This window comes from Barbus barbus, assembly GCF_936440315.1.
Source record: "Barbus barbus genome assembly, chromosome: 7".
Classification (NCBI taxonomy): domain Eukaryota; kingdom Metazoa; phylum Chordata; class Actinopteri; order Cypriniformes; family Cyprinidae; genus Barbus; species Barbus barbus.
This window is the reverse complement of record NC_136735.1, coordinates 2,545,442-2,598,549: the sequence shown is the minus strand read 5'-3', so window position 1 is coordinate 2,598,549 and position 53,108 is coordinate 2,545,442. Positions and strand designations below refer to the sequence as shown.

Sequence of the window (53,108 nt, the reverse complement as noted above, 5' to 3'; positions counted from 1 at the left end):
TGGAATTATAGCATCGTTATAATGCGATTTGACTACTTTGTCTACAATTTATTAAAAGCTTATTTCAGACATTAAATTCTGCAAAAATAATTTGTTTATGATTAAAAAAAATACACATTTCAGCATTAGAATAATAAGAAAAATCCTACAGGGAACGTTCCGGGAATGTTCTTTTTATATTATAAAGTTAAACCTAAAAATAACCTGCAGGGAACATTCTAGGAACGTTCTCTTTAGGTTATTAGAAAAAGAACCTACAGGGGAACGTTCTGTCTTGCTGGGAGGCTACTAAACAGATAGAAGCAAGACATTCAAAACTGTCAAGCTTTTGCAAAGTAAAGAAAACTACTTTCTACTGTCGTTTTCCTTTCCGTGAACTTTGGGTTCGTGTCACAATAAACCGAAACTCACCTTTTTTCTTTTCTTTCGTTTTGTTAATCTGTCAATTATTTAAGTGAAATATATTCCGTACATATAGCCTATACATATTCCTTTTTATGTAAACCTATAGTTTTATTCTGTTGTCTCCGTTCACAGAAGTGCTCCAGAAGTGCGTGTGATGATCTGTTGAATCCATCTTACACTAAACATTGTGGCGCAAGAGCATCATTGTCTGTTCATCACATCAAAGGAATGCCAATAAAGCTACGATTGAGGTATGCACTTGAAGTTATTTAAAGCTGAAAGAAGCGTGTTGATGAAAAGACTGTTTTAATAGACTGTTATCGTGTTAAACTTCCCGATGTTGGCTAAGCTTTTCCTTTATAGAAATGTCTTTGGCAGTAGTGGGTGTAATTGGCTTTCTTTGTTTTTTTGTTTTTTTTGAAGTCTCTTTAAAGCTACTCTTTACACGATTTTCCCTCTTATGTCTGGATGTCTTATATCCCGTGTTGAGTTTACAATAATTACCTGATCATGTTCTGCGCCACTAGAGGGAGCACTATATATTGAAGAGGTGGGTAGAGCTAAAACTGAAAGTGAAAGGAAAAAAAATAAGCTGCCTGCGTCATTCGGAAACTCCATATTTTGAACACCTTCTTTGCTGCATTTTTTAATTTTTTGTGGTAAGTTCAGAAATTATTCTTTATATAATCATTTAGTCATATAATCATCTAGTCAAATAAAGTGAGCTGCTACTTAGTTTTGGTTTCTCTGTTGACACTGCGCAACAGTTTTGAGCAAAATGGCGGAAACGTAGATCGGAAACGTATAGATTATACAGCTAAAGTTTGAAAACCGTCGTAGATAAACTCTATTTTATTCTATTCAATGTGTAGATCGGGGTGGCCATCCTCGGTCCTGGAGAGTTTTGCTCCAGCCATGATAAAAACTGATCTGCCTGCAGCTTTCTAGTAATCCTTGGACCTTATGTAGCTTGTTCGGGTGTGTTTGATTAGGGTTGTAGCTGAAGTCTGCAGGACTCTGGCTCTTCAGGACCGACATGCTGAAACCCAGGTGTAGATACTACACTTGAGTATATTTCTACCAAGATACTTTAACTCAGGGGTGTCAAGCTCAGTTCCTGGAGGACCGCAGAGCCCTGCTCCAACCCACAAACCATGTAGTTTCAAAATTAACTACCTCTGTAACGATTTAATTGGAAAAATGTCAGTGTTAATGTCAACAGTTTATTTGCTCAGTAATTGCATCGAGTTCATTTTTCAGTGCCGTTGAAATGTATTGCATGCAATTGCTATATTGAATCAGATAGTTGTATTGCACTGAACTTTAGATGTAATTGTACAACAATGATCTTTTGTTGTACTGTAGTTATATGGAAGCTAGTTAGACCGCAAGGTCCTACAGTTTGGGTGTATTTTAATGTGTCTACTGCAGTGTATAGTGGGTTAAAGCATTTTATCTGCAGTGCCATTTTCATTGAACAGCATAATTGATCTACTCAAAAGCATTGTTTTATCTCTGTTTCCACACAAAAGGTCTGAATCAATCTCTCAACACACTTTGATTAATAAGAGTTGGAGGACATTTGCTTGAAAATGAGTTCTTCATCTACTGGATCAAATGGCAATCAATCCAAGAGGAATCATCCCTCTGTGTTCAATGATGAAAATGTGACCTCTGACCTCAGGTAACACATTAGCCATTTTTACATTTAGCAGATGTTTTAATCCACAGCTACTTGCAGTGCACTCCAGACGACTTGATGAGTGACCGGTGCTTTCAAACATCCACAAAGAGGCACAGAATCACTTCCCTGAACCTTAACTTTCACTGTTTATCTTTGATAACTGAATCCTGTTAATGAATCTATATATTACAGTAAAGGCCTGTTCACAAGTACTGTAACTATAATAATGAATAATTGTTCTAATTCAATGAAAATAATTAAGTCCACACCACAAATATAGCAACAACAACACAAAGGAGATATGACACTGGAATATTATTCAGAAAGATTTTTGTCCAGATGATGAGCAATAAAATCACTGGCAGCCAATCAAATCATCCGATTTTAAAAAGCTTCATTTTTGTCCTTCTGATGAAAGTTAATGGAACCAAAATTTTGAAGATCCAAATCGGTCATAAATGCATCATAATACTAATCCGTATGAAGTGGCAGCACATGACAGTGAATGTCATCACAACAGCAAACATCATGTACAGTATGCATTTACACTGAGGTTAAATGTGTTAGTGGCATAGCAGGAATTTGAACCGCCTCCCGAGTCATACCTGGGTACTGTGGACAGATGTTGAGTGGTGCTGCCAGTGTGCATACACTCATAATAAACAATGTGTTCGACTTTTAAACGTGGCATGAAACAGCACTGTGCCTCTCGTCCAGAGTATGACGCCCTTTAAAAAGACCATTTTGGATCTTCAAAGTTTTCGTGGCATGGAATGAAGGTACAGAAATTACTCAGGTTTCATTAAAATATCTTAATTTATATTTCAAAGAAGAAGGAAAGTCTTTCATGTTCGGAGTGACATAATTAGTGTTATCACGGTACCAATTTCATTGCCAAAGCAAAACAAAAACATGCTAGTTAAAAAACACATTATTTTTATTAATAAAGTTAAACTGTACAAAAATCAATGCCATTCTTTATTCTTATTTAAAATAATTTCAAGTTTTCCCACAACTAATAAAAAAGTAAACGAGTTTCACCCAAAAGTTTGTCACATTTCTGCTGCCGCTGAAAAACAACTGTAAACTGTTGTCTGTTTTAGGGTTTGCTGGTGTTTCATAATCTTCCTCAGCCTGCAGCTGTAAAAGGAAAATATAATATGCTTAAGTAAAGAAATGGGCTGAGTCTGACCAAATGCAACATTAGATCATTGACTCCAGCTAAGCATTTCAGTAAATAACAAACCTCAGCTTTTATAATAAATTTAGATAAGATTACAGATATATTAAGACAAGTGTATATCAACTAGTTGGAAACTGTAGTATTAAAATCACTTTAAGATTCCATTTGTTAGATAACAGGACCTATCAATAAACAATAGTTATATAGCAATTACTCTTCTTAGGGTTCATTTCAAAATGTACTGATACATAAAATCAGAAGTTCAATCTGTTCAAATGATTTAATGCAAACATGAATGATCAAGTGTTTGTATTAAATAACATTCACAATCATTAATATTGTAAAAATCTCACTGTAAGTTGATGTTAGATAATAGCATGAAGTCATGTTAATGAATGTTATTATTGTCTCTATAGGTCTATACAGGAGATACAATTTGACTGTACTTTAATTTAATCCAAACTAATAAAAGTTATAGGAGCATTAAATGGTTTATAAAGAAACTTAATTTTGATGGTCATTATATTAGCGTTAGCCGCACTTATGCTAATGGCGATGTTTATTTCAGTCCGACATTCAAATTAAAAATATGGAATAATATTCATAACAGAATATCTAAATATTAAATTGAAACTTCAGCTGACTGCACACTAGACGATTTTCAAATCTTAACCGATTTTAAACTGATTTTAAAACCATGGGAGACCACAGACATGAATACAGTTCAACCGATTTTTAGCCTTATAGTCCTGTGAACGGGCACACTAGACGATTCTACCAGACCACGAGACCGCACACTTGAAGATTTTAGGAGCGATTTCACAGTGACACGAGATCTCACTGACACTCGCGAGATCACGTAATTAGAGATGACAAACAAATAGAGAACAGTCAACATTGTCAGCTGGCTCTCTCGGTGTGCGTTCTGTTTCACAGTGAAAAACAAAGTATGCAAAAGAATATAGATGATGTTCTCTGCTTTCACGGCATGTTTGTGGCTGCCAAGTTTCAGCTGTAGAAGCACGTAACATCCGGTGAGTGACGCTTGCTCGCTCTCATTGGCTATCGCGGGTTTTAGGTCAGAGGCAGCCTAAATATCAAACATGTTTGATATTTACGATTCGAGCTCGGCGACGTTCCGTCTCGATCGGGAGCAGATGAATAATCATAATGACACCACACAATAGAGGATTTTTGGACAAGCCGCGAATCGGGCCGCATCCCCCGATCGTTCGGGGGTGCAAATCAGCCTTAAGATCCTCTACTGTCTCTTGCTTGCGTAAACATGAAAAATATAAATATATATATATATATATATATATATATATATATATATATATATATATATATTTTGGAATCCAGACCAATTCATTGCGGTATGTGGGCCAAGCAAAAGCTGATCGTGTGGGCAGGAGCTAGGCCAGAGAAAAATTGCTATGAGATCCTGTATGACCATACCTGTAAGACAATAGCTGGCCCTTTTCTGGTCCTATACGCTGGACCAGATGGGTTCCACATGTCATCTTCAACAAAACCATTACCAAGCCACTTGATGCACATCCCTCCCAGATGAATAGGCACAACAACGACAATATTCAGAAAAAAATATTTAATCATGTTTAATCACCAAACATAGCATAATGGTCAGTGCACACTTCCACAAAAAAGAAAAAAAACATGCTTATTTATTTAGCTTGGTCAGTGTGTTCACCCTGTTGGGGTGTGGCAGTGTGAATTGTCTTTTAGGTGCTTTGGAAAACAAAACAAAAAACAGTAAAAAAAAAAAAAAAAAAATATATATATATATATATATATATATATATATATATATATATATATATATATATATATATTATTATTATTTTTTTTTTTTTATATATATTTTTCAAATATATATATATATATATATATATATATATATATATATATATTTTTATGTTTATGAAATTAACATAAAATTCTTAAATAAGGTACTTTCTTTATCTATTTTTTCAAGATCGGCAATGTCTTGTGTGCCGTCTTAAACCCGGTCCCACCTCTGCCAAACCCGGGCCATGTTTGGCCCACATGCTGTATGCCAGTGCCGGATGAATGCCAGCTGTGCCAGATGCATGCCAAATATGGGTCAAATTTGTTTGTTGACTGGGAGTGTTTTTATGAAGAGAGCGCATCTGCGCAGCTTTCGGATAGTGTAGCAAGAAACGGGTAGACCGGGTACTCTGTACCACCAGTACTTAAAAAAACCTGGTACCATGACATTTTCCATTTTTTAGTACCGACTTGGTAACGAAGTACCGGGTCTTTTGACAACACTAGATAGATCTGACAGAATATTTATTTTTGGGTGAACTAACCTTTTAAGTATTGTCTAAAATGCTGTTTGTCTTTTGTCAGTATCAGCAAGAACAAGACACCAAGATCAGAGTCTCCAGCACCCAGTGGTGTGTCTGTGAAGAGCAGCAGATCCATGGAAGCACCTTTTAGATTCAGTGACGTAAAAGAAATCTCCGATCCTTTGTTAGTATAAACATTTATTAACTAATTTCCTATAGTGCATCTCTGATGAGCAATAATTGAATAATCTAAATTAAATGGCACTAAATGTACTCCCTATTATGTAACATATGCACTGCACAGGGGTGCGAACTGAAGAGGGATGGTAAACAGATTTAATTTAGGTTTTAGGAAGACGCTTAAAGTTAAAAAAAAAAAAGTTTTGGTGGCATGTATTTTAAATGGAGGTACAGAAATGATTCATTTACACCATATTTATTTTGGGTGATTTAACCATTTAAGTATTGTTTACAATGCTGTTTTGTGTGTCTTTTGTCAGTATCAGCAAGAGCAAGACACCAAGATCAGAGTCTCCAGAACCCAGCGGTGTGTCTGTGAAGAGTAGCAGATCCATGGAAACACCTTTTAGATTCAGTGACGGAAAAGAAATCTCCGATCTTCTGTTAGTATAAACATTTATTTCCTGATTTACTGTTGTGCATCTCAGATGAACAGTGATTTAATAATCTAAATTATATAGTGTTAAATGCGTAACTTGGAGAGGAGTGGCAAACTTATTTCTAATTGCCAATATATTTCTGAAGGTCATCAGCTGTCCTTGTGATCAGTGTCATGTTTTTAATTTTTGCAACTGTTCTTTTCAATTTTAGCATGGGGAAGATACATGAGCCGATCAGATCTGTGTCTTCCTCTACATCCCACTATCAGACCCATATCAGGCAGGACAAAACTGAAGCAGTCCTGCCGAAACACACACTGGAGACTGAAGACCTGCAGAGAGTCAAAGACCAGCACAAAACCAGCATGAAGAACAAGTATGAGAGATTATTTGAGGGAACCAAACTCAAAGAGAATCAAACCTTTCTGAACAGAATCTACACACAGCTCTACATCATAGAGGGAGAGAGTGAAGGAGTTAATGAAGCACATGAGGTTTTACAGATGGAGAAAACAGCCAGAACACAACACTTACAAGACACTCTAATCGACTGCAATGACATCTTTAAAGCCTCACCTGAACCAGGATCTGAGGAGAAAGACCAGATCAAGACTGTTCTTACTAAAGGCATCGCTGGAATCGGAAAAACCGTCTCTTTGCAGAAGTTCATTCTGGACTGGGCCGAGGGAAAAGCCAACCAGGATGTAGATTTCATGTTTGTTCTTCCATTTCAAGAGCTGAACTTAATCCGAGATCATCAGTACAGTCTTCACAGACTTCTGCTGGACTTTCATCCTGAACTTCAAGATCTGGACTCAAAGATTTATGAGGAGTATACAGTTGTGTTCATCTTTGATGGTCTGGATGAAAGCAGAATCACACTGATGTTTTCAGATGATCAGAAAGTTTGTGATGTGACTGAGACTTCATCAGTGGGTGTGTTGATATCAGAACTCATGAAAGGAGAGCTGCTTCCCTCTGCTCTCATCTGGATCACCTCCAGACCAGCAGCAGCCAATCAGATCCCCTCCAAATACATCAACCGTCTGACAGAAATTCAGGGATTCACTGAGCCTCAGAAGGAGGAATATTTCAGGAAGAGAATCAGTGACCAGCATCAAGCTAACAGAATCATCTCACACATCAGAAGAGCAAGAAGCCTCCACATCATGTGCCACATCCCCGTCTTCTGCTGGATCTCATCCACTGTGCTTCAGAAGCTCCTGGAAGAAGATCTGAGTGCAGAAATCCCTCAAACTCTGACTGAAATGTACATCCACTTCCTGCTGATTCAGATCAACATGAGGAACCAGAAGTATGAAGAGAGAGATCCAGAGAAACTCCTGCAGTCCATCAGAGAAGTGATTGTGAAACTTGCTGACGTAGCTTTCAAACAGCTGATGAAGGGCAATGTGATGTTCTATGAGGAGGACCTGATTGAGAGCGGTATAGACGTCACTGATGCCTCAGTGTATTCTGGGATTTTCACTGAGATCTTTAAAGAGGAATCTGTGATTCATCAGAGGAAAGTCTACAGCTTCATTCATCTGAGTGTTCAGGAGTTTCTCGCTGCTTTCTATGTGTTTTACCATTATGTAATGATAGATACACTGCAGTTTTGTGATGTGATACATAATCTGCATAGAGATGCAGTAGATAAAGCCATTGAGAGTGAGAATGGACACCTGGATCTGTTCCTGCGGTTCCTGCTGGGCATCTCACTGGAGTCAAATCAGAGACTCTTACAGGATCTACTGACACACACAGAGAACAGCTCAGAGAGCATCAGGAGAACCACACAGTACATTAAAGAGAATATCAAAGATGGACATGAACTCTCCACTGAAAGATCCATCAATCTGTTCCTCTGTCTGCTGGAAGTGAAAGATCAGACTCTGTCCAGAGAGATTCAGGAGTTTGTGAAATCAGACAAACACTCAGAAAAGAAACTCACTTCTGCTCACTGCTCAACAATCGCCTACATGCTTCAGATGTCAGAGGAGCCGCTGGATGAGCTGGACCTCCAGAAATACAACACATCAGATGAGGGCAGAAGAAGACTGATACCAGCTGTGATCAACTGCAGAAAAGTCATGTAAGTGTTTAATTATGTATTACAGTGAAGAGTCTTTTCTCAATGGAATTATTAGTTTCTGTTGTTATACTAACTGATACTGTGCGTTGGGGACATTCATTTTTGTGTCTTTCAGCCTTGCTGGCTGTAATCTCGATGCTCAGTCCTATGAAATTGTGTCATCAGCTCTACAATTCTCAAACTCTGTCCTGAGAGAGCTGGATCTGAGTAACAATGACCTGCAGGATTCAGGATTGAAACTGCTTTCAGATGCACTGAAGAGTCCACACTGTCAGCTGCAGATATTGAGGTTTGAGTCTTACATGAAGTCATTCATATGCCGAGTCATGATATTTACAGATTAAGGTTCCATACTAACATTAAAGCCGCCCCTGTTTCCTATTGCTGTGTGTTTGTAGGTTGTCTGGCTGTATGGTGACAGAGGAAGGCTGTGGTTATTTGTCTTCAGCTCTGAGTTCAAACCCCTCACACCTGAGAGAGCTGGATCTGAGCTACAATCACCCAGGACAATCAGGAGTCCAGCTGCTCAGTGACAGACTGAATGATCCACACTGCTCACTGCAGATACTCAAGTATGTGTGGCAATGAGGGGGTTTTACTCAAAATCACTAATAATGATCATTTCAGTTTGGTTCAGGGTTTGAAATTAACGCCCACTAACGTGCCAAAATGCAGGTGGAATGAACCATGGCAGGTAACACTGTCAACTCTCTACCCAATTTGGCCAGTTATTAATAAATCATGTGCCGTCTCTTTGCATGCCAGCGTTATCTGATCATTTACTTTAGGTAAAGCCTCTAGAATTAGCAAAACAAAGCATAAAGAGGGTGTGAGAAACTGGTGGAGAAGTGCTGCATTGTTAAAATTTGTTTTTTACACAGTTTTCAGTGAGTGTACGCACACTGGTAGCACCACACAGCATCAGCAGTGCCAAACTATGACTTCAGAGGCTGTTCAAAATAATGGTACAGAGTGGCATTCTAATAATCACCCTTTCTCCTATTGTTTCGAACACTAACTTCAAACTCATTGACGTACACTACTAGCTTTCATTGCTGTTGATCTATGGAAATTTCAGCATAATTCAAGCTGGATTTTGTTATCATTGAGCATGTTTACATGCACATTCTTAAGCCGATTATGCTTAAAGCTGCAGGCCGTAAATTTTGAGTTTTTGAGTAAATAGTTTGAAAACCTGGAATTGCAAGTGCTTGTGGAATTTTCTTCCTTGTGTGGGTTGTGCCTCGGTACGGCTCCAACACGGATGAATCTAATGTTATGAGGAATATGTGTGACTGTCAGTCACTGCACCGGTGTGGATGTTTACTGTACTTCGCAATCACAGATTCTAGCCTACGTCTTCAAATATATGACCCAAATAAGAATTTTCACCGGAAATTGTCATCGGAACAAGTAACAAGTCTGCCATGTTTGTTCTGACCAACTGAAGAAAAAAGCATTACAATAAATTGCTCTACCAATGGTGATTTAATCTAACGATCGGTTAGCTCGTATCACATCAAACTGTGCAAAGTATTATTGTTGTTATACTTTATTCTCAAATTATTAATGTTTACACCATCAGCATTGCATGACTATGAGTATAGTGTGTATTCGCGTGCAGATTTAAATTTCTGTGTAGTCTAATCTCTAATTATCATGCCATCTAATTTCAAATCAAGAAATTATTTTAACCCAAAAAGCAATCTATGCTCCCTTTGAACTGGTTTTCTTTAAAATATAAATCTTGTGTAATCCCAGGCTATCTGTAAGCAGAAGCACATTTAAGTATATTTATGGAATATAATTAAATTTCATTCACATGTGTTTCATAAACACAATCCTTTCTGGATTACAATCCGCCATCTAAATGATACATTTAATTATTCTAGCTGCTGTGAGAAAAGGCTATAAACGATCCTCACATGAGAGAATTTTGCAACAAGCTTTGTTTGCAGATTACATGAAAAAAAAAGTCCTACCTAACTATCACAAAGCAAAATTTCCATTGCTTTTCAAAGCAATTCAATGATTCAGAATCAGTTTTTATGCTAAATATATTTGTCTAAACTGACTTTGATAATTGGTTTATTTCTAGCAGTTTTGTTTAGTATAAGTTCTAAATGGCTGGGAAATTAAATATTTAGTAACCAAATTGAGTGAAGTTTATTTTCATCCTTGGTTGGGTGAATACGTTACACAAGTTAATATGTACAGTAGCAAGTATAAGTTTGTGAACCCTTTGAAAAGATCTGCATTGCTTACTAAACTCAATTGAATGCTGTGTTCCTTAAATGATTGAAAAAATGCTGCACCAAACAATGGTGCTCATTGCACTATTCTGCGCAGCTGAGATGGGGTTTTGGTGTTGGTGTGCAATCTCTATTCATTTAAAATGTTCACTGATATTTTTGTGCATTCACATTTTAAGTCATCAAACATTATTCATCAGTGGCTTATATTTGTCTCTCTCTAGTTTGGACTATGGAAACCCTTTGAGAATCAAACCAGGATTGAGAAAATGTAGGTCTTTTCTATCTCGTACACACACACACATGTATATGTGGCTTATAGGGACTCTCCATAGGCGTAATGGTTTTTATACTGTACAAACTGTATTTTCCCCTTCCCCTCACACAAAACTTTCTACATTTTTAGATTTTTAAATAAATGGTGTTTTTTTATTTTATTTATTTATTTATTTTTTTACCCATTTGGTTTAGAGGGAGTGTCTTCATAAACCATGTTTACATTGTAATGCCTGTGTTATTAAATTTGTCATCATATTCCTCATGAACCATATATGCCAGAACACACACGCACTCTATGTCACTATGTCTCTTCTTGTGTTCAGATGCCTGTGATCTCACACTGGATCCAAACACAGCACATGTTAAACTCATATTGTCTGAGGACAAAAGAAAGGCAGCACACGTCAAAGAGCCACAGGAGTATCCTGATCATTCAGACAGATTTGAGCAGCATGAGCAGGTTCTGTGTAAAGAGAGTCTGACTGGACGCTGTTACTGGGAGGTTGAATGGAGTGGATGGGCTTTTATAGCAGTGACATATAAAGCAATCAGCAGGAATGGAGGAAGTCAATCTTGGTTTGGATACAATGACAAATCCTGGAGTCTGTACTGCACTGAAAACAGATATTCTGCCTGGCATGATAATAAGAAAACTGACATGCCAGCCCCTTCATCCTCTACTAGAGTAGGAGTGTATCTGGACTGGTCGGCTGGCACACTGTCCTTCTACAGCGTCTCTGACACACACACAGTCACACACTTACACACATTCAACACCACGTTCACTGAACCCCTCTACGCTGGATTCAGGGTGTTTAAGTCCTCATTGTCTCTATGTCAGATTAAATAATCTGCTGTGAGAAACAACTGAGACATAAACAAATACTCTATTTTTTCAAGCATTATAAAATGTTTTGATGCTTTTAGTATTTTACCTTTACCTCATTTACATGTTAGTGTACGGCTAAACATTGAGCAAATCTATTTTTGCCAAGCTACAGTATGCATTTAAAAATACTATTCAAGACCATATTAGAAATAAGAGAGTAGGGGTGTGTGTGTGTGTGTGTGTGTGTGTCTGTGTGTGTGTGTCTGTGTGTCTGTGTGTGTGTGTGTCTGTGTCTGTGTCTGTGTGTCTGTCTGTGTGTGTGTGTGTGTGTGTGTCTGTGTGTGTGTGTGTCTGTGTGTGTGTGTCTGTGTCTGTGTGTCTGTCTGTGTGTGTGTGTGTCTGTGTGTGTGTGTCTGTGTCTGTGTGTCTGTCTGTGTGTGTGTCTGTGTGTGTGTGTGTCTGTGTGTGTGTGTCTGTGTCTGTGTGTCTGTCTGTGTGTGTGTGTGTGTGTGTGTGTTTGCACTTTAAGTTAGGATATTTTACTTAAATTTTACAGTTTTTGTTAGACAGTTTTTTTTGGTTTTTGGTTTGTTTTTTAAAATAGTGTGAGAAATACTGCCATTTGCACCATCTGGTGATGATTTCATAAATTATAATACTTAAAATAACAGCTAAATTGTTCATTTTACAGATGTTAATAATTTTACAGTGTTTTGCATAACATTTAAAATGACTGGGGAAATTACTGTTTATTTTGAAAATATATATTTAAAATATATATATTTTTAAAACTATATTTATACTTTCAAAATATATTGTAAAAATAACATGTATACCAAAAATTTGCTAAGCAATACATTTGCTAAAATATGTTTCAAAATATATTTACATAAATATATTTTCTGGGTATGTGTTTTTGTATATTTTTGAAAATATATTTCTACACTTAAAATATATTTTCAAAAAAATACAAAAAATTGGCCAAAAAATATATTTGCTAAAAAAAAAATATTTTTGGCCACATATAAATATATTTTTAAAAATGTATTTTGACCTCTGTATATTTCAGTCCAAAAAAATGCATTTTCTTGCCACAGTAAAATACATTTAGAAATATATTTTGGTATATGATGTTTGAAACTAAATATATTTACTATTTCAAAAATATATTCCATTGAGCTTCACTGTTTGCAACATATATTTAGCATATATTTCAAATATATTTTGGCCACAAAAAATATATTTCTTTGCCATATAGGTTTGTGCAAAGATGCATCCATATTTTTCTCTATATTGATGGTGACTCCTACAGATTGCTGGCTACTTCAGTGTTGAGATTACAGATGATCGTAAATCCATAGGGAGTGATAGATGAATTGCTGTAGGAAGGTGATTTTTGTGTTTTTGCAGGATTTATTACATTGCAGCTGGGGAAGGTTCCTCTTTCCCTTTGTGTTAGGATTGTCCGAAACTTACCGTTTGGTCAATGTGTTTTATGTTCAATATATCATAGATAAAAATGAATGAAAAATTTAAATGAGATCATCTTCTGCAACACTAAAATTATTATTAATTTATAATTTTAGTTAGTTTATTTTAATTTTTCTATAAATATTTATTTAAAAAGATGTTTATAGTAACTATTATTTATTCTCGGCAGAAGATGGCACCCGCGGCTGAATCATCCACTCATTGATTGCATTTTTTTAAACATCAATTTTCCACAGCATTTCTATGAACAACAACTAAATCAAAGAAAACAAATCTTATGACTGGAAGATGTCACTTTTATTTAGAGAGGGAAAACATAAAACAAGACATAAGACATTAAGTTAATATTTTCCTTTGTATTACATAGCTTAAGTAATTCAAAGTATTTTAAAGTATTTAGATTAAAAAGTAATCAGTAATGTATTTCGTTAGATTACTCAGGTTTAGCAATTTAAAGCATGTATCTTGTAATCTGTACTGAAATACATTTTAAAAGTTACCTTCCCAGACCTGCTTTTATGCCATGAAATAAACCAGCTATGAAATGTGTGTGTGTAGTATATATATATATATATATAAAAATTAAAAACATGCAAAATACAATTTGTTGCAAAAAATCTAAATGGTAAATTGATGTGACACTCGTATCATAACTCTCATATGTTGGTTTCTGGAGCCACTCAGGTTCATATGTAGTCGTGCTGTACACAAATGCTTCCTCTAAACTTCCAGGCTTCAGTACGTTTGCTCCTTCACTGTCCCCATCCTGTACCTCCACCTGGATTGTGGTGCGCTGGTACAACTCAGGACATTCTTCAAACTCATCCAGGAAGTCCAGCATCTTCTGGTCCACGCAGTAGATCTCACCGTGGACGCGCTGACCCATCCCAGGCTTATTGAGCAGGAAGGGATAGTTGTATTCGGTGGCGATCACGAGTGGGTATCGCTCTACGGTTCGAGCGTGAGCGAGGAACTCAGCCTGACCGCTGGTAGTGTTTATTATTATGTAGTGGTTGGATTGGCCTTTCTTCAGTGTGCCGTAGACGAAGACATGATGCGTGTAAATCGCGGGACTCACTACATTGATAATGAGCTGTGGAGAAAGAGACGCTTCATTAGCATTCAAAATTAACTCACTGACAATTACAGGTCTTTTATTTATTTATTTTTATTACAGAACATTAATTTTTGCAGAAATGTGTTACATGAAAACTGATAATCCACCATTGCTTGTTCATTTTTACACACTATTGTTTTCCCCTAACACCACCACCACACATTCTTACATTACTCCCTCTTGAACTTCTACAGCAAAGAAACTGTGAATGTTCAGTTTACATGTAACAAAGATAAATGTACTGTATACATATACATGTATTTATACAGCACTGTTGTGATGTTCCTCCTTGTTCTAAAATAGTAGTGATTGTGCTGGAAAAACTCCAATTATATGATAACAAACATGACTGATCAGCAAGATTATAATTCATATTTCATTACAATGCTAACTAGAAATATTCTGCCCCTTTGCAACCCTATTAGCAAGCCATTTGCCAACTTAGAAGACATTCTGTGTCAAATATTGCTGTAGGAAACTCAGCACTTCAAAGAAAAGAAAAAAGGCATTCTAGGCTTTCAAACATGTGTCGATATGCAAGCAAATAAAACAGCTAAATAATTTCATTGTCATAAGAACAGAAATGAGTGTATAAACATTTTACATGACCAACTAAATATGTATGATCTAACATATTTAAACAGACATTTTTTATTTTGCTCTCATACCAAACAAAATATTTCATGTGTGAAACATGTCTGATGAAAGTGTAATGTCTGAGAAAGGTCACATGTTGAGGTCAAGTGCGGTATAAACACACTCTCAACAAGCTTTATCTAAAAGTAAAATTATAGCATCACAAATGTTCATGACTTTTACACATTATTGACATTTTTAGTGTTTACATGTATATGTTTTGTATAAATATTTAAGTTTAATAAAATAAAAGTTAATTACATGTTAGATATGTTAATTTATCCTCCTGAGACCCCCCCCCCCCCCAAAAAAAAAAAAAGCTTTGTGAATTTAGCATTTTTTTCATGTCATTACATTGTTTAGAGCATTAGAAAAATTATATTTTATTCATATTTTTTTCTATGTCCTCTGTAGAGGACACTAGGACTAATTTTTCCTAAAAATAAAATGGCGTGAATAGACATCAAAAAGGCAAAAACAATGGGATTTTTTTTTTTTTTAAATCACCGATACATTTTTAGGTTTCAGGATTTTTTTCTTCTAAACTTTGTTTAAGGATGATTCTCAACTATGTTATAAAATATATAACAAAATGATTTGATATACCATTTTGTTTTATGCAATATGTGTGTAAAAATTTCCATAAACTGGTTTTCCCATTAAACACAGTGTATCTATACTGTAGCTAATTTGCATATTAATGTGTTGCTGTTGTGACAGCATGTTGAAAACATAATGGGAGTAATAATTGGCCAGATTTTCATAATAATATCTAATATTTCATAACAAAATAGATATATAATTTATTTTCCTATTCAATTGTTATGTCTCCCAAAATGCATCATAAACATAATTTTAGTCCTGGTGTCCTCCACAATGGACATGTATGAAACGATGTCCTGTTTCATAACAGGAAGTCATATTTGAATTTGAAAACCCATAACATTTTCCTGAGATGTTGCTTTATGACAAACAATTAGAAAATTATTCAGATTTAAAATGACAATTACAAAATATAATCATATTTCTGTAAGGATGTAAAATGTTTCACTAAATTAAATTTAGCCATCTTTAAACACCGAGGAGAGGGAGTGGTCCTGGTGAAACTACCAATCATTTAGTATCTCTGTAAAGCCCTGAATGTGCTCTGTACAGGACATCCAGGCTTACAACTGTGACATGTGAGGTCTCAGAGAAATTCACTCAAATATAATGTCCACTGCAGAGGCAAAAACTCCATAGCTGGGTCTCAGGAGGATATAGATATAACAATTAGTCGTCGATCACAAATATGTGAACAGCAAAACTCGTTTTGATCATTATCTTTTCCGAAAGTTTCATGAGACTTTTATTCTATTCTAGCCAAGCTGTCGTATGCTCATTTAAAACTGCAAATGATCAAACATTGTATCAGTTCACATGAAAACACTGATGATATGATGCATTAGATGCTCGATGATATTAAATGAATGTTGATGATGTATCTCACGTAAACACAAAGCACATGCTAATAATAAACATCTAAACCAGAAGAAAACTCTTTCTCTTACCGATAATATAATGGATACTTTCATCATCCAAAGATCAAGCTGTGAATTTGAGAGCAAACAGGAACAAACTGCTGAAACAAGCTCAACGGACTTCAACCAAACCTTCTGCGTTTCACTTTAAAATAAGGAAATGCAGGTCATGACATCACATGGCATGAGGGATGGGCGGAGTTTGCTATGAAGATACTTTCTGTTTCTATTTCAGTAGAAATACAGTAAAATCAGATCTCACAGTAGATTAAAGAAACTGAGCATCATCAGAGAATTATACATAATAACATACATACAGCAAAAACAGAAGACACTCTCAAAGTACATCTTTTAAATACATTGTTTATAAACAGATTACTAATTTAAAAATGTCACACTGAAAATTCTCAAAATATAAAAAAAAAGAGACTATTTTTTCAGGAAATAGTAGATATTGAATTGATGTTTGAACTTATTTGTATGTTGTTGTTTTTTATTTTTGTCTTTTTATCCTCATTCCAAATGATCAGAAAAGAGGAAACTGACAATAAAACAGGAGAAAGTACTAAATTATTACTATATTACTATAGTCAGGGTTTGAAATTAACACCCGCCAAATGTGGGTAAAAATCAGCTGTGGCGGGTAACGCTGTCAAATCACTAGCCAATTTGACGGGTTACTTTTCATAAGTTATGTTCACTCATTAATTTCGTGGGGAAGTTCATGCAAGCCAAATCTGCAGGTTTAGCGCGAATACTGAACTCATGAGACATCATGACATTATCCAGTATATTGCAAAAACAAAACAAAACAACTTAGTGCGTGTGCGCATTTAGAGTGTGTTCTTTTACTGCATTCAGTCTATTAATATGCATTAGGACTGAACACAATTCAAGATAAGGGGGCAGAACATGTATATAGTTATATCAGTTCATTAAGTTAATCAATATCACACGAAGAGTGCCGCTTAAAAAATCAGCATGGTTACAAATGTGATATTGATTTTGTTCAACAGTTCAATAAACTATAAGTTACTATCAAGACACTTACGTTTTAGACACCATATTGCCTTTTTTTGTGCTATTTCGACAAGAGAAAATATTCCTAACACAGCCACAGCGCTGTTTTGTGTCTCTGCACAACATGATGTTTGAATCCTGAATGAATCAACCGTTTAAATGATTCGGTTCAGGCGCAATGACTCACTTTAACAGTGACTCGATACCACCTACTGACGGTTTCAATTTCACATTTACAGTATCTTTTCATTATTTAAATAATTTCAAATATTTAATGTTTCATGTTTAAAATATCAAAACATTATTTATGCATTTCTAATTGCAAGTTAAAGCATTCCATGTCACTCTAAGCTGCATTAACATGTGAAAAAAACATCTAAATGCCACTTCAGATGCAACTTCTGCAAAGATGAATCTTATTGATACTGATTTCATTTGTTTAGTAACAGCCTAAATGTATTATTATTATTATTATATTTGACTGATTAAATGTAAAAATTTGGCTCAAAAAATTATGCACACTTTTAGAAAAAATGGCTTTATAAAAGGTAAAAATGCCCATAAAAAGTACAAATCAATTTAAAGTTTTTGGAAAAGATTAATTTCTATCACTGCTGTGAACTGACCACACAGAATATGAAGAATATCAAAATAGGAGTGAGCTGTCCACAACAGTCCTTAAGATACCAGCGCAATAACACACTCAGCAAAATATCATCTAATTATCTTTATCGATAAAATACCCAAAAATGTTGAGATTGTTTTATCAAAACTGCACACCCTTAGTACTGACACAAAATTATTTGCAACAGTCGCTTTGTCACTTCCAGTGGTTTCTTTCTTTTTTTTGTCTTTTTCTGGTTGGTAGAAGTTATGAATGGCCGGTAACTTAAAAATGTAGTAGCCAAATTGGCTGGTGAGTGAAAAAGTTAATTTCAATCCCTGAATACAGTAGTAAAACGCATGTGAACAGTTGCCTAGATTTGATCAGTTCATCACTAATATTCAGGAAATAATAGATACTGAATTGAATGTTTGAGCTCTCCTATAGACACTACGACCACGTTCACCCCTGCCACCCTCATCCCCGTTGGGCAAAGGGTCGAAATGATCACTTGTTTGTGCTTCATGAACACTCTCGCCTTGCACAGCGGTAGTGACGGTGAGATGAAGCTTCCTGAAGCTTTAAGGTTTTTTTTTTTATTGATAAAAACAACAACATACAAAACTCTCGTAGGGGAAAGAGAATACACATACCAATATACAAATGTTGTTACTATACAAACAGTACTAACCAAGCAGAAAACAACAAAAAACAAAAGAACAAGGGGGAGCTACTTCAAAATAGACAAGTCACAGGCAAAAAGGCTAAAGAAAAGAAAATTACCATTTGGAGCTGCACACACACACACACACACACACACACGCCCACACACAAGGGGAGATTAATCAAAACAGTAGTTTCCTAGATATGTCACTACACATTTTCCTTGCAATTTTAGTAGATTTGATCTTTTTCAGTGAGGTAAAAAACAATTTAAAATCATTTATAAACCAAACAAAGGAAGGCTTAGAACATCTCCACTTACTGCAATGAATATGATATTTACCCATAAGAATAATCATATTGACTAAATCTGATACTGATGAATCTACATTATCCATATAAAAGAGGATGTGTGACAAGGTGAGGTTAGGGATATTATCAATCTTAAGTGACAGCCAATTATGTAACTCGGACCAAAAACTATTGACCACAGGGCAAAAGAAGAACATGCGTTCCAAAGTCTGGCCTGACGATTCGACGCTCTCAACCAATGATGCACTGAAGCTACACAAGCACCACCTTCCTCATTTACATGTTACACACGGAAAATTTAAAATAAATGAATAAATAAATCTAAAAATGAATACATGTGGGAATAAATCATTCAAAAAAAAAATAATTAATGCATAAATACATAAATAAATCTAAAAATAAATGTATAAATAATAAAAAATGCATTAAAAAAAAGAATTAGTGAAAAAATAAAAGTTAAAAAAAAGTTTATAAATGTATAAAAACAGAAAATAAATTAAGGGGGGGGGGAATTAATTTTATTACAAATTAATCATTTATTTTATCAAGTCGTTTATTCATTTATTTATTTTCCTATTATCACATTTATTTATCTATTTATTCATTAATATATTTATTCATTTATTCATATTTAATTTATGCAGGTTTGGTCCTCCATACACTTTGCACACGCGCATTACAATCAAATACAGTGCATGCGTAAAACATCCAGTACGTATTGGATCTGATCCAGTAGGCCATCGTGCTACAGGCTGCAGCGAGGACAGACTCCTACTGGGCAGAGTTCAATCTAGATCGAGTGAAACTTTCATATATTTTAGATGCATTGCATGTAAAGTAAAACATTTCAAAAGATTTGAGTTTTAATTTTGATGATTAGAGCTTACTGCTCATGAAAGTCAAAAATCAGCATCTCAAAATATTAAAATATTTACATTTGAGTTTCAATTAATGACATCCCTACAGTATAAATTCCAGGTATCTCTTGTTCTTTGAAACCACAATAATAGGGAAGACTGCTGACTTGGCAATGATCCAGAAGACGAACATTGACGCCCTCCACAAAGAGTGTAAGTCACAGAGGGTCATTACTGAAAGCTGTGGCTGTTTACAGAGTGCTGTATCAAAGCATAGTAAATGCAAAGTTGACTGGAAGGAAGCATTTCGGTAGGAAAAGGTGCACAAGCAACAGGGATGACCATAAGCTTGAGAAAACTTTCTAGCAAAGCGGACTCAAACACTTGTGAGAGCTTCACAAGGAGTGAACTGAAGCTAGAGTCAGTGCATCAAGAGTCTCCACGCTCAGACGTCTTCAGGAAAAGGGCTACCAAGCCACTTCTGAACCAGAGACAACATCAGAAGCGTCTTACCTGGGCTGTGGAGAAAAAGAACTGGACTGTTGCTCAGTGCTCCAAAGCCCTCTTTTCAGATGAAAGTAAATTTTGCATTTCATTTGGAAATCAAGGTTCCAGAGTCTGGAGGAAGAGTGGAGAGGCACAGAATCCATGTTGCTTTAAGTCCAGTGTGAAGCAGAGGTGGGACTTTCAAGTCAAATCAAGTCTTCAAGTCATATCCCAAGTCCTCAAAGAGTTAAAGTTAATGAGATAATTAAGTGACTAATTAAATGATGATTGAGCATTAGTGATGAACACCTGCTGTTATCTCATTAACTTTAACTCTTTGAGGACTTGGGATATGACCTGAAGACTTGATACCCACCTCTGGTGTGAAGTTTCCACAGTCAGTGATGATTTGGGCTGCCATGTCATCTGCTGGTGTTGGTCCACTGTGTTTTCTGAAGTCCACAGTCAACACAGCCATCTACCAGGAAATTTTAGAGCACTTCATGCTTCCTGCTGCTGACAGGCTTTATTGTCAAGAGGAAGATGAGAGACACCAGACCCAAAAATGCAGATGACCTGAAGGCCCCTATCAAAGCAAGCTGGGCTTCCATCCCATATGGCAAAGAAATATATTTTTTTTGCTGTGTGGGATTACACCTGAGCAGTGCCACAGGCTGATCTGCTCCATGCCACGCCGCATCGATGCAGTAATTTATGCAAAAGGAGGCCCAACAAAGTATTGTGAATAGACATGAACATACTTTTCAGAAGCCTGCCATTTCTGTTTAAAATATCCTTTTTTTAATGATCTTATGTAATATTCTAATTTCTGAGACACTGAATTTTGGGTTTTCTGTAAGCCATAATCATCAAAATTTCAAGACAAAAAGGCTTGGAATGTTTCACTCTGTGTAATGAATCTATATAATATATGGGCTTCACTTTCTTTAATGAGTGACAAAAAAATATTGACTTTTTCACGATATTCAAATTTTTTGAGATGTACCTGTATATGCATGCACAAAAGTACTCTCTTCCCCGATCTCGGGGTTCTTTTATTTTGGCAGAATGCAGAGCATTCGGTGGAGTGTTTTGAAGGCAAACATTAATGCCTTGAATTTTATGCGAGCAGCTATTGGTCTCATGTGACTCGCTGTGGGTTTCCTGAATAAGTCGGTTTAATCTTTACATTCAAACCAAACTGAGACCCTGAACCTTCTGTGGTTTTGTGTTGGATGGAAAAATGACGTTTATCACGCAAACACTAAAAACACCTCCAGCATTCATGAGAAACTTTGTGATAAAAAAACTACTGTGTTTTATACATGGACGACATAACTCTTTTAGCCACGGACGTTTTATCCATACGAAGATTATTAGACTTGACTGACTGGTACAGTCCAGTTTCCCCGTCCTCCACCCTCTTTGTCGAATTTAACTCCTAAAACCTTAAAATCATTGTCTTTAAAAGCCAAATCAATTCCGCATGTGTCCACATCTCCCCATGGCCCGAAGAGCTGGGCCTCGGACTTGTTCCGGTTAAGATTGGCGCCCAAGGCCCAGCTCTTCGGGCCATGGGGAGATGTGGACACATGCGGAATTGATTTGGCTTTTAAAGACAATGATTTTAAGGTTTTAGGAGTTAAATTCGACAAAGAGGGTGGAGGACGGGGAAACTGGACTGTCATGTTAGGGAAAGTTAGGCAAAGACTGGGGTTTTGGGGACTAAGACAGATGACGTTAGAGGGTAAGGTTTTAATTTTTAAATCTGTGATTTTACCTCTGATTTTACTTGTTTGTTCTGTTTTTAGTCCGCCTCGGCGATTCCTGGCAGAGCTGGAGAGGGCGGTGTTTTACTTCCTGTGGGGGTCTAAGTGGGAAAGACTGAAGAGGGAGGAGGTCAAAAAGAGACCAGAAAACGGTGGAAAAGGCCTCCCAGACCCCCACCTGTTTTTAGGCAGCCGCTTCACCACCCTGCACATCAAATACGCCACGACCCATCCAAAGAAAACAAGACAGCGGCCATGACCCGATTCTGGATGGGGTCCTATCTGAGAGCACTAAAGATTTTACCGGTTGATTTGAAAACCCCAGTGTCTTTTAACTTGCCTAAAGAATATTGTTTTATAAAGAAGTTTGTTTTAGAAAATTTAGATGTCACCATTTTAACTAGCCACAAGCGTCTTGTCTCTCTTGTGCAGGACCGGTAACCGGTGAGTCCAGTTCCAGGCCTCACTTTATGTGAGGCCAAACAAGTGTGGAGGAACGCTTCTCACCCTGCTCTCCAGAACAGGCACAAAGACCTATCGTGGATGGTGGCTCATGAGATCCTCCCCATGCATTCATAACATGAATGCATGTTATGTCAGGGAATCGGTCGCAATAAGGTTGTGCTTCAGTGTAAAACAGACACAATTGAGTATTTATGGTGGTTGTGGTAAAACTGCTGCCCTAATACATGTTATTTCCTGGATGTCATATTTTCGAATTTGATGCGATTTTGTTGTATTATACTCTGCTATCTGTATTTGCTAAGTAGGCTACCTTTTAGTAGGGTCATTCTCTCAGAAGGCATTTTTCATTCCACTTCGGTACTTTTCCATTGTGTTTCAAAGTAAATGCGCAATGCAGTGGCGGTGTAGCGTGGGGCTTGACGGGCTATAGCCCCATCAGAAACTCGATACAGCCCCCCAAGAATTTCCAAATGATTTTCCTGTTTTTTAACTCTCGGTGTCACTCTCATTAACATTGAAAAATAAACATTAAAAACCTAAAAAAGTGCCTAATATGTGGCCTTGAGAAATAAAAAAAATGTGTGTGAGAAAGTATAAATGAAAATGAAAATGGTGACAATAAAAACTGTTCAAAAGAAAAAATATTTGTTGCAACTCAAAAGCCCAGAGAAATGATCAGTAGTTGGTTGTTATATATTTATAAAGACAGTCATCTGTTAGTGAACTGATCTCATTTAGAGATCTACAGCCACATCAAATGTAGCTGCTAACTGACCTAAAGAGTGTATGAATCTACTCTGAAGAGAATATAATCAGCAGATGGCATACTACTAATTTGAACAGTGTCAGCTAGCCTTCGCAAGTCTCTGGCAACTGTTAGCATGGTCCGTGTACGTTTTGATAGTTTGTTTTCCAATTTGAAACGAAATAAGCAGAAACGAGAAAACGGCACCTTTATTCGTTTTTTCGTTTTTTTGAAAAAAACGAAAAAACGAGATTTCGGCTTGATTTTTCGTTTTTTAGTTCAGAGGAATAAAACGAATAAATGACTTCAAAATTCGTTTTCCACATGTGGGCGGTCCTGAGACGCCCCTTCCGCCGATTGGTCAAGCAAATCTGAGCATGTGACGTCATCAGTAGTCGCTCAGGTCTGTTCAACAAAATAATAGTCCTCTAACGGCTACCGATTTTTAAACTGTACAGGGCAGGTCCTGTTGGGCTTTCTTCTGTGCAACTTTACGCGTTTCACAGAAATCTTTACATCAGAAATATTAAATATTAGTCTCTGCCACCAGCTCGTTTTATTTAGCTGTGCAGAGTTAAATCTGTGTGGTGAAGCTGCGCTAGACAGCGCCGAGCGAGAGAGGATCACTGACCAGTGTTCAGTCAGCAGTCAGAACTTGGGTACCGATGATGGTGAAATACATTTTTACTGAAAATGACCCGCGAGTATGATTGACAGGACGATAGCGGAGGCAATTAAAAGCGCAATATAACTTCTGTTAACAAAAACATATATATATTTTTTTTTAATATAAGTGGCGTTGTCTTTGTTTTAATCAAATAATTGTGAACCACAAACCGAGCCTTCGTTTTAAAGGGCGATTTCCAAATATATTTTATTTATTTGTTATAATATGGGTATTTTATGTCACCCGTCTTATTAGTTTGATTATAGAAGGCTATACGCGAGTTTTTTTATTGTACTATTTTACTGTTGTTTTTTAATTAACAATATATCATAACAACTTATAAAGATCAGAATCTACAGAAGAGATTAACAAATAACATTGGTGTTGTCATAAGTTAACTAATCAATGGGAAAATTTCCTCACCGGCACAACCCTATTCCTATGGAAGCCCGTTTCCGCCAATGAATAAAAAATAATAATAATAACAGTTTTTGGTTTAACAAAAATATGAATAAAATAAATAAATAAAACATCATTCTGTATAAACTTGTTTCCCCATGGGGACCTAATTTAGGTTCCTACGGAGACCCATGAGTCAGTGCTCATTAAAGTTGCAGTCCCCATCGGGATAGAAAAACCCGAACACACACACACAAAATATAGCCTATATATATATTCTCTCTCCATATAGGCGGAGGTTGACCAAACTGTTAGTGTAATCGTTTAACAACGCACATTAGATACCAGTCTTTTTAGGCAAGTATACCAGGTAATGAGTGTCACGTCATGAAATGTTTTTAAAACGACTGAAACTGTCTAACGTGATCACAATTTAATAAAAATATTGTAAGTTAGGCCTATTAATTGTAATGATTATTTCAAACAACGAATAAATTGATAAAGCGAGCAAACAGCAAAGTATCAAGGGAGCTTTTTGAAACTCCCAATCAGACCACTGTTTCGAAGCGCTTCAATCGGATCGCGAATCAGTTGTTTAAACGGGACTTTAAAGCCCGTATTGCGAATTATTTGATTCAAAACGGGACATTAAAGCAGGTCGAATCATTTGATTTAAACCGGACATTAAAGCACGTATCCTGAATCGTTTGATTCAAACGGGACATTAAAGCATTAAAGGTCCCCCCGGCAAATCGCACCCTGCCTATACATAAAGCGGCAGCGCTCTTGGTCCGCTGCAGGCTTAAAGTAATCCCCCATTCCGTCCCCCGGCAGTAATGGTACGGACCAACCGCGAGCGCAAAACACAAAAAAATGGAAAATCAGAATAACGAGTCATGTTTTATGTTTGTTCAAAAATCTTATTCGGATGCCACAACCTAAAATTGTAGACTGGAAAATCAAACAGAGAGACAATTATTCGTTTGTGAGGTATTTGAAAAAAACGAAAAATTAAAGTTTGAAGCCAAATTTTATCTGGTTAATTTTGATGCTGCAAATTGAACAAAGAACTGCAAACCGTTACACGGACCGTTTCATATACAGTATTCGAGAAAGCTGGAGGATTAGATTTTTTGCTGAAATGTGATTTTGAGGTTTCTAAATTGCCAATTAAGCTTTTAAAATTCCACAAACAGATTTTTTTTTATTGGAAAACGATATTCACCCAAAATGTTTCACCGCATTGTTCTACATTGTGGAATAACAGAACCATTACAATAAACAGAAAGACAGTATTAAAAAAAGAGTGGTATGAAAAAAAAATGTTTTACATGTTTAGATCATTAAGAATAAACAGGTCAAATTATTCAGCATAATGCAGAAATTCCTTTAGAGAATTTAATATATTGTGCAAAGCCATCCCTCTTGCTTTAACACAATTAATACAAAACACTCTTATATATTCAAAGGTGTCTGTTAAACTGCCCGAGTTAAAGATTGGAGAAGTATATATTGGAGACAATGTATTAAATGTAAGTTATTTTCAGATTTCAATACACCTTCAAAATTAAAACAATTTGAAATGAAATATTAAAAAATTTATTCTCTAATTATCTTAGATGGTCAATTCTACCTAAAATGAAGGATATTCAGTTTCGGATTATTAATAATGTGTATCCCGCTGCTGAAGATGTTACGCAAAAGATTCCGTTTTGAGTTAGATCCTTGTGTTTTTAAAAATGAATGTAAAAAACATGTTTAACAAATGTTTGTTTTGTTTGTTGTTATTGTAGAAACACATGGACATTTATGTATGATGGAGATGTGATTGGAAAAGTGTATATTTTGTAATAGGCATTTAATTTAATAAATTATATCACGTTTATTGTAAAATTTTAATATAATACGTTTTTTTATATTTTGTGAATTTTCAGTGTAACATTTTTAAATTAGTAATCTGTTTATAAACAATGTATTTAAAAGATGTACTTTGAGAGTGTCTTCTGTTTTTGCTGTATGTATGTTATTATGTATAATTCTCTGTTGATGCTCAGTTTCTTTAATCTACTGTGAGATCTGATTTTACTGTATTTCTACTGAAATAGAAACAGAAAGTATCTTCATAGCAAACTCCGCCCATCCCTCATGCCATGTGATGTCATGACCTGCATTTCCTTATTTTCCTAAAGTGAAACACAGAAGGTTTGGTTGAAGTCCGTTGAGCTCGTTTCAGCAGTTTGTTCCTGTTTTCTCTCAAACTCACAGTTTGATCTTTGGATGATGAAAGTATCCATTATAGTATCGGTAAGAGAAAGAGTTTTCTTCTGGTTTAGATGTTTATTAGCATGTGCTGTGTGTTTACATGAGATACATCATCAGCATTAATTTAATATCATCGAGCATCTAATGCATCATATCATCAGTATTTTCATGTGAACTGATACAATGTTTGATCATCTGCAGTTTTAAATGAACATATGACAGTTTGGCTTGAATAGAATAAAAGTCCCATGAAACTTTCGGAAAACAAACTCGTTTTGATCATTAAATATGCACATATTTGTATTTTTTCATGCTTTTATCTTGCGATCAACGACTAATTGTCATATATATTTAACATATCTAATATGTAATTAACTTTTTATTTTATTAAATTTAAATATTTATACAAAACATATACATGTAAACACTAAAAATGTCAATAATGTGTAAAAGTCATGAACATTTGTGATGCTATAATTTTACTTTTAGATAAAGCTTATTGAGAGTGTGTTTATACAGCACTTGACCTCAACATGTGACCTTTCTCAGACGTTACACTTTCATCAGACATGTTTCACACATGAAATATTTTGTTTGGTATGAGAGCAAAATGAAAAATGTCTGTTTAAATATGTTAGATCATACATATTTAGTTGGTCATGTAAAATGTTTATACACTCATTTCTGTTCTTGTGACAATGAAATTATTTAGCTATTTTATTTGCTTGAATTATCAGTTTTCATGTAACACATTTCTGCAAAAATTAATGTTCTGTAATAAAAAAAATTATAAAAAGACCTGTAATTGTCAGTGAGTTAATTTTGAATGCTAATGAAGAGTCTCTTTCTCCACAGCTCATTATCAATGTGATGTGTCCTGCGGTTTACATGCACCATGTCTTCATTTACGACATGCTGAAGAAAGGCCAACCCAACCACTACATAATAAAAAACACTACCAACGGTCAGGCCGAGTTCCTCGCTCACGCTCGAACCGTAGAGCGATACCCACTCGTGATTGCCACCGAATACAACTATCCCTTCCTGCTCAATAAGCCTGGGATGGGTCAGCGCGTCCACGGTGAGATCTACTGCGTGGACCAGAAGATGCTGGACTTCCTGGATGAGTTTGAAGAATGTCCTGAGTTGTACCAGCGCACCACAATCCAGGTGGAGGTACAGGATGGGGACAGTGAAGGAGCAAACGTACTGAAGCCTGGAAGTTTAGAGGAAGCATTTGTGTACAGCACGACTACATATGAACCTGAGTGGCTCCAGAAACCAACATATGAGAGTTATGATACGAACGGTGATCACGGACTGAAATATCATGAGGACACAAGCCCTGAGTAATGACAGTACAGGTACTGCTTACCAGGGTCCAAAATTTGCATTTTACCAACCTGTCAGTGTCACGTCAATTTACCATTTAGATTTTTTGCAACAAATTGTATCTTGCTTGTTTTTAATTTTTATATATATAAATTGTACACACACACACACACACACAAGAGTATGTGATTGTTTAGCCGTTTCATTTCATAGCATATAAGCAGGGCTGGGAAGGCAACTTTTAAAATGTATTTCACTACAGATTACAAGATACATGCTTTCAAAAGTAATCAGTAATGTATTTCGTTAGATTACTCAGGTTTAGTAACTTAATCTAAATACTTTAGAATATTTTGAATTACTTAAGCTATGTAACACAAAGGAAAATATTAACATAATGTCTTGTTTTTATGTTTTCCCTCTCTAAATAAAAGTGACATCTTCCAGTCATAAGATTTGTTTTCTTTGCATTTTTTTTAACATCAGTTTTCCAAGGCATTTCTATGAACAACAACAAAAAAATGTAATGTCATTTAAATCTACCAATCAATATAAATTAAATTTGAATACAGTTTCATGCTGCATTCCAAGCTTCAAACCGAATCCAAACACACCAAACATATCATAAAAGTAGCCAACTGGCACAGTTATGCAACCAATTTGTTTTAATGAATAGACCAAACTTTAAGTGATTACTTCATAATCCTCTCTATGGAGAAGCGATTGTCAGAAAAGAATCGCTGAGTCAAAATTGACAGGGCTCGTTTCCCAAAGCAACTACAGTCGCAAGTATAGTTTAATGCAATTTAACAACCACAGTTTGCTAACAATGCACACACACACATATATACATACACATATATTTTTTTTCCTTTTTCTCTTTGCTTATCTGTCTGTCTGCTATAATTCTGTTATAACAGCAAAGCAAAATCTAACTTTAAAAATATAAGGGTCAAGAGCACAACTAAAGCAAACACTGATCACTATAATGGTGACACAGAAATTGTGATTTTCTTCTTTGGTGATTCTGCTCGTTAACATCAGGTGTCTTAAATTATGGTCAATCATCGCTCAATGAATCTCTTAATTACCTCATTAACTTTAACTCTGCTTCAGTGTTAATTTAACACTCTTATTTTAACACTTTCACACTCTTGAGTGTGGTCTCACATGTACTCCCAGGAGAGTTAATTTCACTCTGGATTTTTTGCTGTGAAGGAGGACGAAGCCAGTTGATGAAGATATCAATTCTATGAACCCATCAGATATCTGGTGTGAAGACTGCATTCATGAACAGCTCTGCTGAGACAGCTCAGATGTTGAGGCCCATAAAAGTACATTTCACATCTGAACAACTGCAAGATAGTGGTGGAGGGATTATTTTGGCCCATTCCTCCAACAAGAATCAATGGTAAGTCCAGTGTAACAATTCTAAATAAAAATATGATATATATATTTTTTTTAATTAATTTACCACACCCTAAATACATGTTTCGTCCCTCAGGACATCTACACCAGGTGTTGTGTGTGAGGAAAGCACAGAGGACTGTCAGAGACTCCAGCCACACGAGCCATGGACTGCTCTCACCATTACCATCAGACAGAACCTTCACTAGCAGACTGGGAGACGAGTTCTTTCCACAGACAATCAGACTGAACTGAACTCGCACCAGTAACACCACACACAGCACACCAACCTCATATGCACTGCACTCCATCACTTACACTGACTGGACTCTGACTCACTGTTATTCTGCTCCCTGACAATCTGTTTACACTAATTCATACCGTACTGCACTGCAAAGGTATATGTGTACTGTTTATTATTGTTTTCATTTCATGCTCTGTATTGCATAATATTTACCATATGTTGTTCTCTATCTGTATTGCGTCCCTTACACATATGCGTTGCATATATATTCAATACTTGTAATCCATAATGTCATAAACGTTCATGGTATTGACAATAAAGTGATTTGATTTGAGTTGGTCACATGTCTATTGTTCGTCAGTTGTACTGTAGGGTGCTGGTTTACAATTGCACATTGTTTAAGTCATGGAAGAAGTTTATGATAGGGACATGGATAAGCAAGCAAAAGGAAGAAATCCAGGAGAGCTCTGATGATGAGAAGGAAACTGAAGGTGATTCTATGATTCTCAAGACATTTTACCATACATGCATTTGGGTGGCTTCATCTGATTAAAATAATATGGTTTTAACATAACCCATTTTTATTGAGTATGACTTGTCTTTATATGCTACTTTAGCTGTCTTTATGATGTATCATCCAGTAAAGTATTGCACATGGTGTTAGATAATAAAGTATGGTGAGTATTCTGTATTAGGTGTTTGGTAAATACACCATCTAATTGTGTAAACAATACACATAATTACCATGCGTTTTGATTAAGACATGAACATTTAGTCATATTAAAGACATTCAGTTACATAAAGGCTGAAAGATGCATTAGAAGAGACTGCATGGACTATATTGTTACAGGCACTACTACACAACTGAGGGTGATGCACCAAAGAAAGATCAGCATGAATCATATTCTGTACTAGCAAGATGTGCAAGGACCTAACTAATGTTTAGCACCTGAGGATGACAAAGATGAGGAATATTTGACACAGAGATACAAATTATGTATTCTTTGCTTTGCATGAATTGTATGGCTTTTGCACAATTAACCACAAACTGTATACCTTGTCTTACTGAATGTGTGGCACAATATATATTAGTTGTTTAAATTGGTGTCTTTGTTTACTGTCAACACTGTATTCTTGCTCCTGATCTAATTAAATAAATGGAGCCCATTCCAAATAGGCAATGATGTATATATTTTTGGGATCTATTCCTATTCTGAGATAACTATGACTTGCAACTTACATATTGGCAAGTTGTTGAAAAGTCAATCTCAAAAATGTGACTCAGCACAGTTTGTTGTGATATTGACATATATTTTAACATTTTTGCATTTAGCAGACGCTTTTATCCAAAGCGACTTACATTGCATTCAAGTTACAGTTTTTACATTTTATCAGCTCTTGCTTTCCCTGTGAATCGAACCCATGACCTTGGCATTGCTAGCGCCATGCTCTACTACTAGGAAAGCACATAATTTAAGAAAAAGCACAAATATTGAGAATAGATCTGTGTATGTTGTATTGCCCTTCCATCCTCAGGGGCCCAGGGAAGTCCCCAGGAAAACCAAAAACAATTAACATTTCAAATGGCTGTAAATCAAAGTCTGATCATAGTTTTAAAGATAAATTTGTCAGGACAACTACTTATGCTATGTTAATTAAATAATGTTGGGCAGAGTTATTAAACATGTATGGAAAGGTGGTATAAAGGTGTTTTTAAAAAGTGCTCTTAGTAAAATACCAAATTTCAGCCTGCCCCTTAATATGTTATATATGTTTGCACAATGAACATGTTTAGATAATCCCCTCATTTTATTGTTAAACTTTTGAAACTACATTACCCATGAGCCTCTGCCATTCTATCGACCAAAAGCAGTGCTGGTATTTGTAGTTTACTGAAGTTACGCTCAGGGTTAGGGTTACGATCTCGGAAAAGTGGTAATTTCTCACGACATAACAACAGTGCATTGTTAACTAAAGGTTTTACTGACGTAATAATAACAGCAAAACTTTGCAACATTAATCTATTTTTAATTTGGGTTAAAAGATAGTCCAATCACAGCGACGGCTGCGAGTGCCAATGGAACTTCAAAGCCAATGGCAACCTAGCTGAACAGACCCGTCACACTTACTTGTCCATATATGGTCATCTATGACAGGCTCTTCCGGGTTATTGTGGTGAATGGACAGAATGTGTTCCCATTGAATGCACTGTTTACACTAATGTAAATTAATGTACAATATCTAAACGCAAAAGTTTGCATATACCATGGGAAAAATAAATAATGTAAAAATATTTCAGTTGGTTTAAAAAACAAAAAACAAAAAAACCCTGATGATTATTCAACGAGCAGTATTTTAAATTTTTATTTTGTAATATTTACAGTGTTATAATGTCAGGTTAACAATTAATCTCTTCTATGTTTCCTGGAGATGGACCCTACAGACTTACCATTCTTAGATCTGCCAGTTGAACTTTAGGAATAAAAAACAAATAATAAAAAAATAAGCACATTTTGTTTTAATTTTCCAATGTTTATTGATATGTCAAACTTTTCCCATATAAACATTATGAACAGAACAGCATTCTTTCTCCAGTTTGTGGCACTATGGGGAAAAAATGAAAACAAAAAAAAATGCAGTTGATTATAAAAATGTATTTGCATAGAGGCAACTAAGAAATATGCAATAAGAAAACCCCTTTAAAAAACAAACAAACAAAAAAAAACTGTCTAATATTCAAAAATAAGAGATTTATATTATTATAGATAATAAATGAATGAATGAATGTTTCTGTTAGAATGTGGGTTAATTATTTATGAATTATAATTATCTGTAGGCCTTGCTATAAAACCAGGATATAGTACGCAGTGTGTCTCTTCGCTTAGAGTAAACCTACTCCTCAGAAATCGTATGAATTATCCAACTTGTGAAATATGTAGCAACCAATTGGTCGTGAGATAGTTGTAGTCTCTGTCATGGCTTGGTGAATTTCAACAAAAAGTTATTTATATCCTTAGACGAGTTTTTTTTCCTGAAAGTTCTGTGTTGAGTTTAATTTGCATTAATATCGTATGTGTTCAATCACCTAAAGCAACTGAAAGCACAACTGCTCGAGACTCTCTTAAGAATTTGATGATGTTCTGTGCCACTAGAGTGAGTGTGATTGTTTTTTCAGATGAGTGAAGACCCACCTTAACAGGTAACTAACCAGAAACGAAAGTAAAAACAGAGGAAAACAAAAGACGCCATTTCAGGGAACATTTACACGACTGCACATCTTGTGGTAAGTTCAGAACTTAAACTTAATGTAGGCCTAACCATATAATCATACAAAAATTACTCTTTCCTGCTTTTTGAGTTTGTGCTTGCAGTTCCAATACTGGAGCACAATATTTAGACAGTTTAACAGCTCTGGACAAGATGGCAGTAACGTTGATGATTAAAGTGCTTTGGTAAATTATTGTATGATGCATTCTGAATTAGTCAGTCAGACCACTGCCTATGTAACATAAAAAAGCCTCAGTTCACACTTAAAATATTTACACTTAAAATGTGTAAATTAAGCATATTAAGTATTTCACACACAAACACTGCCCGGAAACATAGCATAGCTGCTAGTTTAGCTCATGATGTTGAACTACAGTTGTACTGAGTTTAACTTGTATCACACTGAACTTTAGCTGTAAAACTTTAAAGTGTTACAATGAACTATAAGTAAACTTATACTACAGCAGATTACAAGCATACTTGTGACCAGTATATTTAATACTTTACTGAAGTGTAATTTAAACAGATTATCCAAAAATTTAAATTCTGTCATTTACTCCTTATGGAATATCATCTGCTTTTATGTAGGTCTATGTAGTTTCTTATGATTCTTAAAATAACTATGTAGTTATTTTATTTTATTTTAGGAAGAAGTTGATCAATCTCTCAACACGCCTTTTACAAACGAGAGTGAGAGGATACTGCCTCCAAAATGAGTCGCCATAACAAGAGTGAAGATGACAGCACTGCTTCTGAAATGAGTTTTTCATCTGATCATTCCATGACGAATCATCCTCCTGCATTCAGTGATGTAGTGACCTCTGACCCCAGGTAAAAAAGCACTTGAAGGACTGAATCCTGTTATATATATATATATATATATATATATATATCTCGCTCTCGCTCTCTCTCAATCATCTGTTAGTGAACTGATCTCATGGAGAGTGAACATAGACTCAACGTGTGTCTAATCTCTGATTAAATGGATGATGTATTGGTTTTAGTAAAAGTGATTCTAAAAGCCAGTGGTTCTGTGACAGGCAATTAATATAAAAGACTTTCCAAACAGTTTGTCCACAAAGTTTTAATCTAACAATTAGACTCACACAGACCGGTCTCGAGACATTTTTCTATCGTCTCGGACTCGTTGGTGTTTGCACTTGGACTTGGTTATTGGACTCGCCAAATGTTCTCGTTGGTCTCGACCGAGTCCAGCATTATGCTTTTTTTCTCCTTAAAAACAAAACCACATTCGCATGTCACGCCTAAAACGCGTGGAAAAAGCTAGGTGCGCGGCTTTCTCCTTCTGTCCAAAGCACTTTGTAGGTCTATGCTCGCCTCGCGCTCCTGTGGCGTCTGCCGTTGCTAAGCAACCATGACCTGTGCTCTCCACGAAGACGCGGCGGTTTCAGCAAAGGATAAATGGATTTCCATCACTAAAAATCCCTTGCAGTAGCTCTGCAACTAAATTTATTTAAAAAATGGCTATCCTTGTACAGCTATGATCAGCTGTCTCTCCGTCTTGGCTTAGCTTTCAATTTTGTTACGGGAAAGGATGAAGCTGATTGGCTGGTTCTTGTCACATGACCCACGGTGCACTTGCTGGTTCTGAAAGGTTTAGATGTTTCTAATTAAATTTTCTATCTGTTAGATTGTGTTTTATTAACGTCTACACCTACCCCAGCCCTACACTTACTCTTTACAATAATGAAATAATAATTATTGTTTTTTTGTTGGCCCTAATATGCACAGTTAATTATTCATTTATTTATCACAAGTAATCATCATTGCAAAAATAAAAAAATAACTCCACTGTTATCACACATCGCAGAATTTCCTCATTTCGTGCAGGACTATACAAATGCAAAATCAATGCAAATCAGTGGATATGTCTATGTTATACACAATTATTATTATAAAGCAGTATAGTATATATAATATATTATATATAATATTGTATAACAACACTGTTACACTATAAAAAGACTGAAAAAGTGAAGTTGCTATCTAAAGTAAATAAAAATAATTTGATCCTACAGCTCCAAACTTGTTCCTAGAGGGCCGGTTTCCTGCAGAGTTTAGCTCCAACCCTAATTAAACACGCTTGAACCAGCTAATCAAGCTCTTACTAGACACACTAGAAACTACCAGATAGGTGTGTTAAGCCATTTGGAGCTAAAGTCTGCAGGGCATTGGCCCTCCAGGATCTAGTTTGAAGACCCCTGTCCTACAGAGTTGTTACTTTGCACATGCTTTTTGATCATTACAAATAATAATGCAAAATTATCTGAATAGAAAAAATGCTGTATCTCGAATCACATACATTATCAATAATTGAGTATGTTCATGGGCGTAAATTTCACTTAACAGTAGGGGGGGACAATAAATATAAAATTTCTTATGCAATTTTTGAAGGGGACACAAATAATACAGTCAAATTGTACTTATAAAGATATGTCCCCACAGTGAAAAACTTTGCTTCTATCATTATTATTGTAGCATGGAGACTGCGTCATTATGGTTATTTTCAAAGTTTTTTTTCTATAGTCTTTGCCTCAGCTTAGAGCGCTCCGCTGGTGCTGCTTCTCAGAATGTTTGGTCGCTATAGCAACCAGTTGTAGTGGAAAACTGTAGGTCCGAAACAGAACCGAACTGAACCGAACCGAGCTGGTACCAGTCAGTGGAAAACCCCCATAAGTTGCAGTGCACTATGCAACAAGCTATTATAAACAAGCTACCGTTAACTAGATAAGTAATATTTTAATCGCTAATATAGCAGATTCATGGAAAATTACATCGGTAATCAGCATTTTAGCCGCACTAATTTATGAATGAGTCTGGATCAACTACATTAAAGAGAATCGCTTTATTTAAAGTGAATAAAGTACCCTACTTACTGGAGTTCAACATTAACTGAGCCGCAGCCACACACCTGACTCGTGTGTGGAGTAGGTGAGATGAACTGGGAAAGCAGGCAGTGGGCCTAACCACTGTGAACTCAACTGTTTCTAAATGCATTTTTTTGCGGGGGTTTTTTTTCTACTTACACAATTATTTTAAGTATACATACATATATTTTTCACAATAGAGTGTGCGATTTTTTTAAAATATTTTTTTTTGGAGGGTGGTACAACCCTCGGGTGGGGTGGGGGGGGGGGGGGGGGTAGTGATGTTACGTTCGTGAACGAATCGTTCTTTTTGAACGAATCTTTTATGTGAACGAATCATTCTCATTCACGTAATCCATTGACTCATATTTCTCGTTCACTGAAATTCCTCCCTCCACCGCAGCGCGCCGCTATTGCGCGCATGCGTAGCTCTGGACCGTTTCATCTGTCAAAGAATGACTAAACCTCGAGCCAATAGCCTTCGAGTATGATACGAGGACGGAGCATGTGATTTGTTGAATCTAGTGAACGAATACGCCCTTCATTGAGTTGCTTTGAGTTTGAAAGAGTCAAATGAACTGTTACATTTTTTTTTTTTTTTATTAAACATGACAGACATCCAAAACATCAAAACAGTACAATTACATACCAAATTAAAAAAACAAGAAAAACAAGAATACACAGATTTGTTGCCAGGGTAACAAACAAAGAAAAAAAAGGGTAATAAAATTACCTTTTAGGATGACACAAAGGACGAATACAGAGATACAGTTTTCATAGCTTTCAAATTGGTAGAATTTTGGATAGTTTCTACATACATATCCAAGTCCACTTTGAACAAAGAAAAAAGAGGTTTAGAGCCAGTAAACTTTTGTTTATGAATGTGAAATTTAGCTAACAGAAAACATAAATTAATTATGTAATATTTCCCTGTATTCTCCTTAGAATATTCAAATATTCCAAAGAAAGCATCTTTAAAACAAAATGAGAAGTCACTTACAAATTAAGATTGAATAAACACCAAAAATTCCGACCAACATTTCTGTGTGTGGGTACATTGCCAAAACAAATGAATGAAGTCTTCTTCAGAAGAATGACAAAAACTGCAGTTCACTTCAATGTCAGGCTTATATTTCCTAAGAAAGACTTTAGTCGGGTAACATTTGTGAATCAGTTTAAATGTCATTTCTTTTACTTTATTGGTAAGCAGATACTTATGAGGCAAGGTCCATACTTTCTCCCAAGGTATATTCTCCACAATATTATTCCAGTACGGTATTACATATGGAATTGTTGTTATCTTAGCCTGGAAGAGAGCTCTGATTCTATAGTTATTTTTCTGACGATCTGCAGAAAAGCATACACCTCCAATCATTGTGGCAGTTACATTCAGAGAGTTAGAACACGGCCATGGAAATGCAGAACCTTGCAACAGAAAAGACATACCAGAGGGAATGGCATTGCAAACAATTGCATATTCAACAGCAGATACAGGAATATTATATTTCTGTAAAAAATCTAAATAATTATAAAGTCTGCCTTGTGAGTTAAAAAGCTGTCCGACTAAAAGAAGGTTATTTTCCAACCAATCTTTGAAGAAAAGTGATTTATTCTTGTAAAGAATATCCTTATTGTTCCATAAGTAGTATTTGTGCGGAGAGAAGTTGTGTTTGTATATGAGGGACCAGGCCAAGAGCATCTGCTTATGGAAATTAGAAAGTTTGATAGGGATTTTTGAGACATTATAATTACAGAGTAAAAGAAAATTCAGGCAACTTTAGAGAAAATATAATTGGGTATAATATTCCAAAGGGAAGAGGGATTTTTAAGAAAATTCTTAAGCCAGTTAATTTTAAAGGTGTTGTTTAAGGTAGCAAAATCTAAAAAATCCAGTCCCCCTTGTTTTATTGGATTCATCATTACTGATTTCCTGATGTAATGAGTTTTGTTTTTCCAAAGAAAGTTGTTCAACATGCCGTCAACTTTTTTTAATGTTCCTTTATCAACCTCCAAGGAAAGAGCAGCATAAGTCAGTCGAGACAATCCTTCAGCTTTAGAGAGTAGAATTCTTCCTCTTATTGATAAATCTCTCTGCAGCCACATATTGAGTTTCCTTTGTGTTTTCACTATTAAAGGGTCAAAATTTAGTTTACATCTTGTTTTTTGGTCTTTATTAATGACAATACCTAAGTATGTAACTTGATTTTTCACAGGGATGTTGCATATAGAGGGAATTTCACAGTGTTTAATTGACATTAACTCACATTTGTTGACGTTTAGACAGAGACCCGAAGCTCTGGAAAAGGACTCAATCAATTGCAAAGCTAAAGGGATTTGAGAAGCGTCATTCAAAAACAGAGTAGTGTCGTCAGCCAGCTGACTAATTAGAATTTGTCTATCTTCAACTGAAATACCTTGTAAATTATTATTGGAAATATGCAGGGCTAAAAACTGAGAGGCAAGTAAGAATAAATATGGAGATATAGGACAGCCTTGTCTTACACCACGTGACAAACTGAATCTTGGAATGAACTGTTACATACATACATCTCGTCTCATTATTACGTTCGTCGTTCGAACAACTGGTTCTTTGTTTAGCATTTCAGCTCGGGTTTAGAAGGGGCATGTAATTGGTTGGATCGAACGAACGAATATAATAGCATCATTGACCGAGATGGCTCTGTTTTGAGTCTGAACGAGAGAGAGATCTCCCGTTCGTGAACGAATTGAACGAACTGGTAGCTATACCCAGTTCGTTGACCGGGTAGGTCGGCCATTCTGTCAATCTAGTTCATCAATCAGCAGAAAGCGGATGCAAAGCACAGGTATCCGTACTGTGCACGCTTGTTTATATTCATATTTTACATACAGAATAACTCCTCGTTTAACATAATCTCAGATTTGAACGTGTAAATCTCTGCCTAAACAATTACATGTTAACTAGCCTAGTATGCAAACAAATAAAAAAACACTTGTGCTTTGGTCATCCGAAAAGACTGTAATTTAAAAGATAAAAAGAGTAATGACTTTGATCACTTATTTAGACTTATTTTATTCATTTAATGAGAAGGGCACACTTTTTAATGAAGCCAAATCGGTTTTTATTTTGTAACAAGTAAATACGTTAGTTGAACAACACATTTTGCCGCACATGCTGACGTATTTGTGTAATATGGAAAAATGGTCACTGAACGAATTAGTGAACGAATCTGAACGAATCATTTTGGTGAACGAACGAAAAATGAACGAGTCTCTGGAAAGAATCAAAATTTCCACCACTGGGGGGGGGGGGGGGGGGGGGGGGGGGCATGTCCCCTCCGGGATTTACACCCATGAGTATGTTGTCTTAAAGAGTAACCTTTTCTTCACTTATTTGGACTTGGTTTTGACTAATCCTGGTCTTGGACTCGACAAAGCTGGACCTGACTGCAGCTCTAACACAGACATCAAGAATCAGCTCGTGATCCTCAACGATGGTGACCAGCATCAAGCCAACTGTCTGACAGCCAACAGAGCAATTTTGTCTTTACTGTTCCAATACTTTTGGAGGGCACTGTGTATATATATATATATATATATAAATATATATATATATATATATATATATATATACAGTGGAATGAAAAAGTGTTGGCCCCTTCCTGATTTTTTTTTTTTTTGTTTAGCGTGTTTGTGACACTTTAATGTTTCAGATCATCAAACAAATAAATTTTAATCAAAGATAACACAAGTAAACACAACATGCAGTTTTTGAATGACGTTTTTTATTATGAAGGGAAAACAAAATCCAAACCCACATGGCTCTGTGTGAAAAAGTGCTTGGCCCCTAAACCAAATAACTGGTTGGACCACCCTTAGCAGCAACAACTGCAATCAAGCGTTTGCGATAACTTGCAATGAGTCTGTTACAGCGCTGTGGAGGAATTTTGACCCACTCATCTTGGCAGAATTGTTGTAATTCAGCCACATTGGAGGGTTTTTGAGCATGAACCACCTTTTTAAGGTCATGCCACAGCATCTCAATAGGATTCAGGTCAGGACTTCAGCCATGTCTTCAGCCATTCAGAGGTGGATTTGCTGGTGTGTTTTTGCAAACACTTTTTCACACAGGGCCATGTGGGTTTGGATTTTGTTTTCCCTTCATAATAAAAACCCTTCATTTAAAAACTGCATGATGTGTTTACTTGTGTAATCTTTGATTAAAATTTAATTTAGTTTGATGACCTGAAACATTAAAGTGTGATAAACATGCAATAAAATAAAAAATCAGGAAGGGGGCCAACACTTTTTCACACCACTATATATATATATATATAAGCTTTTCTATACTTTTAATATTTTCTGTACTGCACTGTTCTAGTCTTCTAGCCTGAACAATTTTGGAACTCTGTATTCCAGAAGTTCTCAGTCACTATCTCTTCAGGGTAGTTCACCAAAAAAATTAATTTAAGTGACCATTAATTCACCCTGGTGTTCACCTAATGTCATATGCCCTTTTTTCCTTTTCTGACAACAAAAGGAAATATATTTTTAAAAAATGTCCTGCACACTTGTCTATATAAGTGAATATCAGAGAATGATGATGGCGTGTTGTACATTCCAGGTGATCTGGGGATAGACCAAAACAGTTTTTTTTTTTGTTTTTGTTTTGTTTTCGTTCTTTTTTCGTTCTAATTTAATGAAGTGCATCTAACATGAATCATGATTTACATAGTATGAAATGTGCATTACAAAAGCATACAACTCAAAGAGGGGCATTAAAATCATATCTGGAAAATATATATATTTCTCATGGTTTTCAATTGTAACCTTTTTAACTGCCATTTTCTTGTTCATTTTTTTCTTTGGGGGGGAAATACATGACTTTATCAGATCAGAGCAGTCCACTGCATCTCACTATCAAATACACATTAATCAGAACAACACTGAAATAGCCCTGAAGACGCACATACTGGAGACTGGACACCTGCAGAGAGCCAAAGACCAGCACAAAACTAGCATGAAGAGCAAGTACAGAAGCTTGTTTGAGGGAATCAAACCAGAAGAGACCCTCCTGAACAGGATCTACACACAGCTCTACATCATAGAGGGAGAGAGTGAAGGAGTGAATGAAGAAAATGAGGTTTTACAGATGGAGAAAACAGCCAGAACACAACACTCACAAGACACTCCAATCTACTGCAATGACATCTTTAAAGCCTCACCTGAACCAGGATGTGAGGAGAAAGACCAGATCAAGACCGTTCTTTCTAAAGGCATCGCTGGAATTGGAAAAACCATCTCTGTGCAGAAGTTCATTCTGGACTGGGCCGCGGGAAAAGATAATCAGGATGTAGATTTCATGTTTGTGCTTCCATTTCGAGAACTGAACTTGATCCGAGATCAGTGCAGTCTTCACAAACTTCTGCTGGACTTTCATCCTGAACTTCATGATCTGGACTCACAGATTTATGAGGAGTGTAAAGTTGTGTTCATCTTTGATGGTCTGGATGAAAGCAGAATCACACTGATGTTTTCAGATGCTCAAAAAGTTTGTGATGTGGCTGAGACTTCATCAGTGGGTGTGTTGATATCAAGTTTAATGAAAGGAGAGCTGCTTCCCTCTGCTCTCATCTGGATCACCTCCAGACCAGCAGCAGCCAATCAGATCCCCTCCAAATACATCAACCGTCTGACAGAAATTCAGGGATTCGATGAGAATCAGAAGGAGGAATATTTCAAGAAGAGAATCAGTGACCAGCATCAAGCCAGCAGAATCATCTCACACATCAGAAGAGCAAGAAGCCTCAACATCATGTGCCACATCCCAGTTTTCTGCTGGATCTCATCCACTGTGTTTCAGAAGCTCCTGGAAGAAGATATGAGTGCAGAAATCCCTCAAACTCTGACTGAAATGTACATCCACTTCCTGCTGATTCAGATCAACATGAGGAACCAGAAGTATGAAGAGAGAGATCCAGAGAAACTCCTGCAGTCCAACAGAGAAGTGATTGTGAAACTTGCTGAAGTGGCTTTCAAACAGCTGATGAAGGGAAATGTGATATTCTATGAGGAGGACCTGATTGAGAGCAGCATAGATGTCACTGACGCCTCAGTGTATTCTGGGATTTGCACTGAGATCTTTAAGAAGGAAACTGTGATTCATCAAAGGAAAGTCTACAGCTTTATTCATCTGAGTGTTCAGGAGTTTCTTGCTTCTTTCTATGCATTTTACCATTATGTAATGATACATAATGATACATTGCAGTTTTGTGATATGATGCACAATCTGCATAGAGATGCAGTAGATAAAGCCCTTGAGAGTGATAATGGACACATGGATCTGTTCCTGAGGTTCCTGCTGGGCGTCTCACTGGAGTCCAATCAGAGACTCTTACAGGATCTACTGACACACACAGAGAACAGCTCAGAGAGCATCAAGAGAACCACACAGTACATTAAAGAGAAGATCAAAGATGGAAATGAACTCTCCACTGAAAGGTCTATCAATCTGTTCCTTTGTCTGCTGGAAGTGAAAGATCAGACTCTCTCCAGAGAAATTCAGGAGTTTGTGAAATCAGACAAACACTCAGAAAAGAAACTCTCTCATGCTTTCTGCTCAACAATCGCCTACATGCTTCAGATGTCAGAGGAGCCGCTGGATGAGCTGGACCTCAAGATATACAACACATCAGATGAGGGGAGAAGAAAACTGATACCAGCTGTGATCAACTGCAGAAAATCCCTGTGAGTGTTTAATCATGTCTTAATGATTAAATTTGGATGTATTTTACAATAATTAATATGATATTATTGAAATACCAGTTTACTTTTCATGTGTTTCATTCTCTTTCAGTCTTTCTGGCTGTAATCTAGCTGCTCAGTCCTGTGAAATTGTGTCGTCAGCTCTTCAATCCTTAAACTCTGTCCTGAGAGAGCTGGATCTGAGTAACAATGACCTGCAGGATTCAGGAGTGAAGCTGCTCTCTGATGGACTGAAGAGTACAGACTGTCAGCTTCAGATACTGAGGTGTGTAATAAGGATGATGTACTGCCAGTCGGTCATTATGTTCATGGGTGTCTGTAGATCAGGGGTGGGGAACGTTGATCCTGGAGGGCCTGTGTCCCTGAAGAGTTTAGCTCCAACCCCAATCAAACACACCTGAAACAGCTTCTGAAAGTCTTCAGAATGCAGTTAGTTATTTTTTCCCAGGTTTTTTCAGGGTTGGAGCTAAACTCTGCCGGAGAGATGCCCTCCAGGATCAACTTTCCCCACCCCTGCTGTGGATGATCTGACTGTGTGTATCTGTAGGTTGTCTGGCTGTATGGTGACAGAGGAAGGTTGTGGTTATTTGTCTTCTGCTCTGAGTTCAAATCCCTCACACCTGAGAGAGCTGGATCTGAGCTACAATCACCCAGGACCATCAGGTGTCCAGCTGCTCAAACACAAACTGGAGGATCCAAACTATAAACTGGAGATACTCAAGTATGTGGGGCAGTTATGACTCCTATGTGTGTCTGTGTGATTTGGGTTACCAGCTTGCCTTTAGAACTACTTGTAACAAAGGAGCCATGAAGGAAGCCAGAGACAAGTATCTAGGTGCTGGGTGATTTAATAAGCAAAACAAACAGGAACCGAGGAATTAGAGGTTGACCAAAATGGGTTTTTCTCTGGCCGATACTGATATTTAGAAATCAGGGCAGTCGATGGCTAATATACGATGCAGATTTTTTTGGCCAATTTCTTTTTCTCCTTCATCTTATAAAAGAGAATTCGAGTAAATGATTATTACAGGGTATAAGATAGTAATAGTAGTAGTAGTAGTAGTAGTAGCCTAATTCATAGCAATAATACATGGCTCAAAACTTAAGCACCTTCTCAACTGGGGCTGTGTATCACCAGCAAAGTCACGATGCGATACGTATCACGATATGGGACTGCACTGAATTTCACCTCCAGAATAATTTAATGAAACAGCTGTTTATTAAACACTGCATACTACACAGTAAAATCCCCAGTGTTAATATAACACTGAGTGTGGACTCATTGGAGCAGTGTTAAAAGCAACACTGAAGCAGTGATAAAGTTAATGAGATAATTAGGTGATTAATTGAGTGATGATTGACCATTATTGAAGACATCTGATGTTAACAAGCAGAATCAACAAATTCTTTTTTTTTTTTTTTATCAGAACAGCTTGCAAGAAATCCATACAGAATGTATAGAAAATACAGGATCTTGCATTGTGGAACCACAAGGCTGTTGTAAACAATAAAGATAATATAACTCAGCAATTAGACTCTAAACGAGTTCAGTGACTCAGATCAAATAAATGATTGTTAAACCATTTGATGACTTTTGCTCTTGGTTTCTGTGGCTGTTATAACTCAGTTATAGCAACCAAACAAAATTAAAAAGTCAAGGGTCAAGATCCCAACTAATCCAAACACTGACCACTAAAATGGTGACATACAAATTTAGATTTTTTTTCTTTGGTGATTCTGCTTTTTAACATCAGGTGTCTTCGATAATGGTCTATCCTCACTCAATTAATCACCTAATTATCTCATTAACTTTAACACTGCTTCAGTGTTTATATGAGTCCAGTGAGTCCACACTCAGAGTGTTAAATTAACACTGGGGATTTTGCTGTGTATAGGGCCGTTGCTAACTATTGGCAGAGCAGGCAGTTGACCTCTGCATTATGAAGGGCCTCCATAGTCTCTACCACAGTACAGTATAGGTAATGGCATATGTTTCATGTTTACATTGGGCACTCCCCACTAGGTACAATATTCTGATTGCTTGCATCTTGTTTTTAAGCCCATAAATAATAATGTACTCGTTCTAATAACTTATATTAATATATTTTAAAAAATCATCTTAATATTGCTGGTAGGTTATCATTGCACAAATTAATGCACTCTCTACATTAAAATCAACAGAAGAATTAGAAGAATAAACTAATGCATTGTCTTCACTGTCTCAAGCACACATGCTCACTCAAACAGATCATGTTGCGCCCACACACAGACATTCAGCAACACAAACTTTTTAGCGCTGCCCCGCAACTTTAGCAGTAAAATAGCTTAATCACTCAAGAGCTACATTATCTTTCTCAGCAAGGAGCTGGTAACATCATTGTTTCTAAAATAATTAAGACACAGCTTCACTGTTAATAGAGAAATGCGGCAAAACGGCGATTCATACATACACAGCCTCTCTCTCTCTCTCTCTCTCTCTCTCTCTCTCATAAATGAACAGTTGATGAATTACACTTTTCTGAGAATAGAATATTGAAGTCGGGGCTAAACTGCAGGCTAACCGTTGTTTTCATAAAGCAAGTGCATTTACCCACATTGGAGAGAGCGTGCGTACACATGGTTGCCAGGTTGACAAAGCTAAGTAACACACTTAGCAGATAATTCTGTATTGTGCAAGTGGGAAGCTCTGTTTCGGTGGTTACATCTCTTTTAGGGATGGCTAGATACCATAATTTCGACTTCAGTACGATACCAGAATGTAACACCTCAGTTTCGATACTAATTCTATACCATAGGTGACAAATAATCAGCCTCAAAAGCTAAGTGTATTGAAAACTATTTTATTAAAATAATAATAATAAAAGCTGTATAAAAGCTAATAAAAACCTATAATCTTCAAAAACCCAAAACAAGCTACAGAACCCACAAAAGAAAGATACCCCCAGGGGTACCCGAGGGGGGGGGGGGGGTGAGCACCCCAACAGGACGGACTTAAGGACAACAACACAGGATAAAGGAATAACGACAATACAGTGCATCTGCGGCAGGATCTGCAAGAATGAAAGAGGTTTAAAAATCCATCAAGGCAGAATGAGATGCTTGACAGCGGAAAAAACGACACACCGCACAGAAGCAACTTCTGGTAAGACGCAGGAGGAGCTAGGCCCGGAGGCAACCCACAGTGCCCAGAGCCTCCAAGTGTCAACAACACCCGCTACCAGCAGCTCACCTGCCACCATAACTCAAGAAACACCATCTCTCGACAACCCACAAGACCTCCAAAGCCAGCAAGCTGCAATCATAACAGCTGGCTGTGCCCCTTTTCTGTAAAGTGATTTCTGGTAGCCATTTCATGACATTTAAAGTCACCAAAACAAACACGCCCCTAGCCCAAAAGGGTCTTGCCCTACACATACGTACAGCAACGATTAGTTCTGTGAAACAAAGCAAAACCAATGTTACTCACCTATCGAGAAGAAACAAAGCATGTAGACAGATCGCACGACAAGACAACTGTTGCGTCCGGTGTAGACATGGTGTAAGCCTTTTTTTATTCCGCAGACTTTTTCCTCTTTTGTTTTTTATCCGTGATCTCTATCTTTCTGTCGTCACTAGGCTCGGCTAATGTCCGTCATGTGCACTGATGAGTGCTCTCTCCTCGCATCATGAGTAGACACGCCCGTTACTGCTGATTGGCTACAAGTTTGTTTTGGTACTCTGCCCCAACCCAGTTTTCTAAAGCATTTAAAAAAAAATGCATACCCCACCTTTAAGAGTACACTGGCCATGAGCGATAACATCGTGGAGGCTATTATCTTACCCACAGACACATTTCATGAGGAAAGTTAACATGCACATTTTAGCCAGCTCAGAAGTTTCGTCTGAATTTAATGTGTTTCTACTTTCTCATGCAAATGACTTGTTGCACTTATGAATATAAGCACGGTCGGTATAAATTCTAGTAGGGTAAAACATAATTACGCTTTTGAAATGATCTGTTTTGCCCTGCCATCATTGGCTGAAGCTGTGTGTGAACAAGACGTGGCTGCAGAGTGTGAGCTTCTCTGTCTCACACAGCCAGAGGGAGAGAGATTCTCCCCCAGATAGCAGCATATCGTCGGCCCAGATCCGGCCCACATCTGGCACATGTGGAAAGATGATCTGGCCCACATGTAGCGTGGAATGACGGCACTTGGGTGGACGGCTCCTGTTTGCCAGATCTGGGCCACAAGCAGGCCATAGCAATGCCACATGTCAGCCAAGAGCAAAGAAATAAACCACACTAGACCTTAATGACCTAATTTGCAGCATAATCGGCCGATACTGATTAATTAAAAAATGCCAAAAATCAGCCAAATTAATCGGCCAGCTGATCAATCGGTTGACCTCAACAAGGAATATACTTTTTTCAAATAAGCCTGAAAGAATTGATTAGCTAGATCGGGTGTGTTTAATTAGGATTGCATCTAAACTCTGCAGGGCTCTGGCCCTACAGGAACTGAGTTTGACACCTCTGATTTACATCTAACATCTAAGGCTGGCCGTACACTAAAGGATTTTAAGCCCGATTTGCACCCCCGAACGATCGGGGGTGTGGCCCGATTCGCGGCTTGTCACAAGCGATTTTTCGTCCAAAAATCCTCTATTGTGTGGGTGTCATTCCGATTATTTATCTGCTCCCGATTGAGACGGAGCGTCGCGAACTCAAATTGTAACTATCAAATGTGTTTGATATTTACAACTCTTGAGCGGCTTGCCTCTGACGTGATACCTGCGATAGCCAATGAGAGCGAGCAAGTATCGTTCACCGGATGTTGCATGCTTCTATAGCTGGAACCTGGCAGCCACAGACATGCCGTGAAAGCAGAGAACATCACCCATATTCTTTTGTATACTTTGTTTTTTACTGTTAAACAGAACGTGCGCCAGGAGAGCCAGCTGACAACGTCGATTGTCCTCTATTTGTTTTTCTTCTCTAGTCACGTTTGATCGCGCAAGTCTCCGTGAGATCACGTGTCACTGTGAAATCGTTCCTATAATCTTCAAGTGTGCGGTCTTGCTGTCTGGTCGAATCATCTGGTGTGCGCGTTCAGAGGATTATACGGCTAAAAATTGGTTGAACTGTCTTCATGTCTGTGGTCTCCCATGGTTTTAAAATCGGTTAAGATTTGAAAATCGTCTAGTGTGCAGCCAGCTTAACTGACAGACAAGCACAGTAAACGCAACACCTAAAATACACGGGATAAAGATGAAATGTGAAAACAGTGAGGCACTAATGGTGGGAAACAAGATTCAAGATTTTTTTATTCGTCACATACACAATTATACAGAGTATAACCAGCAGTGAAATGTAAGTCTTTTGTAGTAAATAACTACAAAAGACTACAAAACTAGACAAAGGAAGCAGGACCTAAATCAAACAAAAGCACAGACAGGTAGAACATGTGTTTACTATATTTCATGCTGTCTATGTACAGTATGTGTGTGTTGATCAAGGTTCATCAAATTAAATTTGAATAAAAGCCTAAATTAAATGTGTCCATTGTGTAAAATGATTATCTTTTCATAAGGCTTGGATTGAACTGCTTGAATCATATGTATTATTTTTACAATGCCTTTATGTCTTTTTTGGATCTTGAAAACCTGCATAGACTTTCAGTGGAGGTACAGAAATCTCTCAGGTTTCATTAAAATATATATATGTGTGTTTGGAAGATGAATCTGATGGATCTGAAGGGTTTAGAATGACATGATGGAGAGTAAATGATGACAGAAAAAACTACAAAACTATCATTTTATTTGCATTAACAGTCAAATAAGTCATATCATATCAAATACGTTTTGTTTTTGTTTGTGTGCATGCTTTTGTCTCTGTTCAGTTTGGACCATGGAGGACATTTCAGAATCAAACCAGGACTGAGAAAATGTAAGCTCTCTCTCTCTCTCTCTCTCTCACACACACACACACATTTTCTAGGGACATTCCATAGGTGTAATTGTTTATACTGTACAAATTGTATTTTCTTTTGTATAAAACGTCTTTATTACAACTTCTTCAAAACGTCTTCATGTTGACCCAAAAAAAAACTTCTACACAATATCCAAATTTTACTGGTATTAATATTCTTGTGGGGATATTTTGTCTCCATAACATAGGGAATACCCAGTACACACACACACACACACACACTCCTGTGTATATTTAATGATGTCATAGATGTGATCTCTCTTCTTGTGTTCAGATGCCTGTGACCTCACTCTGGATCCAAACACAGCACACACACAACTCATTCTCTCTGAAGACAACAAAAAAACCACATGTGTGAAAGATCATCAGCCGTATCCTGATCATCCAGAGAGATTTGCGCAACAGGAGCAGGTTCTCTGTAAAGAGAGTCTGACTGGACGCTGTTACTGGGAGGTTAAATGGGAAGGCTCAGGTCATGTAGCAGTGGCATATAAAGGAGTCGACAGGAAAAGTGGAATTGACTGTTGGTTTGGACTCAATGAAAAGTCCTGGAGTATGTATTGTTCTGATACAACTTATACTGTCTGGTACAAAAATAAGAACACAGATGTATTTGGCCCTTCAGCCCGCTCTAATAGAGTAGGTATCTATCTGGACGTGTCGGCCGGCACTCTGTCCTTCTACAGTGTCTCTGACACACTCACACTCACACACTTACACACATTCACCTCCACATTCACTGAACCCCTCTATGCTGGATTTGGGGTTTATCCTGAATGTTCAGTGTCTCTGTGTCAGATTTAACAACCTCTTGTGAGGAGCCACAGAGACACTTACAGAATGTATGAATTACACTTTGACTTTCAGGGTGGTTTTGCTTTTTTCAGTTTAGCTAGTTTTTGTAATGCATATGCGTGAACTAATTTCATCCAATTTAATTCTGTTAGATCTTATTCATTCTATAATATGCAGGAGTAGTGAAGATTTGTGTCTTATGTAATATGATGTTATTGGTATGAACAATCTCAGTATGTAAAATCATAATAAAGTGATTCCTAACCTTTTGACTGATAAATGGATGGTCATGAAAGAATGCTCACATAAATTACTTTAGTTATTATATGACTTTAGACTTTAGTTTAGTTAGACTTCTAACAGGTGTCAGTAAAATACAGTAATGGTCTAATTTTCTATTACTAATGGTCTATTTAGGTTTCTATATATATATATATATATATATATCAGGGTTTCCGTTGTCCGGTAATTGCCGGACATTGGCCGGAAAAAAAATGAAATGTCCGACAAAATTAAATCTCTCCGGTCAAATTGTCCGATTAAAATGGTCTAATAATCCCGCCCCCCTAACACAATCTGAATTTGAGAATAAGCCTAAAATGTATAAAGCAAAAATACACCGACCTTTGGCTATGTTATAAAGGAACAGGCTCTACCGTTTGAAAGTTATTAAACAACATCGCATGCTGCATTTCAAATAAAGCGCACGCCTAAAACGGCTGTAATATATATAGACCTAAGCAACGAACGAATGAGTGAGACGTCTATTTATAATAAGCGCAGCATTCTTTTGTAGGCCTATAATTCTAATATCGTTCTCACCTATTATAGGCTATTATCTTATAGCTCTTCAAGAATATGCAGAACAGATCAGAAGGATTATTTGCCATTTTACAAGCATTGAGTCTGCGGACACCGCTCCTCTTATCGATGCCATAAGCCTGCGACGTGATGCCCTCGCTGTCATGACAGCGCTCCGTGGCTATGGAGGATTGCATTTCTCCACAGCCTGCGAAGTCCTCATATGTGATTTCAACGAAATGTATCCAGAGTGGACCAAGCTCGCTAAGATAGCCTGTGTAATCCCTGTCTCGAGTGTTCCTGCAGAGAGGGGGTTCTCGCTGCAGAATCGGATCAAGACGAAGCAGCGAAGTCGCCTTGCGGAGAACAAGGTTACGCGCCTTATGCGCATTGCAAGTTGTGGAGAGACTCTGGGAAGTTTTGATTTTAAGTCGGCAGCTGCACAATTCAGTACTGCAAAACAGCGTAAAAAGTAGCCTAAAATGACAGTGTTATAGGCCTAGTCATTTGTTTGTTCCAGTTAATTTGACAAGGAGTCATTTCACGGTGGCCAATTTAAATGTTACCAGTTAAATGAGACATATTGAGAGTGTATAATTAAGTTCGCTTGAGTAAAAACAATAGGCTATTATTCAGATATTTTATGTGGGGAAGGGGGATTGGTTTGTTAAACTATGAATGTGAAACCATAGTAAAAACAATTGGCGTTGATTGACGCCAATCGGACGTTCATGTTTTTTTCCGTCTATTTGAAAGTTAGGATAATAAACGTTGCATTCTATACGGCCTGATTATGTCATTTTTTAAGTTACATAGCCTGCCTCCAGTTTTCCTCAACTTGACTAATTAAGAGGCGATATTTGACCGGCATATCACCAAAATGTCCGGAAAACGAAACCTCTGCCGGTCACTTTGACCGGCACCATTTTTTTCTAGCGGAAACTCTGATATATATATATCAGGTGCATCTAAAAAAATTGAATATCATGAAAATGTTCATTTTTTGTAACTTGTTTAAAAAAAAATCTAATAAAAAACAACACATTAGTGTGATATATATAAAATGTGTTAATTGAGATGGGTATTAACAGGGCTATGAAATAATATTTGTTATGATTTAGTGCTGTATAAATAAAACTGAATTTAATTAACCATAAATGCAGATCTGTTTGATATCTAATGTAAGCTTCATAAACAAGTTTTTATACAGTAAGACAATTTGTGATTGTGATTATTTTTTTATTTATTGTCACCAAAATGGGACCATTAAAAAGCTTTATTAAGTCCTCCTTCCTCTGTAAACTGTCTTCTAATGTCTGACACAAACACATGCTGGTAAGAGCTGCTCAGAACACCATAGGCAAAGCAGACAACTTGTCTGTATGCTGTCAGTATTGATTGGCTTATTTACATTTACATTTAGTCATTTGGCAGACGCTTTTATCCAAAGCGACTTACAATTGGGGAATATAAAAATTTATTAATCTTGAAGAGGCAATCAGACAGAGGAAGTCCTCATAACACCAAGTCTCAGTCATTTTCAAATAAGTAAAAGCTAGTAAGGGAAGGAGAGAAAGATAGAGGGAATGATTAAGTTTTTTTTTTTTTTTTTTTTTTTTTTAAGAGTGTTTAGGATGAAGTCAAGTACTGCCGAAAGAGATGAGTTTTCAGTTGTTGCTTGAAGGTTGCCAGGGATCCGGCGTTCCGGATAGGGGTGGGAAGATTATTCCACCAGCCAGGAATGGTGAACGAGAATGTTCTGGAGAGTGATTTTGAGCCTCTCTGTGATGGTACCACAAGGCGTCGCTCACTAGCAGATCTCAAACTCCTGGAGGGGATGTAGGTTCGTAATAGTGAGTGGAAGTAGGAGGGTGCTGAGCCTGTGGTAGTTCTGTACGCAAGCATCAGTGTCTTGAACTTGATGCGAGCTGCCACTGGTAGCCAGTGCAAGGAGATGAAGAGAGGTGTAACATGCGCTCTTTTGGGCTCGTTGAAGATCAGTCGTGCCGCTGCATTCTGAATCATTTGTAGAGGTTTGATTGTGTTTGATGGCAGACCAGCCAGAAGAGCATTGCAGTAGTCCAGCCTCTTATACCAATGGCATCAATCAAAACTGTGACCAAGTTGCCTATATCTAAATATACCAAAAAGTGTGACAAGTTGCCTATACCTAAATATAGGCAACTTGTAATTGAAGAAAAAAAAAATATATATATATATATATATATACACTGTAAAAAAAAAATATTGTGCCAATTAGCTATTGTAACTTAACATTTTGTTAACATTTGTTAACATTTAAGTTAACTTATCTGGCTTGAACTTGTTGAGATAACTCAAATACCAATGTCAACTGAGCTCAGATATCAGTTAACATAACTGCTTCAAACATTTGAGCTTTAAATAGTACAGATATCTGCAAATGGAAACTAATATTTTATGATATCAATACATTTTAAAATTGTATTTGCATGCAATTGTTTTATTTATTGTTATTATTTTTTATGTATTTTATATATTTCTATGCATGCCATTTATAATGTAATGTCCATGAACTGCAAAAAATATCAGTGTAATGTTTAAGCTAGATACAAATGTAGGAATTTCTATAATTTTCAGATGATGTCAGAGGATGAAAGTCCTGCTGCACAGCCATTTCCTCACTTTAATGATGCAGTGTTCTCGCCTGATGTTCTCCTCTAAAACCTGCCTCTTTATCAGTTTAAATTGTTTTTGCAGACAGCGGCAACCTGTTTTTTGTATTAATTGAACTACGGAGCGTCATCTTGATTAATTTAAGGTACGAATTCCAAGTATCTGTCAATTTATGTAAAATGTTTAACAGAATAGATTTGAATCTCATATTGATCCACAACATTAATATTCAGAATGTTTGTGTACCCACTCCTAATATATAATTTTAATATATTTAAAGGTAACCCAAAAACAGTTCAGTTTCGCCTAAATTC

The 53,108-nt window shown here is 36.7% G+C and overlaps 2 protein-coding genes across 5 annotated transcripts; both read left to right on the top strand.

Annotated features, from left to right (window-relative positions):
* Positions 1–973: 973 nt before the first annotated feature.
* LOC306872873 (NACHT, LRR and PYD domains-containing protein 12-like) lies at positions 974–49,770 on the top strand. 4 transcript variants are annotated; one of them, XM_079421762.1, is made up of 9 exons: positions 974–1,064; positions 1,938–2,089; positions 5,667–5,789; positions 6,106–6,228; positions 6,437–8,320; positions 8,436–8,609; positions 8,719–8,892; positions 48,455–48,501; positions 48,818–49,764. In XM_079421762.1, the coding sequence occupies exons 2-9, from the start codon at positions 1,998–2,000 to the stop codon at positions 49,345–49,347; spliced, it is 3,147 nt and encodes a 1,048-aa protein (XP_079277888.1). In that variant the 5' UTR covers positions 974–1,064; positions 1,938–1,997; the 3' UTR covers positions 49,348–49,764. The 4 variants fall into 4 exon arrangements, with proteins under 4 accessions (XP_079277888.1, XP_079277889.1, XP_079277887.1 ...); XM_079421763.1 differs by lacking the exons at positions 48,455–48,501; positions 48,818–49,764 and adding exons at positions 10,797–10,843; positions 11,175–11,812; XM_079421761.1 differs by lacking the exons at positions 974–1,064; positions 8,436–8,609; positions 8,719–8,892 and adding exons at positions 1,443–1,561; positions 42,667–42,840; positions 43,123–43,296 and having other exon boundaries at positions 48,818–49,770.
* LOC306872951 (gamma-glutamylaminecyclotransferase C-like) lies at positions 26,601–28,476 on the top strand. The gene is made up of 2 exons (XM_079421910.1): positions 26,601–26,735; positions 27,549–28,476. The coding sequence occupies exons 1-2, from the start codon at positions 26,709–26,711 to the stop codon at positions 28,044–28,046; spliced, it is 525 nt and encodes a 174-aa protein (XP_079278036.1). The 5' UTR covers positions 26,601–26,708; the 3' UTR covers positions 28,047–28,476.
* Positions 49,771–53,108: the final 3,338 nt, after the last annotated feature.

Coding starts and splice junctions, on each gene's coding strand:
- LOC306872873 (XM_079421761.1), top strand. CDS start 1,998: ATGAGTTCTTCATCTACTGGATCAAATGGCAATCAATCCAAGAGGAAT. Junction 2,090..5,666: donor AATGTGACCTCTGACCTCAG/GTAACACATTAG, acceptor GTCTTTTGTCAG/TATCAGCAAGAACAAGACAC. Junction 5,790..6,105: donor AAAGAAATCTCCGATCCTTT/GTTAGTATAAAC, acceptor GTCTTTTGTCAG/TATCAGCAAGAGCAAGACAC.
- LOC306872951 (XM_079421910.1), top strand. CDS start 26,709: ATGATGAAAGTATCCATTATAGTATCG. Junction 26,736..27,548: donor AAGTATCCATTATAGTATCG/GTAAGAGAAAGA, acceptor CTTTCTCCACAG/CTCATTATCAATGTGATGTG.